Source organism: Mchenga conophoros, linkage group LG15 (assembly GCF_057382185.1).
Source record: "Mchenga conophoros isolate Kocher_MC1m ecotype Shallow Benthic linkage group LG15, M_conophoros_male_GT1.1, whole genome shotgun sequence".
In the NCBI taxonomy this organism is placed as follows: Eukaryota; Metazoa; Chordata; class Actinopteri; order Cichliformes; family Cichlidae; genus Mchenga; species Mchenga conophoros.
The window spans coordinates 23,866,864-23,937,508 of NC_140540.1; the positions used below are offsets into that span (position 1 = coordinate 23,866,864).

General features: G+C 40.1%; 5 protein-coding genes, 2 long non-coding RNA genes and 1 pseudogene across 14 annotated transcripts in view; 4 read left to right on the plus strand and 4 right to left on the minus strand.

The window, feature by feature from the left end:
• Positions 1–3,969: 3,969 nt before the first annotated feature.
• On the minus strand, positions 3,970–13,413 carry LOC146558402 (uncharacterized). 3 transcript variants are annotated; one of them, XM_085247747.1, is made up of 6 exons: positions 13,269–13,390; positions 12,380–12,443; positions 8,975–9,397; positions 8,719–8,864; positions 6,193–6,269; positions 3,970–4,693 (listed from the first exon to the last, which is right to left on the minus strand). In XM_085247747.1, the coding sequence occupies exons 1-5, from the start codon at positions 13,281–13,283 to the stop codon at positions 6,204–6,206; spliced, it is 714 nt and encodes a 237-aa protein (XP_085103873.1). In that variant the 5' UTR covers positions 13,284–13,390; the 3' UTR covers positions 3,970–4,693; positions 6,193–6,203. The 3 variants fall into 3 exon arrangements, with proteins under 3 accessions (XP_085103873.1, XP_085103871.1, XP_085103870.1); XM_085247745.1 differs by lacking the exons at positions 3,970–4,693; positions 6,193–6,269 and having other exon boundaries at positions 7,430–8,864; positions 13,330–13,413; XM_085247744.1 differs by lacking the exons at positions 3,970–4,693; positions 6,193–6,269 and having other exon boundaries at positions 7,430–8,864; positions 12,368–12,443.
• Positions 13,414–22,402: 8,989 nt separating this feature from the next.
• Positions 22,403–29,651, plus strand: LOC146558403 (Fc receptor-like protein 5). 3 transcript variants are annotated; one of them, XM_085247308.1, is made up of 6 exons: positions 22,403–22,490; positions 22,561–22,596; positions 27,200–27,463; positions 27,726–27,788; positions 28,223–28,507; positions 29,108–29,651. In XM_085247308.1, the coding sequence occupies exons 1-6, from the start codon at positions 22,460–22,462 to the stop codon at positions 29,188–29,190; spliced, it is 762 nt and encodes a 253-aa protein (XP_085103434.1). In that variant the 5' UTR covers positions 22,403–22,459; the 3' UTR covers positions 29,191–29,651. The 3 variants fall into 3 exon arrangements, with proteins under 3 accessions (XP_085103434.1, XP_085103433.1, XP_085103432.1); XM_085247307.1 differs by having other exon boundaries at positions 22,407–22,490; positions 27,543–27,788; positions 28,367–28,507; positions 29,108–29,649; XM_085247306.1 differs by having other exon boundaries at positions 22,407–22,490; positions 27,543–27,788; positions 29,108–29,648.
• A 9,153-nt stretch (positions 29,652–38,804) lies between these two features.
• Positions 38,805–40,165, minus strand: LOC146558404 (uncharacterized). The gene is made up of 2 exons (XR_014888595.1): positions 39,918–40,165; positions 38,805–39,569 (listed from the first exon to the last, which is right to left on the minus strand). It is a non-coding gene; the product is annotated as an uncharacterized LOC146558404 (long non-coding RNA).
• Positions 40,166–40,195: 30 nt separating this feature from the next.
• Positions 40,196–43,188, plus strand: LOC146558405 (uncharacterized). The gene has a single exon (XM_085247187.1). The coding sequence runs from the start codon at positions 40,387–40,389 to the stop codon at positions 42,766–42,768; it is 2,382 nt and encodes a 793-aa protein (XP_085103313.1). The 5' UTR covers positions 40,196–40,386; the 3' UTR covers positions 42,769–43,188.
• Positions 43,189–47,502: 4,314 nt separating this feature from the next.
• LOC146558406 (uncharacterized) lies at positions 47,503–48,705 on the plus strand. The gene is made up of 3 exons (XR_014888622.1): positions 47,503–47,978; positions 48,048–48,076; positions 48,300–48,705. It is a non-coding gene; the product is annotated as an uncharacterized LOC146558406 (long non-coding RNA).
• A 1,990-nt stretch (positions 48,706–50,695) lies between these two features.
• On the plus strand, positions 50,696–54,378 carry LOC146558407 (uncharacterized). Of its 4 annotated transcripts, XM_085247339.1 has the most exons (5): positions 50,696–50,944; positions 51,713–51,817; positions 52,687–52,713; positions 52,805–52,971; positions 53,196–54,378. In XM_085247339.1, the coding sequence occupies exons 1-5, from the start codon at positions 50,902–50,904 to the stop codon at positions 53,202–53,204; spliced, it is 351 nt and encodes a 116-aa protein (XP_085103465.1). In that variant the 5' UTR covers positions 50,696–50,901; the 3' UTR covers positions 53,205–54,378. The 4 variants fall into 4 exon arrangements, 2 of the variants coding, with proteins under 2 accessions (XP_085103465.1, XP_085103464.1); XR_014888620.1 differs by lacking the exon at positions 53,196–54,378 and having other exon boundaries at positions 51,713–52,597; positions 52,805–52,914; XR_014888619.1 differs by lacking the exon at positions 53,196–54,378 and having other exon boundaries at positions 51,713–52,713; positions 52,805–52,924.
• A 70-nt stretch (positions 54,379–54,448) lies between these two features.
• On the minus strand, positions 54,449–57,812 carry LOC146558408 (uncharacterized; annotated as a pseudogene).
• Positions 57,813–66,444: 8,632 nt separating this feature from the next.
• The window catches only part of LOC146558409 (uncharacterized), a 4,255-nt gene continuing 54 nt past the window's right edge, over positions 66,445–70,645 (minus strand). Inside the window, exons 2-4 of the mRNA XM_085246951.1 lie at positions 70,289–70,357; positions 70,034–70,180; positions 66,445–69,089 (exon numbers count right to left, since the gene is read on the minus strand). Of these exons, the coding sequence (XP_085103077.1) occupies positions 69,039–69,089; positions 70,034–70,180; positions 70,289–70,357 (267 nt within the window). The 3' untranslated portion in view covers positions 66,445–69,038. The remainder of the gene's footprint in view (positions 69,090–70,033; positions 70,181–70,288; positions 70,358–70,645) is intronic.

A 70,645-nucleotide genomic window follows, 5' to 3' on the forward strand; every position in this document is an offset into this window, starting at 1 on the left:
ATTCACATGAACAGAGAACACTGTGAAGAGGCATGTAACTGCAGTAAAATATGTTTCTGTAATACAAATCTCAACATGACGGAGCTGTAAAGGCAGCTTTTATTTTTATGTAGAGCCAGTTTGACTGCAAAAGGTCAGATTGTGTGTTAGAGGTAAACTGTCTACACAAACGCTGATTTATCTGATTTATTATGCTGAGGCCTGTAAAAACAGGTCTAGCAAGACTGACATAGACACACGTGGTTAAGGAGCAGAACTAATTCTTTACTTGAATTTGACATCAGCATGCACATGGTTTTACTAAATAACCCTGAGTTCATGAGCAGCCACATGAAGATCTGGAAAAAAAGAGTTTTTGTTGTTGCTGCTGAACTGACATCGTAACATATTAATAACTTAGATTTAGCTGGTGTTGTTGAGCATATTAAAAATCAGTCACCAGGGAGACTCAGCTGGTTATAGTTTTATTTAAATTGTGGGGACAGAGGAGTCTTAACTTATATTTCTGTAGCGTTTACAAGAATTCTTGTTTTTATGGTCAATGTCATCAAATTGCTTGAATTACAGTAAATATTATACAATATACATATAATTTAAAAAGGACAGGTGGAAATAAAGAAGTACTTATTTTATTTTCTCCTCTCTATTTCTAAATTGAGACATATTCAGGTGCATTAATTATTTATTCTCTTTATTATAGTTTCCTGTTATGCTATCAGCTTCTTTTATGAATGTTTAAGACTCAGAATGTTTTTTTTTCACTTCTTTATTTTTGGAGCGCAGTGGAACGAGGAGCAGCGCAGGGGCACCATCTGCTGGCCAAAGTGCAGAAGCACCAGTGGACAGCTGTGTTTCTGCAGAAATCAACACTGAAGTTCTGTTCAGTTGTTTTTGTTTTTACCCTGACATTACAGGAGACATGCTGCTCGATGTTTTTTAAATTAGACATTAATAAGAACTGCTGAGCAGAAACTGTTTCGTGTTTTGACATCTTTGGATAAAGAGGATGGATGTGACAGAAAGAATGAATGGACAGAAATGGAGCATTTGTTGGGGGTTGGAGCATCCTCTAGCTACCAATCATGAGATACAAAAAGATGTGTGACAAGAGGTCCATATGTGGACGAGCTTCAGGCTTTACATTCAGCCCAACTCGCTGTTTAAGCTTCTGATGGTACAAATTCATCCACACGTGCTGGACTCCTTCAGCTTAATGAAGGAACCTCTGTAAGCTTTAATGAGATGACGCATTTTAGGGTTTTCACTTTAAAACAGTGAAAATAATCCATGTTAGGAAGCACACAAGGACTCTGGTGGTAGAAAGTATTAGGCTTAGTATGTGATTGCTCTCCTGATGGAGGTATGCAGTTTTGCTCAGGTCCTGATTTCACTAAATGTGTACAACAAAAGTGAAAAATGCAAAATTATCCCAGCCAGTAAAGCTGCTTGTAGAGTTTACCAAATTTATTGCTCCACTGAAGTCAAGCAAAGTTGGGAGAATGTTTTTGGTGCCGTTTGTTTGGTGTGTTGTTGAGATTTTGCAAAAACTTCCAGGTTAAATTTCAGAGAAATGGAAGATAATCTGAAGATGTAATGCAAAATCAGGTCACTAGGGAATTATATGTTAGGACACTGGCCTTGGTAGGAAAACTTCAAGGAAACTTGGAGGGCTCCAAGGGATGACATGTGGCTCAAGAAGTAGATTCAGTTGTCTACTGATTGGAAGGTTGGTGATTTGATCCCCAGCTCCTCCATTCTGCAGGTTGAAGTATCCTTGGGCAAGATACTGAATCCCAAGTTGCCCGTGAGGCATCCATCAGTGCATCGATCCAACATAGCAAGCGTGTTTAGTTAAAAGTACATGTATGAGTAAATGAGGCTAGCAGTAAAAAAGGACTTTGAATGCTCAAATTCAATAGAAAAGCGGCCCAAACACACCACGGCTGCCCTTTAGTTCCTCTCTTGCAGTTTTATAATGAATCTTTTCTCATTTGAAAGGGATAAAAAGATCTTGTCATCATTCTGAGGTTTCCTGTCGTCTCATTCTGCATTCAGCAGCACGATGCAGCTGTCTGCCTTCCAAATGGGAATCTGGGGGAGAAATCCCTTTAAGTCAGAAACCCTGAGAAGTGATCGTGGGTGAGATGGCTCGTTACAGCGACCAGCTGCTGTGTCAGACTTCCAAATCGAGTCTTAATGTTCAAAAGCCTGAGAGTCATTTTCTGCCAGGGAGCGCAAAGCTTCTGTAAAGCCATCAGCCTCGGCTCTGCTCGCCACAATAAGCTGCCATGACCATATGTGCAGCGCCAACATACTAAAGATGGAAAGATGGAGGCTGACATCAGCAGCACTGGCACGTTTTTTTTACCTGAGTCACCTGTAAAGTTTAGATTAGGTTCTTCAGATAGGAAAAACAAACTATCAAAGCTATCGCTAGCAGACAATAACTTCACAAAGATCATTAGAAAGACAATTTTGTATAATTATCAGTCTTATACGTGTCAGGAAAACATTTGTTCTTTTGGGAGCGACATTCAAGCAAGAGGTTAAAGATGATGATGAACACACCAACGAGCTGTGATGGTTTGCCTTTGATCAGGAGCATGTGAAGTCGTCAAAGGTTTACAAAGCTTAACATTTACTTTTGAACAAATACAATGAGAAATGAAATGAGAAAAAATAAACTTCATTTTTTGTTTTCATTTCCACCTAAGAAAATGCTACAGTAGGGCTGTGCAATGGTTACCACTGTAGCTAACCCCATGTTTTATGGAGGTGTTTGATGATTCATTATTTTACTCCTTTTTTCTTAACCAGGTTTGCTGCCTTTTTAAGTACTTACAATTAAAACTTTCCCTCTGTCTCTGGACACTTGTGTGCTAATGCCGATATTCCTGGACACAGTTACATTATAGGCACTAATTAAAGACATCAGATGTCTTTAATTAGAACATATTTCTACTTAAAGTCAGTTTAAACGAGTCACTATTGGTGTGGCTCATTTTAACTGTGGTGACTTTGTTGCTCAGTTTGGATAAAAGGATGTGAATGAATGTGCCTCTACTCACATCAGGTCTCATTATGTTTTAAAGACTTCAGTATAACACAGTGGCCCCGCCAAAAAACAAAACAAAACAGGAAAACACTGTATCCCAGCTGTCATACAGAAAGTGGCAGGGTACAGTCTGGACAGATCACCAGTCTGTAGACAGAAAACCATTCACATGTACAGCCAATTTAGAATTAGAATTGCCAGTTAACCTAACCTATGCATGTCTTTGGACTGTGGGAAGAAGCTGAAGTACATACAAGCACACGGAGAACATAAGTTTCTAGAAAGACACCAGCCAGCAGGGAGATTTAAATCTAGGACCTACCACCATGGCCAGCCCAGTGGTACAGAGGTTAGTTGAATTAAAAACTCAGGCAGTGCTAACGGGATATTGCTAGCATCTTTTTTTATCTTTTCATAGGAAGAAGTTCTTGAGCTTGAACCTGCCGGTTGGCTGAGGTCTTTCTGTGAGGAGCTCGTATGTTCTCCCTGTGTATGAATGGGTTCTCTCCAGCTTCCCCAAACAATCCAGACATGCTTGTTAGCTGATCTGGGTGTAGGTGTGAAAATCCAGGGTGGACTGTGTAACACGTAGGACAGACTCCAACACCCCCACCCCTGCTGCAACCCTGAATTTAAAAAGTTGGAGGAAAATAGATGGACTTATTCTGATAAAGCATGACAGCATCCCATCAACATTTGTCTTTTCTCTTTTGTAGTTTGTTATTAAGGAATCTGTTCACCTATCATTTCCCCCCCCCCATTTAATTACCACCATCGATAACTCCACAGTTTTCCCTTCTCCTCAGGTTAAGAGCCTCTGTGTCATCCGAGGCTCTTAACCTGATCATCCGATCATAAAGTATGATCGCCTGAATGTTTGAGGTAAACAAAGAATTCTTTTTTTTTAAGGTTAATTTATTTAAAATACAGTTAAACACAGGTCCTAATACAGATTTCTACAGAAATAAAAGTAATGTATGGGTGCGTGCATGACGCTATATTAAATGTTGAGTCTATTAGCTCAGATTTTTTTTGCATTTTTACATAATATCTCTTTCTATAGATAACTGCAAGTTGCTAACTAATTGCTTAAAGACTGCTGCTAATGACTGTACAAATGAAACAAACATTGATTCACAACATTGTATGAGATTATAAGAGTAATTGTGATACTTAAAATACATTTTGCTTGTAACATACTACTACAGCTAGATACTAGATTGACTATGAAGGTCAGAACATCAGTAGGTTTTAATTTGATTAAATGAGCATGATCACTTAACTGCACAGTTAACAGCATTAAAATCAGCCAGTTTTGTTAAAAAGCCTATTATCAAAGAAGATTTAAAACTACGCATACACATCATTATAATAGTAAACAGAATATTTTACAGACTTAAAATACAACATTTTTATCCATTGGTAGAGACACAGGAGTATTTTCTTTGAGAAAATCTGCCCAACTTTGGGTAGAAATCCTCTTTAGAAAACAAGCGTGGATTGCCCGATCCTGGTTCTGTGCAGCAGCCACCCTTTCTTCATGTCCTGAACATCTGGGTAAAGTGTTCAGGTTTCTCCTTAGCTTCGTTAACATCTCCATCAGTGCACGAAGGACATGCACCCCTCATTTCCTCTTTCCTGTTGGAAAAAACAAACAAACAAACAAACAAAAACATGATAAAACTGATTATTATCAATTATGTGGCATGATGGACATCAGTGTCTGGGTCAAATCCTGATTCATGGAGATCCATTCCTGCCTCATTAGAGCTCCTAGATGATCACAGTTTGTGACTTTCAGCTTTTTAAGGACTGACCAAACGGAACAAATCTGTATTTTCCAACATCACACAGGATCATTACATAAGGTAAAAGTGATGATTAAGTGGCTCAGATTAACATTTTGAAGCCATGAACAGAAAACTTTCCAGATCTCAGTCCTCAATGGTCAGTCTTTACACTTAAACTCCCAGAGAGCAGCCATTTGGCTTTTCTACCTATAAAACCCGGAGAGCAGCCAAATGGCTGGTAGGCTTTTAGCTAAGCTTTAGCTTCAGCCAAGTGGAAGCTAAATTGGCTAGTCATTCATATGTATATTAGGTTGTTACCTGGGAATTCTGGAGGGAGGGGAGTGGGGGTGTGTGATTGAGCTGCTAAAAGCTGTGCACTTCCTTTTGTGTTTCATCTTGATGCATTCTCAATCATCCAGGGAAATAAATCTCCAAAAGTCACCAACTTGGAGTGTTTCAGTTTGCCATCTTAGGGAGAATCAACACACATGGGTGTATGTCCTTTGTTGCTGAGATTTATTGATAAAACCAGTACAAAAAACCATGCAACACCTACACTTTAGCGTGATGTCTTGGAAGCGGTTTCGTGCCATAGTTCCAATTATCTGTGGGTTTCCCAGGTTTGCTGACCAGCAGTCATTTAGAGATGGAACCCTGTTAACCCCCCGCAAGATGACAATTGCAATAAATGCCATTAGTTCAGGGAGGTCCATGAACCAATGAACATGCTCCATGCACCATTCAGCAGGCCATTTGTAAATATGTGTACAAATGGTTGGTTTTTTGTACTGTTTTTTGTAAGCAGGTGGATCTGACCCCTCATATAAAACATATATGCAGGTATTTCCTGGATAATCCTCCTTTTAGTATTAAGTATAACACAAAGCGAGTGACTGAGCTCATGAACTCATCAGACTTCTAGAAGGCCAAAAATCATTTTTTGCGGTCAGGGCAGTCACCCCCTGGTGACAGGATTTTTCATCAACGTCTTTAACAAAGAGAGACAGTTAAATATTCCTGAAATGTATGGTTGGTTTGCTTTCTTATTCCCCCCCCCCACTTCACACCTGTGAGATATCAGGTGGTTTAATGTGAGTTTACAACCACTTATTTTCTTTGTCCAAAATTTCCTGCCAAAGCCCCAACTAGTGACGGGTGACATCATAAATCTGAGAAACAACAATTTACTGGCCTCGTACATTGATAAAATAGTAATAATTTGTTCAAGTAAGTAGTGTTTCTGGGCTGGCTGTCTAGTTCCCTAAAAACAAAAAAAACAACAAAAAAAAACAACAAAAAACCTCAAGGCAAACAAACTAAGCAGCATGCTGCCAACAGGTCATTCACCTTGGATGTATCTATAAGGCTGGGAAAGACAGGGAAGCTCCATATTGATGGCTCATGCCAAAACTCCATGTGACGATCTAAAACACAAAATCACAAACAGAAAACTTTGAGAAACAGTTTGGCCTGGTTACCTGCAGCAGTGAGTGATGGAGATATAAAGAACATCACTGAAGTAAAAAGATGAATGGAACTACAGCAGAATTTGGCTGTGAAGTCAGTTTTCATCATAGCAAAGTTTGTTTGAAGTTGTATGTTTTCCAGATGGTTTTAGCAGCAGGAGGAATGTGTGGTACAGCTAAACGAATTAAGTCATTGAATTGATGGTTCAGGCCTGTGAAGCTTTCACTTTGAGATGCGTGGAAATCTGTGCAAGAACTAAAAGACTCATTTTCAGGCTTGTGAAACATATTGTTGTTGGTTGGCTGTATGGCTGCCTTTGTGTAATCAGGAAGCATTACTGATTAAGCTGTTTGCTGAATAAGCACCTTTTTGTTGACAGTTTGTGATCTGTACATGTACAAGAGAAAACTGTTAGATTAAAGCCTGTCAATGAACTACACACGTGTCTTGAGGTGGTTTCTTCTTAAGGAGTTTAAATTTGAAACCTCTGCTTTAAGAGAAACTAATGTTAACTGCTTAACTGTCTTCAGATTAGCGTGCCAGTGTGACTTCAGTTAAACAGTATGTACCTTTCAGTAGATCACTCCAGACTGCTATTTCTGATGGTGTCTTCAGTTGTGAGGCTGGTAGGGACACTTTTAGCCTCACGCTGATTGAGCACGCTGGTCTGTAGTCAAGGACAAGATCCATTCAGTCACACTTCAGGACATCAGGTAATTTTTGATGAGGAGCTTCAAACATGTGTAGTCCTGTTGCATCTCCAAACTTTTCTCCAAAATGACCATGAAGTTGAGTCGACGTGGCATTTTTACATCTTCTTGATGATTTTTTTGTCTGCAACCCAGCTAAATTTCTTCTGGAGTGTCATCAGCCAGCAAAGCCTTCTTCTCTCTTAATGAATCCTATTCTTGCTTCTGTTGATCTTGTACTTTTTCTTGCTAGTGTTGGTCATATTACAGCCAGGTTTACAAAAAAAAGAGAAAAATAAAAAGCACGTGCCGTTTTCAACAGCCATCTCTTCTGAGTAAAATTTTTTCCATTGCTGCCCATATGTGTATGAACAAAATGACAAAATTAACAACTTCATTTTCATTAAAAAAAAAAAAAAAAAAAAAAAAAAAAAAAAAAATGTTTGCAATATCCTCCAGTAGGACTCTACTGGAAACACAAATGACTTTCTTCATTAGAAAGCAATTTCTTGAAAAACTTCAGAAGAGCAAAAAGTGACAAAGCTCCACGAAAGAAAGAAAAATGTCAACATGGAAAAGCAGGTAATTCAACTTGATATCAATTAGCGTTAGTGGAAGGGACAGTTTAAAAGCTGACTTTTGAAAGATAAAGTCATAACAAACATTTCATTTTACTTCCTTTTCTTGGATTTTTGCTCTTGCTTTGGTGTCTGTTTACATAACTCTCAGCTGAGCACCGTCACAATTTAACTGACTCAGAAGGAACAAGCTTGTGTGCTGATTGGTTGAAGACATAGACGGGAAAGGGACCAATTGCCATTATGCACAGTACAAAGTGAAACAGTAACAACATTTTAATTATATTTTGATTATCAAAGGAAAGTTGGAAGAAAGTTGGAAGAAATTATTTTAAATTAATATAATATGGACCCCAAAGCGCTTTACACTACATTTAGTCATCCACCCATTCACACACACACACACCTTCACACACTGGTGATGGCAAGCTACATTGTAGCCACAGCTGCCCTGGGGCGCACTGACAGAGGCGAGGCTGCTGGCCCTCTGACCACCACCATTAGGGAACGGGTGAAGTGTCTTGCCCAAGGACACAACGATCGAGACTGTCAGAGCTGGGGCTCGAACCGGCAACCTTCCGATTACAAGACGAATTGCCAACTCTTGAGCCACCTGAGTAATTGTATTCAGTTGTGCTGCACATGGAAAAGTTTCTGGACACCAACCCTCGAGGACTGGAGTCTGTTACCTGTGCTCTAAAAGATCAAGATAGTGAGCACAATTCCCACCAAATAAATCTGGATGACTGAGTTTAACTCATTACTCTCAGTTTTCTGGGAACTGTTATAAATAGTCTGGCTTCAGAGAGGGACCACCTGACCTCTGGGGAAAATTCTTTAAAAAACGGGCACTGTCACTTTTGTTTCTTAAATTTGAATTTAGTTGTGTGTTAGAAATTCTAATCTTTTTGAAGCTGCACACAAGCGAGTCCTGTAACCTCAGCACTGGTAGATTTTTATCAAGTCATCCTTTCTGTGAAGACTGAGAGCAATGCAAACAGACACACGGCGGCAGTATTTGGTCTTCAGTCCAACACATCCATCCTCGTTTCCTCCCATCCCAGGTTCAGATAGGAAATTAATTCTGCTCTTCAGTCATGACCTTTGTTAAAAAAAAATTGTGTACTTTTCTATATTACCCCTTGAGAATTACGAGAAGGTCTTTTATAGATACAAATTCCAGCCGTTACTGCAACTGCAACTACAACTGCAACAGCAATAATCACCCCTTCTCCAACATACAGGGCCACTTTCAGTCCATCGATCCTCTCGCCAGGTTTTTGGCCTGCAGACAGAGGTGTATGATTGGACTTTTGTTAGATATCATCTTATAGAAAAGTGCCCTCTGCAACATCTTTATAACAAAATTTATCTTATTTATCTTTATAAACTCACCAGAGTGAGCGACTTTCAGGTTGACAATGCTGACGACAAGAATTTCTCTCTTCATGCGGCTTGGTCCACTCTGAAAGGCTCTGCACTCGTATATCCCTGTGTCATTAGTTGTTACATTCGTCATAATCAAAGACAAATCCCCATGTGTCATATTTCTGTCCTTCACATCCACTCGGTTGATAAAAGATGGATCTTGGTCTTCTGAATCAAGTTGTTCATCGCGATAGCTGAGCACATACTGACTACTGTTAGCTCTGTGCCACTCTAAAACCTTGACTGGAATATTTTTAGGATTTCTGCAAGGGAGAATGACAGTCTCTCCAGGTTCAGCTGTGACATTTTCCTGTACTGAAGGAGCAGAATCATCCCCCACCTTCAGCTGATCCATTTCAGGGTCATTGGTTGTGCTGGAACCTGTCACAGCTTTCAAAGGACAACGGTTTCAATACTTTGAATAATGCCAAACGTACAACAAACGCACTTGATAAATAGCAAAGAGAGATAAAAGCATATCCTTTTAAAAGAGTACGTGTTCACCAGCTGAGATTTTATGAATCTGAGACCTACTAATGTCAGTCCAGATATACCTGTGAAGGAACGTGAGATATCTAGCAGCAAGCAGGATGTGAGAGCTTCATCGGGTATATCTGCATGTTATTAAGAATAATGGAAAAGTGACGTGTGAGACAGATAGCTGATGCTGCACCAGTCTACCTGTGATATAGCAGAATGTTCTGGTAAATAGCGAACTGAAGGAGAAACTGATTTAACAAGCAGTCAGTTTTCCAGATCACACTTATTGCGTCTATATTTGAGTGTTAATTCATCAGAAGGCTAAAAGATTGAATGTAGAGGATTTTAATGCAGCCCTGCACCAATTTAAACTCCTGGAGACACATTGATACAGTGGGATGCAAAAGTTTGGGCAACTTTGTTAATAGTCATTATTTTCCTGTATAAATCATTGGTTGTTACAATAAAAAATGTCAGTTAAATATATATATATTATAGGAGACACACAGTGATAGTTGAGAAGTGAAATGAAGTTTTTGGATTTACAGAAAGTGTGCAATAATTGTTTAAAAATCAGGCCGGTGCATAAATTTGGGCACTGTTGCCATTTTATTGATTCCAAAACCTTTAGAACTAATTACTGGAACTCAAATTGGCTTGGTAAGCTCAGTGACCCCTGACCTACATACACAGGTGAATCCAATAATGAGAAAGAGTATTTAAGGGGGCCAATTGTAAGTTTCCCTCCTCTTTTAATTTTCTCTGAAGAGTAGCAATGGGGGTCTCAAAACAACCTTCAATTGACCTGAAGACAAAGATTGTTCACCATCATGGTTTAGGGCAGAGCTTCCCAAAATGTGGGGCCCGCCCCTTAGGGGGGAGCAGGGGGGGGACGACAAAAAACGCTTGGACACTGCTAGCACGGGGCTCCCACACAAACACAAAGCAGGAGATGAAGCATCGCTGAATATGTTTCCAAACCAACTTCATTCTAAGCCAAAGACTAGAAAATATGGTGACGCATATCTGCCCTTTGGCTTCACCTGCACAAGTGCCGAGGTAGGTCTCCCCTGCGGAATTGGTTTTCCCTGCGTCGGGAGCAGCGCTGGGCTATTCAAAAAACGGACAAACGGTATCCCACATTCTTGATTTTTAGTTTACAAACACTTGTTGTAATGATTAACTACTCCTGACATTTTGGAGATGTTAGCTCTTTATACAGTAAAGTTACAGCGGGATAAAAATAATATCAGGCTGATCCTGCAATGATTTGTCCCCCGGTTCAAATCACGGACAAACAGCATCCCACAGTTGTTTATATTTTTAAACCCATTTTGCACAGAGAGGCATTTTTTGAAAAATGTATTGATAGCAATGTTGAAAATTATTACACAGGAAAAAAAACAACTACACGTAAAATAATCACACCGTGACGCCTCTGCCTTTCTAAATAGAGGGACAGTAATTGCGTGTTTATATGCAAGCGTGTAAAACCTGAAGATAGAGATAAAATACTGTTAATCTGACTATCTGCCATTCTGCAATTCATCTCATGTAAACAACGTGGTGCACAGCGTGACGTGAAAAAAGGCACATACCTTTGACGTTGCGTGACGAACTCTGTATTCCTCGTCCACACGTAAACGCAAAAAAGGAGTTTTAAAAAATCTCAGTTTTCTGTGATTAGAAATGCTGTTTACGTGTGGACGAAAGGCCCAAACGCATAGAAACAGCTGCGTTTTCAAAAATACCCGTGTAGGTGTGGATGTAGCGTAAAAGAGTTAGTAGTTTATTTTATTATACCTGTAATTTATTGCAGATTACTTGTATTTGCTTAATTGTTTACTAAATGTTTGAGGTGTGAAATAAACCGCAATGGAGCAAAATATGGGTGTGTGTTGTTGGAGGATGTGTTTGTGCGCACGCATGGGGGGAGGGCGCAAACATTTTCTTGTAAAACAAAGGGGGACCTAACAAAAAAAAAAAAGTTTGGGAACCACTGGTTTAGGGGAAGGATACAGAAAGCTGTCTCAGAGATTTAAGCTGTCTGTTTCCACAGTTAGGAACATATTGAGAAAATGGAAGGCCACAGGCTCAGTTTTCAGCTTATGTTTTGACTCGTAGTGCCGTCTTAAATTAAACCCCTTAATTACAGCCACATTAGCTCCACAAATAAGATACAGGTTTACCAGCAATGTTTGTAAACATATATTCAGTCTCCCGCCGCCGGTGCTGAAAGGCTCTGTTTTCAGAATCAACTTTTCTCTTCGCCATTGTGAGGGGCTAGCTAACAGAAGTTTGACCTGATTGACGGGGGAATGTTCCCAGGTAGCCTAGCGTTCTGCAAGGAGGCTGCAGCGCTGCATAATGGGATCTGTAGTTTGTGTGTTATTAGCGCCTCATATCGCCGGGTCATGCATAACAATAATAATAAATCTATATAAAATGATCTCGCGGGGCGGATATAAATGTACGCTGGTCCGGCTGTGGCCCGCGGGCCTCGACTTTGACACATGTGGTTTAGAGGCTGTAATTTCTGCAAAAGGCGGATCTACTAAATATTGATTTCATTTCTTTTTTTGTGGTGCACAAATTTATGCACCTGCCTGATTTGGTTTAAACAATTATTGCACACTTTCTGTAAATCCAATAAACTTAATTTCACTTCTCAAATATCACTGTGTGTGTCTCCCATGTGATATATTTAACTGACATTTTTTATTGTAACAACCAACGACTTATACCGGAAAATGATGACTATTAACAAGGTTGCCCAAACTTTTGCATCCCACTGTATGTGTCTGTAGTATTTATTAAATAACTGTGTCCAGATCTGACAAGGTGTGAGCGGTTTTACAATGATTTACAGAACAAACTCACCATGATGCTCACCTGCCAACACAGACACCGCCAGAATCGGGATTATCAGATAGTGCTTAACAGCCATTTTCACAAACTGAAATGACAAGAACAAACACTCCCGATTTTCAGCCAATGGGCATTTTTGTTTTTTGCATCACTGTATAAAATATAATTCTCTATGAGAAAAAAAAAAAGTTCAGCAAGATATTCCACCATGCTTTTTCATGTCAGAAAGCTGCAAATAAAGCTATAAAAGAATAATGTTCCACGCGTGAAAGGGTTTGCAATATTTTACCAAGTGCTTAAACGTAAATATCACAAAAATAGTATGTATTGCAAGCAAAAGTAATTAAGTTACTAAGCTTAAAAAAGGATAACTTGTTGGTCTATAATATGTGAAGCACATGTCAAATGTATCCCTCATGAATGATGTCAAGTCATTTTAAGCCACAAACAACATTCCGATAGGTAGAAGCTGCAATCAGTTTTTGGCAGTGACTTGTGAAAATGTCGCAGCTGAACGCAGCTTGATAACAAATTATCAACTGTAATAAAGAAGTAAAACTTTTAATACAATCCTTTTTTCGCACGCACGAGATCGGGGTAGGATCAAATAATAGGCGTGATGAATACCGGAAACAGCCGTTCTGAGTTATTAGCTAGCGGTTTGGTTAAAACTCAAAATTGACAGTTCGATAAAAAAGGCGAACAGACACTTACTAGCAAAAAATATTCTGCGGGTCAGACAATGCCCGACATAGGTCTATTTATGTGTTTTATGCTGTTTAAATCGTGAAAATGTAGCATTAAACTAAAACGTGCTGAGTCATTCAGCGAGCACACTGCGAATCAATGAAAAGGTTAACTTAAAAGTTTATCTGACGTCTTAGACTTGAAAACTTGTTTTGGGGGTAAATACCTGTTTGCGTAGCATTCAAGTTGTATGTAAATGCATAAAATCATCCAGCTTTCCAAATTACCTTGGCTGTATGTGCCCGTTTGAAGCTGAAGCAAGCACCGGGACAGCCAACAGGAAATGTGGGATCGCATGGGCTGCGGAAGACTATTAGTGCCACTGGAAAGAAAAAAAAGTGGGCACGTCTTATGTTTTTTCTTTTTTCAAAACTCTGAGATTAAAGTCAGAATTGTGAGTAAAAAAAGCTCACAAGTCTGGAAAAGGAAAAAAAAAAAGACTTGCCCACTTTTTTTTGCCAGATGTCACCAAAGATGACTGTGTTAAAAAGCTTCTAGTAATGAACCGCTTTTCATACAAGGTCCTTTGCTTCAATCTGAAAAATGTAGACAGGTTGTGAATGCTGCCTAAACCTTGACAGAAAGCTGTGGAGGACAGGAGGACCATGACACTCAACTGAATATCACTTTTACAGTCCCATACAAACATCAGGATCGATTACACTAATGTTAATGTGAGTTTGTTTATTGTGGTGCCTAAGCAGGTTTTGTTTGGTGGTGTCAAGTCAAACGTATGTTTGTTTTAAGGAGAAAGTTAAAGTTAAAAGAATGGTAATTTATTCACAGGGGCGTTTGGCCAGTGTAGTAATTTAACCACTTTACATCCTCATTTTATTTAGTACCCCTAATAACACAAATACTTACACGAACAGGAAATACTCAGTGCGCTCTTTTTGTAGTAGTGTATGCTCTCTGAACCTGCCACCTTTCTGTCTGTCCTGCACATTTCCCTTCTCTTGTTTTCTTTGTGATTGTAAAATAAAAGTATAACATGTATTTATAAAATAACTTGTGTTTTAATTCTGCAGTTTATCACACATTTGATTTCCATGCTTGAGAAATGCAAGTGTCCAGAGTCAGGACAGACTGAGAAACTCACTGCTGCAGATCATCTGTGATAATCTCTGAGGGAGAGCTGATGAGACAAAGGCCTTCCACCTGTGATGATCAGACAGGACAAACTCAGCAGTGTGTGAAGAAAAGGAATCAATCTTTTTAGCTAATGTTAAAATAATGTTATCATTAAAGTGTTTTCAGTGTGGGAGAAACTACTCAAGTTCTTCAAGTAAAAACTATATAAGGTAGTAAAAAGTTATATATTCAGAAACTTAAAGTATGTAAGTATCAGCAGCAGAATGCACCTGAAAATAAATGCCATCATTTTGGATTAATAATACTGCTGTGTTTGTTGCATCATGATTTATATATTCTGAGGTTAGTTGGACTATAGCAGGGTCTATAACCGGCCCTCGAGGCCTGGAGTTGCCCACCCCTGGTGTACAGGGCCGTGCAGAGAGGTTTAAAGGGGCGGGTGCTCAAAGTTAAAAAGGGGCACATTGAACCAGGCTGAATAACAACAACACACATTCATCAAGAATCTAATATGGGAAGGGCAGGGCTGTGTTGATCTGAGACTGTAGACATTAAAAAGTCCATAGGAGAGATGGTAGCTGATTAAACAAGTGTCATGAGATAATAACAAAATGCAAAGATTGGTGACAGCGCTTGGAACCATAAGGCAACAAAACACTGTGAGAAATAATTTAGGCTCTGCTTGTGAATCACTCTTTGCTTCTCTTCTTCCTTCCATCATTTCATATATCCCTCTCCACTTGAGAACAAGGCACAACTTGCTATTGCAATAAACTATAATCTAATTATCCACACCTAACAACGCTTGCACTTAATCTATAATAAAATGATGACAGAAAAATGTTATAGCACTGCATTTAGTAGCCTCACACAGCTCCTGCTGTTTCCTCCTCATGTCCTTACCAGGCATGTCTGGACAATGTTATATCATGAGTAATATTTTTTTTTAAAATCCATCTAAATAAAACACACACATGCACACACAGTGACATTTTAGACCTTCTTCAGAATACCGTATATACTATGGGGATTAGAGCAGGGCGATATGGCCAAAAATATTTATCACGATATATATTTGAAAATTTGCAATAACGATATAACTGACGATATAATTGATGCGAGACAAAATACAACTCCACAACATTACTAGCGCAAACAGACAACCTTCCATTTATTTTCACTTAAACAAGAAGCTGGTTTTTATGTACATTAAAGCTTTATAAAAATTTAACAGTGCAAATGCAAATTCCTTGCTGAAAGTTTAACCAAAAGGCATTTCCAGTAGAAATGGGCTGACATATCCTGAGCATAACCATGTATAATATCCACTGAAGTTAAAAAGAGGTGCTTTGCAACATTAAACTGCAGTGTGCAGTACGTATTTTTCGGACCATAAGGTGCACGGGATTATAAGGCACATTAAGCGAAACAAAGCAGTCAGATAAATCAAACTTTATTAAACTCATTCTTCTTGCTTCCTCCACTTCTGTACCATTGATTCATTAATGTTGAATTCTCTGGCAGCGGCTCTATTCCCATGTTGCTGCAGTATATTAATGACTAACCTTGTATTGTGGATGGATTATCTCAGTTGTTCTCCTGACTGAAGATTGGTCCGTTTACAACATCCTGCCATGCGATTGCATTTGTCTCTAACCATGAGGAACCTTAACGTTAACTTTTATAAGTGGAAAAGTGTTAGTGTTCGTCCTTCAGCTTCACTGTTTATGTTATGCTAATGTAAAAGGTTAACATATGTGTTAAGTTGAAATGTGTGGCTGGTAAATCTGGATTACACTAATAGTTAAAAAATTAAGAGATAAAAAGACTTATGGGGATGTTAGTTCAGTTTATGTCTTCATACAAGGAAATAAAGGGAACACCCCAGTTATATTTTGGTCTTTGTTATATCGTTCAGTGTTAAATCAGTATTTTCTAATTACACTTTACATCTTCCATGGCATTACTTAAAAAATACCACTAGGTGGCGCATAGCGGCCAGGAGGAGCGTAAACCCCCCTGGGAGGCAAATCTGCAGAATAAATCCTGCAGTTGAAACGTAAACAAGTTCATGATCTGTGCCTCTTTATTTCAATACACAGGTGGGTTACTAGTCCTCAAAATGACTAATAGGTAACACAGTAGAAGCAATAAGACTGTTGTGAACTCGTGAATGAAAGTATACCGTTATAAGTTAAGTACTGTTTAAGTATTGTGTTTTGAATGAGATCGTGATGTGAACGTGATCGTGCTAGGCTAATGGACTGGCTAGCGGGGGAAGTGAGCCTCAAGTACCGTAGCGATGCTAAGGCACGTTCTCAGTTGTGTGTTCTCTATATGTCTTGTTGAAGTAAGACAGGATGCAAAGGCTGTAATTAATGCTTGCATAGCTGCTCATGTGCTGTATACGAATGGTTATTTGCTATTTACGGGCTGTGAGTTACAGTACATTGTATTTCTTGATGCAGTGATATGTATGTGTAACCGGAACAAAGGCTGAGGCAACCTGGTCACTGCGAGCCAATGTTATCTATATTTATGATGGTTAATGTATACTCGGCAAGGTTATTCCTGTACTTTTGACAATGCGCTGACAGCTGTTATGCCACACGTTACAAAGAATTGCTGGGTCTTATGAGAGGCGATTAATGATTTGTTCCCCTGTTGATGAGCAGAATAAATCCTGCAGTTGAAACGTAAACAAGTTCATGATCTGTGCCTCTTTATTTCAATACACAGCTGCAGGATCTAGGATCGCACCCCTCCCAGGCACCTGTCACACCAGGGGGGCAACACTAACATAGCTGTGTCACTAGCGATCACGTAGCACATCATTATATACCAGCTAGCCCAACTTCAGTAACCCTACAAACGTCACTGCTGTTTAGTTTCCTGTCTTCATTTATGTTGGAAGTGATAGCAGAGCTGTACGTTTGATTTTTTTCAGAAATCTCTCAGTCAGAACATGCTATATCATGCTTAGGTAACTAGCGAAACTAGCGAGCTAACTTCCGCTAGCTTCCTGCTAGCTTCTAACTCCGTTAAATGTAATACATTTTGTTTTCATGGATGCCTGGAAGTTAAACTTTATAGTTACACCTGGTAAAGCAGCAACGCTGATCGTTTTTATTAAAGATGAAAGAATTTAGACAGTTTTTAACTCTCAGTGATGCTGCAGTTTTCGTTTGACCTGAAGGATACGGAGTTTAGGACCCAGATTACTCCCAGATTTAAGGGCATCTTAGTCCGACGGCCGCTTGCATGTTCTGCAAAAAAATGTGCTTTGTCGTGTATCTGACAGACAAACACCAAACCAGTTCCACATCACTGAAGTTGCACCATTTTTACAAACCAATTCTGGTTCATCTGTTTCACTCAACAATCGGCCATGTGCGTATGAAAACAAAGGCACTGCGCATGCGTGTTTTACTCATATTCTATCGCGATATTTCATTTTCCTATCGTTGCCTAACATTATACCGGTATTACCGTGAACGGTATAATATGGCCCAGCCCTAATGGGCATCATGGTGCTGATCCAGAATCCTTACATTATTATGTATTACTAGAGCTACAATAATAAAGCAATGAGGAGGGGGAAGTAATAAATATGAAATAATGTATTTATGATGATTCCATTTGTTTCACTATCCACTCTGTGCAGGGGCAAAGCTTATTACATTTTTAAACTGTAGAGATACAATAAATTTTACTGCTGTAAAATCCAAATTTTGTCTTATTTAAAATATAAATCTAATATAATCTGCTTCTTAATGTATGTTCTTTAAAATGCAGCTTGTGTTTTTTTAATATATTCTAATTATAATAATTATTATGTGGACATGCATATTAGATCGTTTTTAGTAAAATATAATCCCTCCAGAAAGGCAGGAAAAGCCCGGAAACTTACTTTAAAACTAAATATGTTCCCTAAAACGGTGACAGAGCTACAGACCCATGACAGCCTTACACAGGTAGCCAGCAGCTATGACTAGCACTACCTGTGCAGTTAATAAAAGGACAGGTAATGTTTGTCGCGCTGTTGCACACACAGCACGCTCGTTTGTTTCAGTGCGTCAGTTGCAACAAGACAACTTACCAACGTGTACGTAATAAGCTAATACTCCTGGGTGCTACACACTACAGTGTACGCTGTACATAGGGTTGCCAACCGTCCCTTAAAATACGGAATCGTCCCGTATTTCGAAACAAAAGTACACGTCCCGTATTGAGCTAATAAGGGACGCACTTTGTCCCGTAATACAGTGAGAATCAAAAGTAGTCTATAACTTTTAATGGAATTAACGCTTTGTTTGAAAACATAATTCCCAGCCCCTCTCCTGCTTTGTGACCAATGAGCTGACAGCACACTTACGAGTATGACAATTCAGATTACCACTCATCTCATTGGTCGAGGAAAGGTCGCTTACGGAGAAAATACCGGAAGACAACAAATGACCACAACAAGAAGCATGGCCAACAGGGAAACAAACGCAGACACTGCGGTGCAAGTCTCGGACGACAGTAAACCTAAAGCTGGGCAGACACTGTGCAATTTTTTTCAGTCACGTTATTCAGCTCCTGCTCAAACTGCACGATTGACTCGCAGTTGGTAGGTCACGATGCAGGTCTCACACTATACGGCCCGATGCTCTGATGCGACCTGAGTGCTCACACTGTGCCTCCATAAAATGAAGGTTATAACAGAAAATCTGTCGCGCTCTCTCTCTCCGTCTTACACTCACACAGACACACCACCACCATCAACTTTGCTAAATTGCTAATGAAAAACATTGATCGGGCAGCTGTGATTGAGCAGCAGTGTAAATCCAACTATTTTCACGGTTGTTGTGGTCGTGATAATTTTGTGATGCCACATCGAAAAGGCTCGGATGAGCTTTCCAAAGTTCTACAAGTTGTGCCTCCATCGCTTGTGTCCAGATCACACGCTGCACAGCCGTGCTGCGCCGTCTTTTTCACCGACGTTTACGTGTTTGCGCGCGAGCAGTGTGAACGGCTGTGGTGAGACCCTCACGAGCGATTGATGATCGGGAGCTGGTCGTGAGGTGTTAATCACTTCTCGTTACCCCACGTATACTACACGATGCACGATGAAGGCCAAAATCGGTCCGATCACTCAAAAATCGGCTCAAAATGGGCCTAAAACTGCACAGTGTAAGCCCAGCATTAGAGCAGCAATGTTTGTTCAGAGAAAGGGAAGAATGGGAAAAGGAAAACACCTGGCTGGAAAACGTTAATATGGGCATGTGCAGTGAATATCAGCGCTATGTGGCCAGAAGTGTGATAATATAATTTATTTTGTGTAATAAACAACTGCAAGAATAGATGATTACAACAAATAGATGACTAATACATAAAAGTAATACATAGATGAATAATGATGATGAGTTATGATGCGTAATCATGGGAACAAGTGGGTTTACAAACAGGAGCAGCTGATTAGCATTAGAAAAGCTGAAATAATACCTCAACTGAAGCCAATTGTACTAAATGCACTAAATGTGCACTGTTACAAGAATGTTTTTCTTTCTATTGTTTTCTATTATTTTAAGTTAAGCAGGACAGAGTTCTTTTAAAGAAAGATTTACTTATATTCTCAAAAGTTAAGCATGACAGGCTTCTGTTTAAGAAGGAGACCTGTTTTATCGTGTTAATGTTGTCATTTTGAGCTAAAAATAAATGGCTAAATGATCATTTGTTTCACATGTGTTCATATCACAAAGAATACACATCTACTTAAATCAAATTCAAGTCAAATGGTTAAAAAAATAATTTCACACACAAAAAAAGAGCTAGAAAATTCACCACACTGGGAAGGGTGAAGACAATTGGGTCGCCCGGCCCTGGCCACGAGGTGTCCCTTATTTATTTTTCAGGGAGTTGGCAACCCTAGCTGTACACCTACTTACTGGTTTTGTCGCATCAGTCTGTGTCTCTGAGTTAACTTGTGTTTCTCCTACAGCTCCGGACCGCTAAAAATGCGCGTGCTCTTTGTGAGCTCGTTCCCGGCTGGTAACCAGCGCGTTCTTCCGTCAAGGGCGATCATTGGTTAAATGTGATCATGTGACTGATGCAAGCCAGATCCTTTTATTTAGCAAAACTGTGATTAATAGTTCAATATTATTGTTGAGGGGCACAGACAGGACTCCGCACGCACGCACACACACATAAAAAAAAAATAATAATTTTTTTTTTTTAAAAGTTGGCTCAACAAAAGGGCACTTTGGGCACCCATCAGGAAAGGGGCGGGTGCTCAAGCCCCTATAGCCCCCCCCCCCCCCCTCTGCACGTGCCTGCTGGTCTATAGTGTTACATCATATTTTATAAGGATTTTATGTGTATCATTTCTGCCCAGTTTGACCCATTTAGCAAACGTCAGCCTGTTTTTCCTCTGATATCTATTCTATATGAATTAAGACAGTTATGACTGACAGGTCTGATTTTCTCCCCCAATAAAATAATATTTAATATATTACTCTACTTATTTTATTACATTTTTTACATCTTGGGATTTTCTTTTTACCCATATCGTATAAGTAAGCTTTCATTTTCAGACAATATTTAGAAAAACAATATTTATCTATTTGATAGATAATGCATCATTATATACAGTGTAAGAGACATTTGCCTTTGAGATAAAAAAGATATAAAGTGATATGAAATAATTTCACATTCAATGTTTGCTGAAGCTCAGTATTTAAAACATTTGACAAGTTAAAAGGTCAGAGGTCTCCCTCCCCCTCTCTCTGCTTTTCCCTGCTGTGTGTGCCTGTGTCCAGATTCAGATAAAGACAGTTCTCCCCAAATGTGCCAGCATCACTGCTGATATCACTAAAAGGCTCACATGAATACTAATGAAAAATGTAATTTTGAGTGTCATGTTTGTCAACAATGTGTTGTTATACTTTTCTCATGTTAGCTGATTTTTGGGATAATGTCAACTAATATGATCATAATAAAATAATAATAAAAGCACTAAATGACATTTTAGTGTCTTTAATTGTCCTTAACAAAAAGCACAACAATAAAAACAAATGACTGGAGTCTTTGTATACAGTCTCCAAATTTGATCCTATTACTGAAAACACTTTATTATTATTATTATTAATAATAATAATAATAATAATAATAATAATAATAATATATAGCTATGGGTGTGGGTGCTTTAGGGGCTACAGGTCCCTAGATATTGCTGCCAGTGCTTTTGATCCTCTTTGGATGTTGGCTGCCTTTTGTTCTATTCTCTGTTAACATTTTCTGTTGGTGTTCCATTGGTTGTGTTGCTTTCCTTTTGAATATGGTATACACTACTTTTTGTGTCATTGATGTCCCAGTGCTTCTGCCCTATTTTTTTGTGTCTGATCATTTATGATTCGTTTTACCACAGCTTTATTTAATGATATCTGAAAATCAAATATCTGTAATTTTACTGATCAGTAAATCAGTCAATCTTTATTGACAGACTTTGCATCCATAGTGAAAAAACAACAACACCCCCAAAACAAAACAAAAAAACAACACAACATGTAAGACTGCACTTAAAATGAAGAGTGATAAGTCTGTGTGTTTGGCAGTTTTTGACCAGCAGGTGGCGAGGGAGGTCTGTGTGCACATAAAGCCTGAGGATTAAACTCTTTTGCAATCAAATTGGCTGAAAGACTTCATGAAGCTTCATTTAGCTGTCACTAGCTCGAGCTGGTCCTTAAATACTGGATGCCTGATGAGTAAACAGGAGTGACAGGTTAAGTGGGAACCTGAGGACTCCACCCAGTGGGTGGGTCTGGACAGGACCTGCCCAACATTTTCAGAAACAGCAGGTGAAGAGAACACAAAAACAGACAACATCCTTAACCAGCCGGGGCCCATGAGACACTGTTTTACAGCTATAGCTGTCATACTTTCTGCGCTTTGGATCTTTACTATTGTCTGAGCCAAAACTCCCACCTTGTCTTTATTACTGACTGCAATTCAAGAAACTCCAAACAGAGGCCAATACTGAAAAATATAAATCAATGACTGAAAACAGAAAAACACACAAACCACGAGAGAGCTGATGGTTAACTTAAGGTTGTGGTCCAATCAAATCTCTTACTACGTAATTTTTCTGCTTCTATGGAATGGAAAAGGGTCTTTCGTTATATTCAGACAAAGAAACCACAAAGGGAGGGGACGCGAGTTTCATTTTACTGTAAACTGAGTGAAGTGTCATTATTAAGTCTCAGTCAAATATGACCAATTGAAAGAATGAAGGGTGCATATGTCCTGTGGCTGCTGTGTAAGTACACCACATATTCTTTTGTCAGATTATTGTGAAACTTAAACTAACTGAGTGTTATTCTATTTAGGGTTGATCTCCCTGCTGTGTGGCTCAACAAATCAAGGTTAGATCTCTTTGTTTTATTCTACCAGGAAACCCCACTTTATACAATTACATGTTTAAATACAACATGGTGTACAAAAAACAAACGAATGTTTTAAGATATGCTTTCACTTACCAGAACATATAATTTCACAGGCCTCCGTAGTTTTCCCATGAATTATTTCCATGTAGCTCGTAACTGAGCTGAGACAGAAAAAGGTACAGAGATAAGCTAAAGGTTTAAGTATCAAGGTTAATACAATAAAAATAAAATAAAAGGTAATTTCTGGTGGCAGTTTCAGTGGAAAGTGATTCAGAGACATAAATATAGATATGCATCTAAATCTGGATTTTTTTAAATGAAGGCTTCATAACAAAGATGTAGTCAAATACATAAAAGTTGCTTCAACAAGGTACTCTTGGTTTATATGCTCTCTGTGTATCTGTGAACTACAGTTCACAGATACAACCAATCATTAATTAATGGTTAAAAAGCGTAAGGCTAGAAGGATATGTGCTCGCTGAATGTGCATGCATGATTATGTGTTTTTTTAAATCGTGGTTTACTGCTATATACTTTATGGTGAAGTGACTGATTCACAGGAAACCAAAGACAAAGAAGCCTAAATCCAGTCATGTCCAGTTGTCTTTGTACAAACTAGTTTACATTTTAGGAATTCAAAGTGACGAAGGATTTTTTCCCCTCACACCCTTTCAAAGGCCTATTTAAGGGGTTAAGACTTGGTTTTAGGCGTAACAGGTTTGGCAAAGCATTAATAAGAGTAAATGTCCTCACAAATATAGCCAAACATACATGCCTGTGTGTGTATTGTATAACACTTCATGTATACACAGCAGGCAGCAGCTGTCGTGGAGGAAGCAGCGGTAACAGAGGAACCTTTCGTCCAAATAACCTCAAACTCAAAATGGAACTTGCTCACGTCCACAAAATACCCCGACAGTTTTGTAGTGAATCTGATGAAGGGTCGTTGAGCTGAGCAAGGAAAAGATGCAATTAGAGACAGATTTCTCAAATCATTAGATGATATCCAGCTAAAAGGAAGTATTTAAAAAAAGCTTCAGCAATTTTGCCCAACGTAGTAATCCAGTGGTGTTGATACTGAAGTTTTGTATTTACACATAAAAGTACTGTCTCCACGTTCATTTGAATTTCATTTTGAGGCTGAGCTGCTGGGGGGGGGGGGGGGGGGGGGGGGCAGTGGTGTGCATTGAATGCTTTGCTGTGGCCAAGAAACCCTCTTAAATGCATGCACAAGATAGCAGTCACCACAGTTCAGGTTGGTTAGCTCCTCACTGATGATATGACCCGAGTTTATAATGCACAACCTCGTGAATGTTGAAACTCGTCAGCTTCGGACTTCGACTGCAAACTTAAACTTATAGCTACTGTTCGGTCGGTGGGTTGTGGTTGGAGACCCAGCTTTCATCAGCAGTGATTAGTCTTGACAAAAAAGGTCACATTAGATGTGAACGTGGGTCATTCAGTAGTAAAATAATTAAAGCTCTGCAACATTTTACCTTTTATACTATGAATATTTTCTAGTTAAGAGGGCTCTGAAATTCTGCCTCATTTTATTTTATTTTCCAGCATTTCAGAGCCTTCTTAACAATGTCTGCATAAACGGACTGGCAGACTGACTCCATAACAACAAGAAAAGAGAATTCACATAACCTTTTTCGACCTGCAGAAAGAAAGGTGATCACCATTGCACCTTCTGCAACAGCTGTTGCTCACTTACCCACAACATCCTGTTCAGCTTGATGACAGACACTGTTTCCTGATTTTGAAGCATTTAGATAAGTAAACTGGGCATCTCTCATCTCAGAAAACATCCTGTGTAGATGGTGTGCTCTGCGCCTTGAATCTTGACCTAACCTGCTGCTCACCATCACCACAAACTATATATAAACTTTCCATTCCAAATAAAAAGTGAACATATTTAGACTTGACAATTGAGTGATAAATGAATGCTAGCATGCTTGGTTAGAAACCCGCATTCACAAACTGGATACACTGCAAAGACACTTATGTTTTAATTGATACTAAGTAACATACCAATCCAATTCCTACAACTTCAGTTATTAAAACTGAAAAATCAACGGTCTGCACCACACAGGAGGCTCAATAACATAATTTAAATGCTTCAAATAGAGCCAGCAGCTCAATCATGCTTCAGAGGTTCAGTTGAGTGACTTTGATTAACTGAGGTAAAGCCGTACAGATTTTGGCATCTATAGCAGCCGATATCACCATCCAACTATCAGTCTAACGTGCCACACCTGGCCAATCCTCAACAAAATCCAAGTGGATTAGTTAAATAAAAGAATTTATGTTATGAAAACAAGGGAAACTACCCAAAAAACCCAAACATTGCTTTGTAGCAGGCTGTTAACATTTGTTTTTCTGCTCTTGCTCTTGACGAAGGCGGTCGCACTTTTCTCCTCTCCTCCTCTCCCTTAGCTTCCCTGCTTAGCCTCTTATGTCCTTGTCTAGTCTCGTGTTTTTTGTATTACTTTTCCCTGGAACACTCTCTCACAGTCTGTTCTCTAAAACCTAAAAGAGGAATTATGGATTGGATCAACTGGTCCCTGAATGCAATTGACACCCCTCTCTCAACGAGAAGTTTGAGCTTGGGTGAGCTTGAGTGCTGAAGACATCTACCTATTCGGAATCATGATAACAGGGTTCTGGCGGATCGGAGCTGACTTGGCCCTGACTTATTGAAGAATTAAGAAAGCGGAACCGGCTGTTCAAACCCCCACAAGGCTGCCCACTGGGATTGAAACGATGGGAGAGGCATGAGTTTCTCAAAATGGGCTCATTGAGTGCAGCACGGATAAGATCTTGGAGAAGCTACGGCTGCTGTGAATACTCAGAATAAGATCTCTGACTGCAGACTGGATACATCTCGGAAGGGCTAGCTCGGAATAACATCTCTGGGCGCAAATTGGATGACATCTCGGGGGAGGCACACTGCCGTGAGTTCTCAGAATCCTTGAGTACATGAAATGACAACATCACAGAACGCAAGTATGGCGAAGCTCGCGGCTCTCCAACGGGAGATTGAGAGACCAGTGTTGGACTGTAGAACTGCTTTGAAATTCATATGAGCTGTTCGCACTAAAGTAAAAAGCGCCATCACTTCATGCGGATACCCCTTTGGCGCCAGCTGCGGTCTCAAGGCTGGAGCTGAACAAAAACACCCTGATAACGACTGTGTTTAGACTGTTCCTTCCCATTCCATGCAAGGCCACTTGGGTTGGCTGGAAGACTGTTTACTTAGCCTAGCAGGGCGAAGGACACTGTCTCAGCTGAACTCTGGACACGCACAGACATATACACTGATATGCACACACTCATCCCCCCTCCCTTTCCAAACGCCTTCGACGCTTATTCCCTTCCGATGCTGCACCCTTTACCCACCCCTGTTGCTTTTCATGTGTTTCTTTGGTGTATTAAAAGTTTTTTCATGTTTTATGTGCAGAGGTGTTTTTTTCTGTTCTCAAACTGATCTCCCTGTTGGAGCTCAGTGTGGGGGGAGTTATTTTTTTCTCCTTATCCTTTCTCATGTGGTGCATTTTCCATTGTTATACCTCTCTGACCTGTCTTCCCCATGTGATGTTTTGTGTAATGTATGTATAGTCGGAGGGTAAGATGGCGCAGCCATTGCGTACAATAGGTCGGCAGCCTTATGAAATTTCCCCTTGTGGGACTAATAAAGGTATATCAATTCAATTCAATTAACATGTTTATTTCTGCTTTAAAGTTGAACATTTTAACATGTGAATGGCCCACTTTTGGAGCCAGTCTCAGGTGGACATTAAAGGAACTGCAGCATTTGGCGGTTTCATTTCTCTGTTCTGAAGGATTCCACTTCACTGACATTCCATTTGGTGTGGATTTCTTTTTTAACCTTTATCAACAATCACTCTGCACTATGAATCTTCTGCAATTAACTGCAATCACCCGAGTCACAAAGACTATAAAATGCCCCACAATGTCCTCAGGTTTCAACTGTGAAACTAAGGGCTGCACTACTCTATGACAAACCTATTATTCATTATAGCTTTACTACATGTTTTGGTAATCATTCTGACAACTTCAGATCTCAAATTCAAAGATAATTGGCATACTTCCTCCAGGAGATATTTGAAGAGACTGATGGGTATCCTTAATGAAGATTATAAACTGATGTCCTCAGGAAAAGCTACAGGTTACCAAATTATTAGTTAAATAGGCACAAAATATCTTAAGTGCTTTTATCAATCAAACTGACAGATGAAATTGTGAATGAGCGTTTGTATGTTTTATCTCATATGATGAGATTCCAAGACCCAGGGGATATAAGAAATTCCAGTCTAACCTAATGTAATCTAATCCTGAATAACTGTGGTTGCATGGAGTTTAACCATACCCTAGATAAACCTGGATAAATGGGAGTGATCCCAAACAACTACTGCCCTTAAAAACCACCTTCCATACTTAAATGTTGGTGTTTGTGGATGGTTCTGTGTGCATTAATTGTTTCACTGTAATTCTCAGAGACAATCTGATGGCTGCCTCAGGGTTTTGTAAATGTGCATAATCCATATCTTCCCCACAGCTCGTCTGACTGTGAGCCCCAGCAGCTCTCAGCTGTTTGAAGGTGACTTTTTGTCTCTGAGCTGTGAGGCTGAGGACTGCCCTGCTGGATGGACTGTGAGGAGGAACACGCCCAAACGACAAAGGAGTCGGTGTGGAGATGGGTGGGGAAAACAAGTCGGTTCGTGTTGTACCATCACCTACATCTTCAGAAGGGACAGTGGTGTTTACTGGTGTGAGTGCGGAGAGGGAATAAGCAGTAACACCGTCAACATCACTGTGACTGGTAAGAATATTGTGTGTAATTAGTGTTGGTGAAGCTGTGTGTCAGTGGATGAAATGCTGTAGTTTGTGTCTGTGTGGAGGTGGCCGAGTGATCCTGCAGAGTCCTGTGCTTCCTGTGATGGAGGGAGACAGCATCACGCTGCTCTGTAAATCAAAGCCCCCACATTCAAACCTCTCAGCTGTTTTCTATAAAGATGGCTCCGTCATCAGGACTGAGTCGACAGGTCACATGACCATTCCTCATGTTTCCCTGTCTGACGAAGGCCTCTACAAATGTCACATCAGTCAACATGGGGAGTCTCCACCCAGCTGGATCACTGTCACAGGTAATTTTCAGTATGATCAACATTTATTTCATCCATAGATGGACATAGATAGCATGAGGTCACCCATTAGTCAGTGAAGTCCCAATATGAGACCTCAGGCTTTTTAGCTATCACCACTTCGATGTTTTCAAACCTGCAGGTCGGATCCAACCAAAGACTTTAATTGGCTAAAGACTTCTTATGTGTTCTGTTTAACCTGAAACTACCCAATAAAGTAATCAGGAAGGTGCTTAGTGAGGTCGCAGAGTGAGGAAGCTGAGTTTCCCATAGACCTCTACACCATCCAAAGGTTTTTTTTCCTACCACAGGAGTTGCCCCCTGGTGGCCAATGGATAGCGTCACTTTTCAGACGAGATCTGAAAGTTGCGTCCATCTAAGATTACCATCTTAGATTTCATCCATGAATCACCTGAACAGTGCCATTCTCTTTACAGGTAAACCTACAACTACAGCCCTGCCTTCCACATTATCCCCACCCTCTACATCAACCCTGTCTTCTGCCTCAACTTTGCTTTCTGTCTCAACCCCAATGACCACACCGATCCAATCCACTGCCATGGCGTCTCCTTCTGCCACAGCTCTGCCTACTGATTCAGCTCCACCAGCTGTCTCCATTCACCGACCACTTGTCTTGAGAGTGGTCTGCCACCTGGTGGTGTTCTGTCCATATGTCATCACAACTGTCCTAATGGTGTCTTTATATCGACAAAGACCCACAGGTAACTTTCACTGTCAGATGATCAATCTATTAAAGGGGATCTGTTGTGTTTTTGTTTATTTTCTGTCATAATTGTATGCATGCAGCTACAGTGGTGGACTTTGCCATATATAAAGACTATTAGAGGCCTGAAACGGCCAAAGTTAGAACAATTAATGAAGAGAGGACACAAAAACAGAACAGAGAAGACCTGTTAAAAAAATCCAAAATCTAAATCTTTATTTAAAAATTGTAGGCAGTTTGGCACAGATAGGCAGTCTGCATAGTATATAGTATAAAGAAAACAAACTGAGAAACAAGCATGGGATCATACATGGAAACACTGAAACTAGCTAACACACTGGGAATGTCGGGAGAGCCTCGAAATCCGAGATACTGTAAGAACAAAGACAATCTGATCTATCAATCAATTCTCAGGTGTAAGTAAGACAAATTGAGCACAGGTGAAGCTGTGTTGATTACTTTGAAGTGTAAATCATGCAAAGCAACTTTAGAAGGGCCTTAGAAGAAAAATACAGATGTGGAAATGGGTCCCCTTAAATTCTGATTGTTTTTCTCACTTATTATTACCTCATTATGACTGAACTCTTTGTCTCCATAGCAACAGCGCCACACCCCCACCCTGAGCAGAAACTGACAGAGGACTTTGACATCATGGAGGTCACCATCGAGCATCATTTCTAAACTGCACAGAACAGAGAAATATTTTTGTCATGTAAAAGTAATAAATATTAGATTAAATAGATCTGATATTTTATGGCAGCACAAAGTCATGTATAACGTTGGAGGTAAACAAAGTGCAGTTTTTTGACTGCATATTCATATCTACAAGCCCAGTTTATTACCAAAGAGACAAATGATTTCTTCTACTCCACTCCTACCCACTCCTCCCACAACCAACATGTTTTTCAATGTTGTATAGATGCTTTCCTGTATCACTGATGTCTCAGTACTCCTGCCATGATCTGTAGGTTTAAGTTCAGCTTTGCCTAATGGTATCTGTAAATTAAATGACTGTAATTTCACCTAATGTTTTGGTAATATGTACAAATCCTCATTTCCTTCTACACTTACATATGCAGGAACCCCAAAATCCAACATTTACACCCCCATTTCACAATCTTTGCGAACTTTGATATATTTCCTATATAATATCTAATCTATGTGATTTACCAAATCTAAGACCCATCAGTGCTTATAAACTACCAGATGACTTCTGCTGCTTCTTCTATGTGTCCAGAGAATGCATGGCAAACACCCAAGGAGGGACTGTCGGACAACACTGTAAGCCTAGATGTTCACTCTTTATATATGAAACCAGCAATGAATGGAATTTGCATGCATTCACATTCATTTACTCTGTTGGAGCTCCAGCCACTAGAAAGCAGATCAGCGTGTAGGCTAATTATTAGCAATAATATCACTCAATAAAAAGAGAAGTTCACTTTGATCTGTTGACAAACTGCAGCGATTTCCTTTGTTTACTTTATGAAGCTACAGGACAGAATCAGTGGAGGGGTGGCGATTCGGGCACCTTGCAGTCACTGAGATGACCATGAACATCTCTGCACACCAAAGTATTCTACAGTCAAATCTGAGGCCATGTGCATGACAGCTAGAGTTTGACCAAAATGGGTCAGGAAACAGGACAATGATCCGAAGCACAGCAGCAAATCTCCATAAGAAGAGCTTAAAGAGAATCAAAGTGCTGCAGCGATCCAGTCAAAGTCCAGAACTCAACCCGACTGAAAAGTGGGTCCACCATGTGCCATGCTACAGGTTTCTTCAATGTGTTACGTTCTTAGTCTAGGCGTGTATTGAACGCAACAACAAATTGGCCCCACTCACGCACCACCCAAGAAAGAACACAAACAGTAGTATCTTTTAAAGCGCTAAGAAGCCATTTATTTGCTTCAGCAGTGAGCAGTGCCAAAAATAACAAACAAAACTCCCTAATGGTCCCTACACTTTCCTCCACAAAATGAAAACCAACCAAAAGACAATTCACTTACCTAACTTTCTAAACGAAAAACAGGAGAAAACTTAATCAACAAAAATGGTTTGTCACGCCTACTAGGCTGCTGCAGTGAACAATATATACAAGGTGAACAAAATACACAATTGCTATTTTACAAATCTCCTGATTGGTTTTGCCTGCTCTGCCGCCGTTGCCGTGTGCACAGTCGGCCTCCGGAACTGTCTTGGTCCTTGTGTTGTCGACCCCCGTGTCGACCCCCTGAACTTTTCTCGGACTCTTGTTGAGCTCTGTTTTGGTTTTGTTTTTGATCTGTTGTCCTGTGTTCTTGGACTGTTTTCTTGTGTTTTTGGTTTACTCTGGACTCTTGTGCTCCTTGTTTTTTGTTTCGGACGCTCCTTCCTGGATCCCCTCCGCCCACCCTGGTCTGGTGCTCGGTTTTGTTCTGGGTTTTTGTTTAGAGCTGTCGGGAGCCAGCCCTTGGAGGGGGGGGTACTGTCACGGTTCTGGGTCAGTTTCGAACCAGTATTTTGAGTTTTGATTGTTAGTTTATTTTTGAATGATTGTTGTGGTTTTGGGTGCTATGATGATTATTATTAGAGTTCCATGTTTCTATTTATTTGTGTTCTCATGTTTTGTGTGGGTTTAGTTCCATGTGTCATTTTCTGTCTGTCTCTCAGTGTCGAGTCTGCGTCTTTGTGTAGTGTTCTTGTTTCCTGTTTTATTGTGAAGGTCTGCGTCTCGTGTGTGTGTGTTCAGTTTTACCTCTGTCTCGTCTTGTTGATTACTCCCAGCTGTGTTCCCTACCTGTGTGTAATCTCCCTGTGTTCTCTGTGTGTATTTAAGTCGCGTCTTCTGTCATTGTAGTTGGTCCGTCTATGTATCCACCATGTTTCATCTGTGTGTTTTTTTCTACAATTTTGCTTTGAGCGCTTCAAAGCTACACAGTTAAATTCACCTCTGCCGCTTTTAAACTGTAACCGTAATCAAGACCAAATCTGTCTGTGTGGATAAATACATGCACAGAAAAGTAGACCTAAGCTTTCTAAGTAAAGTAAAAATGAGTTAACTTCTTCTCTGCAGTGACAGCCTGTGACTGGCTCTGTTTCTGCTGGAACTGCCTCTTATTGTAACGTCATAAATAATTCATTCCTGTAAAAACATAAGCTCTAACAGTCCTGCTGTTGTTTAGCATCAAACCTCAAATGAAACGTGACGTATTATTTAACATCTGTTTGTCCTCCAGGCGACATTTAGAAATAATTTCCTTAATTTACTCAGTGATAAAGCAGCTTTAGAAACCACAGAACAGCATAAGGCTGGTACGGCTGTTTGATTTTATTCACTCGCTGCTTCGCTCGTGAGTCAGCACCGCCCCTCTCCTCGGCGTTAGTTGTCGGTGTTTGTCGTCAATACAATACTGTTAATTGTACTCTCTGCAGTGTTTAAATGCTTACATATACACACAGTTACTGTCCCTCCACACATACGACTCGGTTCTGCTTCTATGCCCCAGCTTTGTTTACTTTTTCCCACCGAGGCTTCTAGACTTCTGATTGGCCAACATTTCCGCACGGTTAGGAATCTAGCGCCACCTGCTGCTTTGGCATGTTCATAGCAGCGTTTTCCTTCATTTCTGCCTTTATGTGTGGACGGGATTATTTTTTTAAACGAAAACGGAAAATCTCCGTTTTCAAAGATACCCGTGTACGTGTGGACGTAGCCTCAGTCTCTGACTGGAAGCGCTAATTCATCATTCGGCTTTTGTCAGACTAAAGTAACTGTTAAAACTGTTTGAAAAGCTCAGCTATACAACAAGGAGAGATTGAGAATTTCCTTTTAGTTCTCAGTTTATTTGATATTGACAAAAGTTAGTCAGTTTTGTCTGTTCTTCTGTAAAACAAACTAAGATTTATTTTTAGAATAAGTGGAATTGACAATTTAGTCTGTTTCGTTTGTTCTATTTTGAAACTTAAACGCTTTAGCGGCTGCCTTTTGTGTAGTTTGCAATATTTGCCTTTATTTATCTGAAAAAGTCTCATGTTCCTTAAGTACATCTACCCTGTTGAACTTATTATGGGAAATAAATATTTAAATAAAAACAAGCTGCTGATTATTTCACATTTTACTTGTGAGCAACGGCACATTTAAATCTTACAAATATAGTTATTTGGCTTATATCGTGATAGATATCGTTATCGCCTGAAATGAAAAAAAAAAAACATATCGTGATATGAAAAAATCTCATATCGCCCAGCTCTAGGTCATGGTACTGCCTATTGGACCTTAACTTCCTCTTGAGGTGTTGCAAACGAGCTTCAGCCAGTCGCTTGTTGTTTGGCAGCATGGGTGGAGAGCTGCCCTTGAAAGGAAGTGGCATCTCATAGTGTCCATCCTTCCTTTTTGTGATTGTGCTGCCGAGGAGTTTTACAAAATGAACATCATCTTGAGAAACATATTTATCTTGATAGTTTCTTTCGCTGAAATCCATTTCTAGGACCTTTAACACATCATTGACCGGAGGCAATGGCATTTCCTTTACTGCCACTCTGTGTACAAAGCTTTGATGTTCCTTTCTATCAAGATATGGATTTGCTGATCCTATGATGCTCCAGCCAAGCACGGTTCTTTGAGCAAATGGATGGTTTTCTGACCCTACAATGACTTCTAGAGGGGCCAGTGCTGATGGGCAATCATAGCCAATCAGCAATCCCACTTCACAGTCTTGAAGTGGCTGCAGCTTGTTTGCCAGTTGCCTCAGATGTGGCCACTGAAGTGCGGTGTCCTTTGTAGGAATGTGAGACTTATCGACTGGGATGAAATCCCTTGTGTATGCCTGGCGTAGCTGAACATGCGACTCACTATGGAGCCCACGAACTTGCAATCCACAAGCCACTTTGCTAGCTATGACTGTGTCTACTGCTGTCATTGTACTGAGCCTTAATTGCACTGGCTGAGTCTTCACATTTAGTGCAGAGACCAGATCTCCCAAGATGAAAGTTGAATCGCTCTGTGTGTCGAGCAGAGCATATGTGAGAATCTCACTGTGGGGGTCTTCTGCCAATGACACAAAAACTGGAACAATGCTAGACGTAGCTGAGGAGTATCTTGTCAATGTGTGTGACATGACATTACGGACTTCCTTTGTCTCATTTCCTGCAGATGGTGAATCACTGTTTAACATTTCACTGGCTCCCTCAATTCTCTCTATGTGCAAGCAAGTTGGATGATTTCGACCACATATAGTGCATGTGTGCCTTCTTTTGCATTCTTTACTAGTGTGGCCCTTTCTTAAACAGCCGAAGCAAAGACGGTTTTCACGAATGAAAGCTCTCTTTTCATCAGGAAGCCTTGTGGCAAAGGTTGGGCACTTGGCGACACCGTGTGTTTCATCGTTGCAGACGAAGCATGGTGGTCTTGGCTTTGAAATTAAGGTCCCTGGTTTACCTGCAGAGTGCTTAGCTTGAGCATTGGTGCTGAGTGCCTTGGTTCTCTTAGGAAGCCTTTCATCTGTTACTTTAGTGGTTAATAAGAAGGGAGAAGCAATGGGGTTGCAGGCTATTCTAGCTTCCCTTTGTAGAAATCTGGTGAAATGAGCAAATGGTGGATACTCTTGACATCTGTCTAGTTCATCCACAACAACGCGACCCCATCTGCGTACCAGCCATTCGGGTAGTTTTTTGAGAAGTTTATGATTTTCTTCACAATCATTTAGAATTGCCAGCCCTTTAACATGAGGGATGGCCTCGGCACAACTTTGAAGGAAATCTGAAAACTCTCTGAGGGCTACTGGGTCATTGGGAGCTATTTTTGGCCATTTCATCAGTTTATCCCTGAAAGCCTTTTGGACGACAAATTAACTTCCATACCTCTCCTGAAGAATCTCCCAGGCACCCTGATATGCATCTTCTGAGTTTCGATAGAAGAATCCTTCGACCGCCTTCCGTGCCTCACCTGCAAGATAACTTTTCAAGTACAACATTTTTTCTCCTGCGGGGAGGGCTTTGTGGCCAATCAATGCCATAAAGGATATCTTCCAGTGTATAAACTTTAAAGGGTTACCAGTGAACACTGTGGGTTCAGGTGCAGGCAGACGGTTGGAGACGAACAAGCTTGCAAGCTCCTGTGTTAAGCTGACCTCCTGTTGCTTTTGCAAAATCTCAGGTGGTGCACACTGAGGTCGAAATGATTCAGCCTGTGGATTCAATGGATTCTGAGATTCAATGATTTGGCTATCAAGTTGTGATTTGTCATCTGCTTCATACTTAAGGCTTTCCAATCCATCGTAGTTGTTGTAAGCTCTCACTCTGGCTGCTGCTACTTTTACCTCATTTTCTGCCTGTAGCTGTTGCAGTTTAGTTCTCTCTTCCTCTAGCTTTGCTGTCATTTCTGCAATCATTTGTGCTTCCTTGATTTTCCACTCATGCTCTAAGCTACTCAACTTGGCTTGCTGTTCATGTATTCGTTGCATTGCCTTCGCCTGTTCTAGTTTAGCTGCAAGGTCAGCTTCGGCATCCACACGTTTGCTAGAAGTCGTAGAGGTGGCTCCAGAGTATGAATCTGAGCCCTTTGAATGCTCTGAAATAACTGTTTCTGTTTTCCCAAAAACAGATCCATACTCCTCCTTACTTAATATCATCCTTACACGCTCCTTCTCGAGCCTGTCATTAAAAGTCTTATCTATATCTTCTAGTCGTTTACTAATGAGATCACAAATTTCTGTTGTTAGGGCAACACACGCATTTTCTTGACAACATCTGGAGTAGAAGTATGATTACGTCGGATAGGCTCATACAGTTCATGCATTAATACTTCTTTAGCCTTAATGTCCGTTTGTGTTCTAACAAGGTCTTCGTTTGAGCAGAAACCTTTCAGCTTTGTTCTAACTCCTCTTGCTAACTCCTTCCAGGACTCATATGCCTTGCTAAATGACCTTTCATTTTTCTTGGCTTCCTGTTCATGCATCTCCTGCCCCTTTTCTGTTAGTCTTCGCTCTATGGAGCTGGACCTGGCCTCTTGTGCCTCTGTAGATTTGTCTATTTCTTCAACAGGGGACAACATTATTATTAATTTTATTTTTGGCTTGTTGCACCTGCCCTTTTAAGTGTATATATCTGAACTCAAATGGGTTGAGTGGTGGTTTCAAACTTATTAATGTCACACAGTGGAAAATTGTGTTTTTATATTTTGTTTTGGATCAGACTGTGTTGGTACAGGGTGTCGATTTTATTTGCATGATTTTATTGTAATAGTGATATTGCATGTTTGTTTATTGATATTCCTATTGCATGATTTTATCTCCATATTTATAGTGTGTGTTTAGTGTTGATTGAACAATATGTTTTTTATTATTCCACTGTGGATTAAGCGGACAATTGTAGGCACCTGTGAGGTGGGGGCGTTCCCCGTGGTGGCCTATCAGCCACCAAACTGACTTAAGGGAGATAGTGAGCGCAAAGACTAAAAAGAGAGAGACACACGAAAAGTGGAGAGCTGGAAAACAAAACGTGTGCAAGCCAGCATATGAGAAGAAGGACCTCTGGCCTGACTGTGGGGCGCCACGAGACATTCGGCGATCGGCCAGCACAACCCGGCGATCCAGTCCCGACGGACAGAATAGCGACCGTGGGAGGCGACGCGTGAAATCCACAGTAGGGCAGGGGTACGCCTCTGCCTGCATCTGGCGGAGCTACGAGGGAGGCCGTGCGCGGAGGTGGAGAGTAGCTGGACTGCACGATTGCGCACAGTCAGGTGGAGATAGGAGCCTCCTCCCTGGTCTTCTGCTGGCGAGAGTCCACATCCCAGAAGAGGAGTTCCTCTCCTGTCTCTCTCAGCTCAGGAGAATTTGCCCGTGTGTTGCGGGACTGGGAGAATTAGGACCCTGGGGGGGAGTTTTTAGTATAGGGAAAAACATTCATTTAGCTTTGTGTTTTTAGCGTTTAATCATTCCTGCCGGCAGGGTTTTTAGCGGGTTGTAAACACTATTTTTATTGTATACGGGGATTGTAGCTTGTATTTGGGGTTCTGACTGTGTTTTATCCTGAAAATAAATGGTGTGTTTGAAGCCAGCTAAATTTCTGTCCTCTGAGCTCTGACCCACTCACTCCCCTTTCTGCTTGTATAGGCGTGGTGGTGAAGATTTAGTTCCACCAGTTTAGCGGCTACATAATTTTGGCGTTTGTCGACAGGATACAAGTTTGGGGAGCAGTGTTCCGCACCTGGAGTGCAGATATAGAGATGATGATGCCGGTGTATCCGGGTGCCCCTTGGGTACCAAAATATAAGGGTCCTGAAGCAGATGTTTCATATGGAGATTGGAAAGAACAAATACAAGGTTTATTGAATGCTCAAGAAATAGCTGAGGCCCGGAAAGTAGAAATTTTAATTGGGGCTTTAAGCGGTGAGGCAAAGCGTCAAGTAAGCGTGTTAGAAGAAAAAGATAGAGACCAGATTAGGAAAATATTCGCATATCTAGATTCTCTATATGGTGACAATAACTCCCTAGCGGTTTTGAGGTCGCAGTTTTTTAGCTGTATCCACAGGTTTCTGTAAGAGCGTACGTAGGCTGCCATGACAGACCACTACTTCCGTTGTCCGGTTTTATACTTCCGGTTACTCAAAGCGAGACCCAGCGTTCAGTCGTTGCTAACAACAAAATCAGTTACTTTGTGCGGTAATAAGTGGCTTTACCTGTTCGAAGATGAGCTCGGGTTCAACGTGTGTCAGTCAGTCTGAGAGAGAAACCAGCAGTACTGACTGTGAAAGGAGAACCAGAATCATGGTGAATCTCTTTTCAGGAGTCACATCCAAGACTGACAGAACAAAAAATGAAACACACTCATGGTCTCGTAAAAAGTGACTGTGAGGAGGAGGAGGCAGGCCTTCATCAACACAAATCAAACAATTATTAATTAATTCGATTTTTGATGGAAACGGAAACAAGCAAAATAGGCACTTACTTTGACAGTTAATGATAATTATACTACTGTTTAACACCGCGTGTTTCCGTTTGAGTTAATCTAATTATGGTTCTGTGAAATAACACTCAGTGATTTTCAGAGTTCAGTCAGACTGATCTCAGAGTTATGTCCGTGATCACCACTGTATGAAAGCTTTAGTCACATTTAAGGGCAATATCACCAAAATACAGTAAAAGATCTCCTTGAATGTTTCAGATAAAATGGAAAACAGACTCATGCAGTAAATATTCTTTTATTGGAGAGAAAACTGTGCAGTATAATTTACTCGAGATGTTGAAGATATGAGAGCATTAAACAGGCTGATGTTTGGAAGAGGCTCTGACAGGAGAGAGATGATACAGAAACATGGCATCCTTATAAAATACTGACACACTTTATGAACGGACAACTTTTCACAGCTCTTTGAACATTTAAATGAGCTGCATACTTTCCCCACTGAAACCAGCACAATCCCTCTGTGATGGAAACAATATTTGAACTAAATGTACTGTGGATAAATCAAAGCATTATCAAAGTTGTCCGTGGTTCCCTTATTTTTCCTTCTTTCCCTGTCAGATCCTGTCCTGCAGGATAAACATGACTGAGTGGTTCCCTGCATGCAGCTGTTACAGTTTGTGTTGGAGATACTTCTGCAAATACAGGAAGCAAATATCTAAAAACTGTTTTCAATGTTTTTACCAGTCTGTCAACTACAGAGAGCTGTCTGTTGTCCCCCTGTTCTCCTCTATATCTCTCAGCTGATGCTGGCTCCTTTAAATGTAACTTTATTAATCCCTCGGGAGGGGTCCTCTGGGGTTTTCACAAAGCTGAATAAACGTCAAACAGAAAACTGATTAAACAAAGTGTGAGACGGTGGAGAATTGACGCCAGCGCCCGGTTACATTTTAGACAGCAAGGAGCAGACGCAGTTTCACTCCACCGAGGGAGCTCGTGACGTACTACGCGGCTTTCTTTAGACCGCGAAGGCGGGTCCTCAGGTGGAAGCAGCCTCTGAATTTGGACACCCCCGCTGTTTCCGGCCAGCCAATAATAACGGTGACATTTAACGTATTTTGTCGAATAAATAAACACTGTAAAATATATTTGCCCCCCCCCCCAACAGCCCTTTGAATGTTGGCAAGTATGAACCGTCTGCTCGGTGTTTCCTAAAACGTTAAAGCACGTTTGGCTTCACACTGACAAACAGACCCAGCTTCGGCACAAACCTAAACTAATATGACACCGGAGCGGAAAGGCTGATTATGTTTCCAAGATGGTTTGTGTTTTTTAAAAGGAAGGAAACCTTCCTCAAAGCGGGCAGAGCAGTGGAGCCGCCGAGGGAAAAGCACACGATACAAAAACTGTAGAATTAAAAATATAATTTATTATGTTTAAATAGTTAAAAATATAAAATGAATTAAAACAACCTTGGCCAAGGGAAGACACAATAAAAATCAATAACACACAACATTAGAAGTCCAGTGGAATCCACCACGGCCTAAAAGTCACAGAAAACTAAGAGGTCCAGCGTAGTATTAAAAGAGGGAAACCCAGCGGAGTCCTCGCCTTCCTCCCCGCATTCCACGTCCTGGTGCACTGAAGAAAGGGAGGGAGCGGCAGTCACTATTCCTTTGGCAGTTTACTTTATAAAAAGGATAAGTCAAAGACTTACCCGGGTGGGCAGAGCTCTCAACTCCGCCCGCCGCTTCCTCAAACTGCAATCGGCACCGCGGTCTCACTGCTTCTGTTCTCCCGCAGTGCACGAGCTGGCTCTTGTCGTTATTGCCACCAGACTGCCGCTACGCGTCCCTAGTCGCTGGTCATCTGCCTTTTTTTCCTCTGATCGTTTCCCCTTTCCAGTCGCTGGTAATCTCTCTTCCCAGTCGCTGGTCGTCTGCTCCATCTGATCATCTCTACTCTCTGATCGTCTCTCGCTCTCCCCTCTGATCGTCTGTGTCTTTCCTCTGTCTGTCTCGCATTCTCCGTGTTACATTTTTGTTGAACACCGGCTCCAAACCTCTTATGTGTCCTTGAGCACTCTGTAAATTACCTTTTCTTTTCTCTCAGGTGTGTCCAATTAGTAAAAACGGGGGGAAAGGCGGAGTCTCTCCAGGACAATTTGCCGGCAACTAAAAACATGCAAACTAAATAAAACACTGCACAAAATACATGCAATATAAAAAATAAATATATACACTTCACATAAAAATACAGCACAGCAAAACAACGTCCGTCTTCCCTGGATGACACTAACTAACCGACCAAAGAGCCGCGTTAAGTGGCGATATGACTAACGTCACGTAACTTAGCCGAAGGTTAGCTAAATTTGACTTTGTAAGACTTTTTCATTACGCTAACATTTGTGATATGACTGCACTATGCTGCTGTTGTTGACTCCACTTAATTCTACAATTCTTTCATTATGCTAACATGTGTCCTGGTGTATATATGAAGTGGGATAAAAACCCAGAACTAACTTTTAAGAGTTTATTTCTTCTCCGCTTCGACCGTCGGCCATTTCCCCAAAACGTCCTCCAACCTATGATTCCAATGAATCCTGGTGGGTCAGGAACTGCTTTTAAGCATCTTGTAATCGTCGTTCCAACACAGCGTGTTTGTTTTGATTCGTAGACCCCGAAAATGGTGCCGGGCTCCCACAATGCATTGCGGCGTGCCGTCAACTCCAAAGCGTCATTCAAATCTGTGAGCGCGCAAGGAACGCCGCCTCTCCGCGTGCGTTTCTTGTGACGTCACTGGCAGATCAAAGGCGTTCGCGCTGGTCTGTCAGTAACGTCACAGACAACCGAGCCTATAAATAACGGCTCTCAGACAGAAAAATCAGAACTCGATGCTCATGTGTTTGCAAAACGTTCAGCAGTCGGCGCTCTGTAATACAAGAAAATTCTCACACGCTCAAACGGAGAAAATCTAATTTGTGACACAACAATGGAAACCATCAACGAAAATTCAATCGTGGTCACACCAGACCAGATTATCCCGCCAATCAACAGGTGCTTTGAAAGGCTCTCTGAAGTTCAGTGGAGCATTATAGAAAATGGAAAATGCGACTCCAGCGTCCATGCCGTGCTCGCTGATATGATTTCTGAAATCATTCAGATCGCCTCTGCCAGCATCCTGAGGATTGCCCTTTCTGTTATTCAGGAACCCATGATAAGGGAAGAGTTTATGGATGAGGGGAAAATAAGGGTGTCCCTCGGAGACTCGATCTCAGCTGCCATCGCCGGCGCTCTTAATGTCTCAAAACAGCAAGATAAGAGCGCTGACAAGCTGACGCTGATGGTTGAGGAAGAGATCTCAGAAAAGGTCAGCTCAACCATTGCACTGATTGAAAAAAGCCCCGATTTCCCAGTAGACCCTGCCGTTTATGTTAGCGGCAAATTTAGTAGTATTAAGAAACTACACCGCATGGTTTGTTGCGCTGCCTCATGCCTGAAAAGGTATGCAGCATGTAAGCTGCGCTGCCAGTGTGGGACAAATGGGTCTCATTCCAGTACAGAACGTACTGGTTCAAAAATATCAGTGAAATCAGCAATCGCAGAGATTTCTGTTATTCTGTCAACAAGGAGCTCAGATGGAGAGATGACAGGAAAAGATAAAGATGAGCTCCCAGAAGAATCACAAAGCCATATAAAACCCACTGCAGAAACACAAAGTATCCAGGCTCCAACCCCAGTAGAAATGGTTGCAGTTGACATCGTAGGTGAGATACTTGCTAACATGGATTCAAGCAGTGAAGAGCTCTGTGAGAAATGTAACTTACCCAAACCTGCCTTTAATGCAGGCTTAATTATCCACAAGGTGAGACACTTCTTCTCCAAATGTGTGCCATCCACCTCACACGCCAGGCTCAAAGCACGCAAACACAACTTTTCCATGTTTGCAAAAAAACAATTTGAAAAAATGAAAACAGAGCTGAAAAAAAGAATAAAGGCAAACAGGAAACATTTTGTTTGTCTACAAAACATTTGCAATCACCCCAAGAAGGAAACTGCGCCCTCCAATGAAAGTATAGTTTTCATTCTCCCAGGGTCAGTACCTGAAACGGCTGCTCCCCAGAGTACAGAGGCTCATCGCTCCCCTTCTCCACATACGGCAAGCCTGGGAACCGCAATTAAACGTTCTTCTTCAGTCGACTTTAACGTCATTAGATCAGACGTTAATCAGTTATTTGACAAATTAACAAAGAAAGAAGAACTCTTCCTCATCGATAAGACCTTGGGGGACTTTAAAAATAGTGGGCATATCAGGAATTTTACGGAGGACTTAGTGGCAAACCTGTTTGATCTACTTACGGTGGATCGAGGCTATCAAATCCCCATACCTCTAATGGGTAGGTCCCTCTCAGACACGGTCATCTCCAGGACTCCGAAATCAGTACAGGGCTCAAAGCGTCGCATTTCTGCTGAAGTCCTCTATGTCCTCATAGATGACACAGTAGAAAGGTTTTTGCAGAAGCTTTTACTCTTCTGCAATGAAGAGAAAGATCAAATGATTCAAATGGACAAGATTTCTGGGGCCCTGGAAGACATCCACAACTTTATTAAAAGAGCACAGACCACAACACAGGAAAAAAGCCCTGATTCAGATGGCAGAGGAAAAGAATCTGGTGCATCACTTCCAACACCAAAACCTGGGAGCATTTCTCCAGATAAATGCTCTGTGGCATCTGACAAGTCACCTCGAACGCCACAACCTGGGAGCATTTCTCCAGATAAATGCTCTGTGGCATCTGACAAGTCACCTCAAATGCCACAACCTCGGAGCATTTCTCCAGATAAATCATCTGGAGCCTTGAGCCTGAAACACTCTCTCAAAGATTCCTCCAAAATATCAGAGATGGATTCTGTGTCAGGTTCATCTTCTGATGTTGAGAAAATTTCCAATGACCTTGCGTTGCTCCTTATCATGAGAGTCATCTATAAATCTAAACCTGAGACCCAAAAGTTTGCTGCTCGGATCGCAACTACTACAAAAGAAATAGACACGGTCATCAACCGTCTGAGCAATCTAATGCAGCCTGAACTCAGCAGCACAGCGTCTGCCACAAGTCTGACAAATGACAAGACAAAGTTCATCAAGAAAATAGCCAAACGCCTCATCAAGGAGTTTGGCTCCCCAGACAATGTCTTAAAGGCTTTGATGGCAAATGATTCATCTTTTGATGAGGCTCTGATTAGACATCTAAAAATCACTCTCGGAGTCATCCCGGGTCCCCCAAAGACGTCCAAAATATCCAGGTTTTTTTCTGCGGTGGGAAAAACATTGCTAAAACCCTTCAGGTGGTTCACTAAAGCCAGAGATCATTAAAATGACCATTTTGGCTTTTCCCACTGCCCTGCTTCTTTTAAAATCTTGAAGCAGACTTTTAGCACCAAATCCTTTTTTTAAAAACATCACCATAAAATTTTGGGATCAGCCCTCAAATCCAAATTTTAGAACTGTAGTTCACGCCATCTCGTCTCCTTTTGATTTCCATCCCCCCAACCGGTCGCAGCGGATGGCCGTCCCTTCTGAGCCCGGTTCCGTTGGAAGTTTCTTCCTGTTAAAGGGAGTTTTTCTTCCCCACAGTCGCCTCGTGCTTGCTCAGAGGGGGATCATTTGATTGTTGGGGTTCTCTGTAGTACAGTAGGGCTTTGACCTTACAGTACAAACAGGGAGGAGACTTTGGCTTGATTTTTAAAATATCTAATTCGGCATGAAATAAAAAAAATCCAAATTAAAAATGCATTCCAAGTTTGTTTGTGTTTTTCTTCTGTTGTCAAATATGTAGAAAGTGTTACACGTGTGATTTTAGTCATTTTGCATCAGTTTGTAGCCGACGTGTCTGTTTGTGATCATCCTGCATCTGTTTTTGTCTGATTTGTGTCTTAGTTTGGTCAATTTACATCACTTTTGTGGCCCAATTTAGTTGTTTTGCATGTATTTGTGGCAAAATGTGTGGACGCTGTTTGACGTTGCTATGTTTTGTCTTAATGCTTCACTTTGGTTGTTTATGTATGTGCTCATTTTGATTCTAGATGTAGACCTGACATCTGAAAATTAGCACCTAGTCCACTTCGAACATTTTTTTTAGTCCAAATAAAAAAATTTGGACTAATAAAAGTCCAAATAAAAAAATGTTAATACTTTTTCTTTTTTTCGCCAACCTTGTAGAGCAGTGGTTCCCAAACCTTTTTTGCTAGGCCCCCCTTTGTTTTACAAGAAAAATGTTCGCTAAAAAATATTATTAGCCAAAGCTTTCACTGGAAGTCAGTTACTGGTGTCAGGCCAGCTCCCACTTCTTCTTTTGTGTTACTTCTGCATATAAGTATACACAAAGAGACATTGAGACCTGAATCACAAATAAAAGCCACCTTCAAGATTAACAAACACTGTTTAAAGAGCTCCGTATAAACTTCTGTGTGCAACAAGGCCTCTGTAGCATCCAGACCACACTGATCTAGGTCTTCTTGGTAGAAGAAGGTGTTTCCTTTTTCCAGATGTTTAAATGCCAGCCTCCCCAGATTCAGAAGAAATTTCCTTTCAGCCATCTCACTTGTTTCATGTCCCCCCACATGTTTGTTCCCCTTCTTCATCTGAACCAACAAGAAGTGTGAGTACATGTCAGTCAGGGTCTTGGGCAGCTCTCCTCTCTGCTCTGTAGTCAACATGTGCTCCAGAACTGTAGCAGTGATCCAGCAGAAGACTGGGATTCTACACATGATGTGGAGGCTCCTGGATGTCTTCATGTGGGAGATGATTCTGGACAGCTCTTCATCACTGAATCTCCTCCTGAAGTACTCCTCCTTCTGGGCATCAGTGAAGCCTCGTACTTCTGTTACCCTGTCAACACGTCTAGGAGGGATCTGATTGGCTGCTGCAGGTCGGGGAGTTATCCAGACGAGAGCCGAGGGAAGCAGATTCCCCTGGATGAGGTTTGTCAGCAGCTGGCTGACTGATGACTTCTCTGTGACATCAGACAGCAGCTTCCCGTTGGTGAAATCCAATGATCCAAGTCTGCTTTCATCCAGGCCGTCAAAGATGAACAAAAGTTTACAGACAGCGAGCTTCTCTGCTGTGACCTTCTGTAATGTTGGATGGAAAACATGGAGCAGCTCCAGAAGACTGTACTGCTCGTCTCTGATCAGCGACGCTGTTGGTCAGAACCACTCTGATGGGTCTCTGTTGGTCAGGTAAGGCTTTAAAGGTGTCGTGACACCTGACTGTAATGTCATCAAGAGCCTCCATCTTGGAAGCTGTCTCCAGCTGCATCACCTCATGTTGGTTATGAACGTCTTCATTCTGTCCCTCTGTGATGTAGAGCTCAGTGTAGATCCTGTTCGGGAGGGTTCCACTTCCTGTATTATCAGTTTCTTCAGTCACACTTTCAAACCTCCTCCTCAGACTGATCTTATATTCTTCTAAAACCTCTTCCAGACTCGCATCTGCTGATTGACAACAAGAAACCAAAAAGAATGAAATGTCTTTAGTAGGAGGTAGGAGGCCCCAGGGCAAACTGAGGGCTCGGTGGAGAGATTACATTTCACAGTTGGCTTGGAAATAATTCAGTTTTCCCCCAGATGAGCTGGAAGAGGTGGCTGGCAAAAGGCAAAAGTTTCTCTCCTTAGATTGACCAAACCCATGACCTTGAACCTGGATATATAGGACAGGGAGGATAAATAAAAGGATGTTACATTAAACCAGTGGTTCCCAAACCTTTTTTTTTTTTTTTGCTAGGCCCCTGTTTGTTTTACAAGAAAATCTTCGCAGCCCCCCGGCACAAACACATCCTCAAACCACACACAGCCATTTCAAACTCCACTGCAGTTTCTTTTACACCTCAAACCTTTAAAAAACCAAAAGCAAACAAATAAAAGTAAACTACAATAAATTACAGGTTGGAACAAAATAAACTAATACCATCTTTATTTTAAGTGTAGTTGTTTCATTCCCCCTTTGTAAGAATAATTTTTCAAAACATGCCTCTATGTGCAAAGTGGGTTTAAAAACATAAAACGTGATTTGGACAGGGGAAATGGGTTTTGGTTTAGACACAAATACATATGATTTTAAAAAAATCGTCTTGTGATCGCACATACTTCTTTTTGTGCCTCTAAAACATCCTTGTTTGTCTTTCCAGAACAGACATATGATGTCATAACTGTCGGAGCACCGGCCTCTCACTGCCAGGGTTTCTAAAAATGGCGTTCTGAGGAAGCTCATCCAGAAGTTTGAGGAAGCAAAGAAACAGTAAGTTGAGAGTAAAGTCGGGCGTCACATTAGGGCTGGGCGATATGGCCTAAAATCCATATCGCGGTATAATTTGAAGCACGTGCGGTAAAGATATATATCGCGAAATATTCTTTTCTTCTGTATAACATATTTTCCACACTATATGACACACTTAATTAATTTTCTCAAAAATCGAAAGTGTGCCTATGAATTCTGGTTGTGCTTATCTGACCTCGAACCGATTTTGGCGTGCAGAAATCTGTTAAAAAATGTTTTAGTACAACTTTGGTAAGCTGCACTGCTTGATGGATTGTCAGAGCATTACGGCTGCCGTAGTGAGGAGCTTCACGGAGTAATCTGGGTCCAAAACTCCGTGGGCTTCAGCTCCCAAAGTCAAACGAACACTGAGAGTTAAAAACGGTCTAAATTCTTTCATCTTTAATAAAAATATCAACCTTTCTGCTTTACCAGGTGTAACAATTAAGTTTAACATCCATGCATCAATGAAAACAGAATTTATTAAATTTAACGGAGTTACAAGTTAACAGGAAGTTAGCTTGCTAGTTTCCACCTAAACATTTCATACCATGTTCTGACTGAGAGATTTTTTAAACTAATTAAAACGTACAGCTCTGCTACCACTTCCAACATAAATGAAGACAGAAAACTAAACAGCAGTGGCGTTTGCAGGGTTACTGAAGTTGGACTACCTGGTATATAATGTTGTGCTACGTGATTGCTAGCGACACAGCTTTGTTAGCATAACATTAGCACAGTGAAGCTGGAGGATGAACGCCAGCTTCACTTTTTTCCACTTGATAAAAGTTAACCATACCTCAAACACATGTACCCCTACCTTAAACAAAAGCGCTGCTTTGCACCCCAGTACCAATTATGCAACACACCTACTCCCTCATGCAACACACATGGTCCTGCATGCTACACTCTATTTCATACATAAGACACTTCGCTCACAAAATGAAATCTCAGGGTGCCATTCGGAAAACACATGTATCCAAAATACAAAACACATCGGGTAATTGCAACCACTCAAATACACACCTGAAGGCACCTACTTGCAAAACCGAACACCAATTAGCCAACTACAAAAAGCCCTCAGCGTAGCCATTCCAAGAACTTTGCAAGCATGGATGGAGGGAGAGCAAGAGGATATTTACCCCGGTGCCTAGCGGGAGAGGACATTGCTTGCGATGTTGATGAGGTCCTGTGGCCAGACCCCAACAGACGGCGGGATCCATGAGCCCACTTATGCACAATTGTCATGGTTTTTTGTGTTTACAGTATAGTGTTTTTTCTATTGCAGTACTATTGTGTTGTTGTTTTATTTGCTGTACCTGTATTCATGGTACTGCAATGTACAGTATTGAGTAGGTCTATTTGCGTTTATGGTTGTTTGGAAATGTGTCTCCTGTAAATGTGCCTTCTGAATAAACAATGGGAATCAAGGACTGCAGTGTTTTATGTACAGCAGACTAGTGTGTTCCCCCTGATCTGTGAGTGTTTGCATATGTTGCAGGTATGTGTCATTTTGTCAACAGAGTTACATTTTGACAAAGGAATGTTAGGTTTTGACAGCAGAGTTTAGGTTTTGGGAGTAGAGTTCCAATTTGGCACAGATGTGAATGGTATATTTCCCAGTGTTGTGTCATGTGTACTTGTGTGTACAGTTTTGGCACAGCGAGCGGGGTTTTGCAAAATGTGTTCAAGCAGTGGGCAAAAACTGTAATATAAGTAAAATCACATCAAACATTTACTTAAATATTTCAAGTGTGAAAGTAGAATATTGTTTCTCATGTTTACATCAGATGAGAAACATGAAAAACTTTTGTGCTTTTACTTTTTCATTTATTCAGGTGACACAAAAACAACAAAGAATCCAGCCAGAAAAACTGAAATAAGCACAAAATCAGAAACAACCCCAACAATGAAGAGTCCTTCAAAAGCAGGACTGAAGATTAAGCTGGTTGCATAAATATCTGTTTATTTTAAATTTATTTGAGCTTTTGAAATGATATGCAAATGAAAACTCACTTTAACTTTGTATATAAATACTTTTAAATACAAATCATATCACAGAAATTTGCACATTTATTAATAAAATGCTGTTACATTTTTAAAAGAAAGGAATTTACACAGAACAGAAAACTGCAACCAAATAATTTTAATAATCACATTTTTTGTGTTTGACAGATTTTTTGTTTCTTTGAGGTTCATTGTTGTCTCTGTGGGATTAGCAGCGCTTTTAATAACTGCTGCAACAGTCAATATAAGGACAAGACATAAAGGTACATTTAAGATTGAATGATTTTGAATTTTAAAACAAAACTGAAATTGATTTTCTTCTCTCATTTTAGGGAACAAAACTCAGATGGATGAAACCACAGTAAGTACAAATCTCAATAATCCTAAGGTTGTTATTCTGATCTTGTTATTTGATATTGTCATTGACCCATAACTGTGGATGATGATGTAGAAGTGTCTTTGGATAATGGGATTAAATAAACATGAACCAGCTGTCCCTCTCTGAGGGAGTGTTAACAAAAACAAAACTGCCTTCACAGAGACAGTTTTCATCCAGATATAACTGGACTGTGTCTGTTTTCCAGGGACTGAGTTTAAACCCTGCAGAGACTCAGTCTGCTCCTCAAACCAGCTGGGACTCGGTGTGATCACACACTTCACCCAGAGTTTAGACTACTTGTCAAAGTGTGCTCTGTAAATACAAATGTGTGTGACTCACTGTGAGAGCAGACGAGAGATAAGAAAGTTGGACAATGCAAAAATGTGTTTTAGTGCAACTGCAATTTTGTATTTACAGCTCACTTGTTTCAAAATTCCATTTTTTGAATAAATTGTTTGGATGATTGATGTTTGTTTTTTTTAAATAGCCTCATATTTAAATTTGTTTATTGATCTGAAACTTTCACATGTGAAAAACATACAAAAAAAGGAAATAAGGAAGAAGCCAAAGACTTTTTCACTCCACTGTAAATCAAGTAGTTGTAATCTTGAAGGAAGATTTCATGAATGCTGTTTCAGGGTGAAGAGAGTGTCCGTCATTATCACGAGTTTGAAGCTGGAAATCAAATGGATTATGTTGAAAGTTGTCAGTTTGTCGGCCCCGAAGGAAAAGACTATTTGTGGAGTAAGATGGATAAAGATGGAAATGTGCTAAACAGTGAAAAGAGTGTGTTGGGAAGATGGAACGAGTACTCTGAGGACCTGATGAATGTAAAAAATGAGAGAAAGAGGAGGATGAATGGTCAGTTAAAAGTGTCCAATGTTGGGGAAGTCCTGACGTGAAGGGAGCTTAGGAGCAGTTACAGCAAAGGCAGCATTAATCTGTTTATCAAACATTAGATTAGAGTAAAAAAAAAAACACTCCTAGGTTCCTTGCAAAGGTTTTTATTATTATTATTATGAATTCCTAAAGGGCCAAAGTCACAGCGGTCACAGGGACCAAACACAATCACCTCTGTTTTCTGTTCATTTAGGTTAAGGAAGTTAAAAGCCATCCATGCCATCCTCAACATCCTCCAAACAATCTAGCAAACCCTTCAGACGACTCACAGATTCACGTTTCAGTGGCAGGTAAATCTGTGAGTTGTCTGCATAGCAATGGAATGAGATCCCATGTTTTTCAAAAAATTGAACCCATGGGGAGCATATAAATAGAAAAGAGAACTGGACCAAGATTGGACTCCTTGAGGACCCCACAAGAAAGTGAGGCTTCTGAGGACGATGTTTCCCCCAATCTAACAGAAAAACTTTGGTTGGACAGGTAAGATTTAAACCACTCCAAAGCAGTCCCTTTGATTCTGACACAGTGCTCAAGCCGAGCGATAAGAATCCCATCAAATGCAGCACTGAGGTCTAACAGTATTAAAATGGCAAAATCTCCCAAGTCAGAAAAGTTAAAAGGTCATTAAAAACTTTTACAAGAGCAGTTTCAGTGTTGTGGTGCGTTTTTAAAACCAGACTGAAATACTTCACTAATGCCATTTTTATCTAGAAAGGTCTGGAGCTGAAGAAGGACAACTTTCTTTAGGAATGTCTGGACTGACAACCAAACATATCAAGCTTCTGTGTTTGAGCCAGAGACTGCACTTGTGGGTGAACAATACAAACATTTTATATTTCTTATATCAGTAATGTAACTTGCAACAAAACGTTCTGGGAAGCTTAAACTTAGTTTCAGAATAATTAAATCTGAGACTTTGTTTTATTGAAAAGGTTAATAAAGTTTGAAATTGTATCAAAAATAAAACAAATTATTAAATAACACCGGCTACAATATTGGTAACATATGTGTGTTGTTCAACAGAACTTTTTCCCAGGCTTTTGTTTATATGCTCAGTCGAAAACCACTTTAACATAATTTTCAGCATAATTACTATTTTTTGTGACTATTCAGTACTTGAGTATAATTTATTGAATTATTTAGTAATAAATATGAAGTAAAAAGTTTTGATCACAAATGGGATTTTTCCAAAACTAAGCTTGCTTAATAGTTCTGAACTGTTACTGTAAAGTTTATAATAAAGTCATAATAACCTGATATTTAGAATCTCCATATATCATTTCCTTTATGCTTATATGTTGTCAAACAATGGCAGTAAGAAACATAGTGTTAAAATAGCTCTATATAGCATTATCTAATCTTGAGAAGAGGTCAAAGGTCAGTTATGGGGTCTTGCTATATGCTATGAGACAAACATAGCACAGTTGTAAGTATCATAGTTTCTAGGCTCTAAGGCTTTGTCAGTTTAATAGTGAGCTTTACAAGATTGATTTTCGTGCTAAAAGCTGGCACAGAACTAAGTTCGCTTATGACCACTAGAGCTGGAAACAACCTCAAGCAATCCTAAGGCTAATCAGCACGGCTAGCATTGTTAAATGTTGTCATTGCTAACATATAGCTGTTTAACAGCATAGTGAGTAGCGAGAACGCTAAGTTATTGTTAGCTTTTAAAAGAAAAATGTTGGCAACCGTAACCATGGCCTGCGGAGGGTATATAAATGCTGCACAAGGTTCCATTCGTCCCTTTACACTTGCTATTGGACTTGTTTTGACCTGCTCCAACCTCAGCCTGTGGAAAGTTAAGTTTTCGGAAAATATTTACTGAAAGCGGATTTGACTTGCTCGCCACAACAAGTACTTCATCTTTGGATTGTTTGTACTTGTTTTTCATACAGCAAAGCCTGAAGATGGCTCGTCGTGGACTCGACAGCCCCCTGGACTTCGCTGCAGGTACTTTTAACATTTCTTCAGTTATTTTAAGAGCTACTAAATGACTGTAATAATTTAATAAGTTCCAGTGTGAATATCAAGTTTTAATGTTATCAAAATATGCTTATTCCAAGATTTTTCCCCGTAAATTGTTTGTATGCTTTAAATTTTCCGGGAGAGGTGTAGAAATTATTAACGACTGGTGTATGAATTTGAAAAAAAAGGTGTTACTTTGATTTGAAGGCTTCAAATTTGACACTTTTTTAATGATTTGGTTAAAAATAGCTTAACGGACTAAAATTTGTAAAATGCCCCAAAATCAGTCTCTGTGGTAACAGCATCTTCAGCATGTCATGACGTCAGAACACACAGGTGTAAACACACCAGATCCCGGTCCCTTCCTAACATCCTGTTCTTCTTGGATCAAAGGCTTTATTGAAATAAACTATAACTTTTCCCCTGCTACAAAACATGATAATAAAAAAATAACAAAAATAAATGAATATAAAAAAGAATATGAAAACAGTAATCATAGTACAGTAGTAATAATGGTATCCTTATGTTATGCCACTACTATATCTTATTATATAGCAGTTAATGATGTGAACTTAGTTGACTTAGCTGTTTTTTGCTTGCATGAACAAGTAGAAGTGTCATTCAGTCTGACATAAATGTAGCCTAAAATGCTTTTCTCTCATCGTCTGCTCAAACTAACAGATGTAGCTCTGTTCCTTTAGCACTTGATGTTTATTACATTCTTAATGTTATTTTAAACTTGTTTCCTCACAGGTCGTCTCGACTACGTGGTTGAGCGTCCTGCAGAAGAAGGCCTTCCAGAGGTCATCAGGATCCTGGATGACTCTGATACCGAGCGTGTCAGTGAAGGTGAGTATGGTGAGTATATCCCTCTCCCATCCTCACCCTCTTCTCCTGAAGCACAGGATCCTGATGACAGTGAAGAGGAAGGTGAGTACCCTCCCTACATACCTGAGGACGTCGAAGAGGTGAGTGAAGACACTGACAATTCCTCTGACTGGAACAACTCAGAAGAGTGGGCCGATTGGCCTAGTGACGACTCGGGGTATGACACCATGGATGAGAGAGCTGATTCCCCTCTCATCCAGGAGCTCCCTCCAGAGCCGTTTTGGCACGATTGGCAACATCCTATTGCTCCAGGTGCTGCCCCGTTCGCCATGCCGCCTTTCGGCCAGGCCAACGCCCCACTCTTCCCGGTTGGTGATCCTTTAGCTTCTCCTGCTTCCTCTGCTCCTCCCTCAGCTGCTTCCTCTCCTGCTCCCTTAGCTGCTTCCTCCCCTGCTCCCTCAGCTCCTTCCTCTCCTGCTCCTTCTTCCGCTACTCTCTCAGCTTCTCCTTCAACCTCAGCTCTCACCTCCTCAGCAAAGAGAAGCGGAGACGACACCTGCACTGATGAGGTAAGTGCAAAGAGGTGCAAGGTAAGTGATGACACGTTTTATGGCCCTTCAACATCCTCGGGTTCTGTTGGTGTCAGACGCTTCTGGGAAAGGCCTTTTAACCTTTCACTTGATGACAGCGACTCTGACTAGATTATGTTAGAACTTGTTTTTAAGCTTTAAATGTTTAAGTTGGCCTTTGCAGTGTTTGTAAATGACTAACATTTTTTTCTCAAGCTCTAGCTCACCATGCAGGACAAAGGTAAGTCCGTACTTAATGTCAACACAAATAAGTAGAAAAGGTTTAAAATGATGTCGTGAACTGACTGTAGTCTCTTGTTTTTACATAAGGTATAGCCTGTGGCTCAGGGATCAGAGGTAAGGTAAAAACACATAACAGAAGAAAAGTAAAGTGAACAACTCTGTGATCTGTGAATTCATGCTTTTCTCTTTGTCTTTTTGTCTTCAGGTGCTTTACACTTGTCCTCTCCCAGCATTCAGCACTTCAGACACTCAACGCCCAGGACGGAGCTAACACAGAGAGATACTCCACCCAGAAGACAGCCTTACCCCAACCCGATGAGAAGGATGGATGACCAAATGACAAACTGGAGAGTGGTGCTGTGTTCCAGCTATGTAAGTTATCACCTCACATTGGCTACAAACTGTCTTGAAGACTAAATCCTTCCAATAGCTGGTGTAAATCATCGTCCTACAGTACTGTAGGTTTAAGTTTAGTTATAGTTATTGTGTGTATATGTTGAGTTTAAAATTGCATTTTAACAACATGCTGCAGCTACCAACAATGGAAATGCTGTTTTGTGTTAAAATGACGTCTTTCTCGTGTTATTGCTTTGCAGGGCAGCTGAGAGTGGACAGAGCTGCACAGAGGACCAAAGATCCACTCTCAGCACTTCATACCTGACTGGCCACAGCACCACCCCTCTTCACCCAGGGTGAGGAGGGCCCTGACCCCACCTGCACAGAGGGAGTTGTGAACATGCACTTCTGTGTCGGTGGGTTTAGGAGCCTCCTCACACTCACACGGATGAAGACTGTCACTGGAAGATGTCTCCATTGCATCAGCAGGACGTAAGCATTTGTATAATATTACAGTTTGTGATGTTTTATACATGTTTTTATTGCTTCACTTCAAACTAGGAGATATAAAATAAACCAGTTTTCATAATATTTTCTGTGTATTTAGTTGTTTTCTTAATAAGTTATTTGGAACATCATTGCAACCTGTCAGCTTTTTATTGGGGATTTATAAAGTTGCTGGTGGCTCAAGTGTGTACAGTGGGGTGTTGTTTTTGTCACATGGTAAAAGTGACCTCATAGGGAGCAAAAAGAACAACTGAACAATTTGGGGATTCACAGACTTTGGTAATCATTAAAAGATGAAGAAAAATAGTTTTATGTGATCAGTTTTAAGTAGTGAGCAGCAATTTAATCAAATGCTGGGATGAAATGGGACAAAAGGGTCATGTGACAGCCACATTAGTTCCCTTCCCTCGTTTAACAATGTGTAAGCAGACTGCTTTAACCTGCAATTTACTGCATGTTATTAGGCTGCATGGTACAACCACAGTCTGCTAACCACCTGTGGTGAGCGAAGGTTTTGAGGCATTGTTCGAACTACTGATGAAGCTTTATCAATGCTTGTTAAGTTTCCCAACCACATTTCATCCCGATGGTCCAAGGCTTACATCTTTATGCTCACAAACGTGCTTCTGTAATTAACCAGTAACAAATGTATTACTTTAAGTTACAGTGTGAGGGGCACTGATGAACATAAATTAGATTTAACTTGATTATGTGTTTAGGTCAAGAGACACAGACCTTCATCTGTAAGAGGCTTTTCTTAAATGTCTGATCACGATGTTTGTGTTTGTCTGCAGCATCACTGCAGCAGAGAGGGTATAACACAAGGCCACAGTCACGTGGTATTCTGTCCTGCTATTAAGTGAATAAAATACTGAAACTCTGGCAGTAGACTGGAGCGAGGCAAAGAGTATGTAAAGGGACAATAAGAGGAAATGATGGGAGAAAAAAAAACAAAAAAAAAAAAAAACATACATGTCTGAGAAACAAAGGAAGAAGAAAAATAAAAAAAAATGGTGGAAAAAAGGATTAGAGCCTAAATTCTAAAGCTGCAGCTTTGCATGCTGGCAGCTCCAAGATCTCACTGACATGTAATCATAGACTGAATAAACATAGGCCAGTGTGATGTCATTGATTTGTAGACTTTAATTTGTAACAAAGGGCAACCTCTGGGTACACACGACACAACACTGGGAAATATACCATTCACATCTGTGCCAAATTGAAACTCTCAAAACCTAAACTCTGCTGTCAAAACCTAACATTCCTTTGTCAAAATGTAACTGTTGACAAAATGACACATACTTGCATCATATGCAAACACTTACAGATCAGGGGGAGCACACTAGTCTACTTTATATAAAACACTGCAGTCTTTCATTGTTTATTCAGAAGGCATATTTTCAGGAGACACATTTTCAAACAACCAAAACAACAAATAGGCCTACTCAGTATTGTACATTGCAGTACCATGAGAATGGGTGAATGACTGAATGTAGTGTAAAGCACTTTGGGGTCTTTAGGGACTGAGTAAAGCGCTATACAAATGCAGGCCATTTACCATGAATTCAGAGAAAGCAAAAAAACCCCAAAAAACACCATAATACAGTAATAGAAAAAACACCATACTGTAAACACAAAAAATCATGACAATTGTGCATACGTGGGCTCATGGATCCCGCCGTCTGTTGGCGTCTGGCCACAGGACCTCATCGACATCGCAAGCAATGTCTTCTCTCGCTAGGCACCGGGGAAAATATCCTCTTGCATGTCGAAACCATCCATGGATTGCTGTCACCTGAATGTCGCCGCAGGCCTGTTCCATTGCCTGCAGAAGAGGCATGCGGGCATGTGGTTGGCGGTCATATACACGCCATCTCCAAGCCGAAAAAAATTCCTGTATAGGGTTTAAAAATGGTGAGTAAGGGGCAAGTATACCACTTCAAGTTGGTTGTGGTTGGAGAACCAGGCCTGGACCAGAGCAGCCTGATGGAAACAAACCTGGGCTGATCTGGTCTGTTCTGTACAACTATGTTATGGAGAGCATCTAGAAATGTGAGTATATGTTGGCTGTTGTATGGACCTAGTTTTGCATGATGATGCAGAAGCCCTCGAAGGCTTATGGCGGCACACAATGTGACATTTCCCCTGCGCTGCCCTGGGACGTGCACAATTGCTTTTGACCAATGACATTACGACCCCGTCGTCTTGTTTTGCACAGGTCGAATCCAGCTTCATCAATGAAAATGAATTCATGAGGCTGTGCAACTCCATCCATGGCCAAGAGAACATATTACTGTACTACAGTGCTACACATACAGAACCCCATCACACAGGTACCTGTGTAGCTCTCAGAATGGATCCATGTGGTACTGATATGGTACATATTCAGCTGCTACTGGATTTCACCAATACTGTATTGTACATGTAAAGGACAGTTACACTTACCCGTACATATTCAGCTCAAAGTCCTTTGACCCTGTCACTGTTCCTCTCAAATGGGACTCTGTAGAGCTGCTTCATGGTGATGCTGTGTTTACCCAAGATGCGTCTGATGGTGGTGATGCTCACATGGTTTATGCTGTTGAACACTTGCCTGTCTGCAAGTATTTGCTTTCGTAGCTGGTGGAGACGGATGGCATTGTCTGCCCTCACTAGGTCCACAACGGCAAGTTCCTGCTGTTGTGTGAACAGGCGTTGGCGTCCTCCCCCAGAAGGTCTTCGAGTCAGTCTAGAGAAATACAACCACATATTGTCATCGCTTTGCTTATTTTTCTTACAGTACTTTACTGTATGTACTGTGTCATCCACTGTACTTCAATATAAGTAATCATGCTATGTTTCACAGAAACTACCACTTTGGCTGCAAAAGGAGCCTTAGCACCCTGCAATACCCTGTACACTTGATATGGTAATGGTATATACTGTAGAACAGTGCTATAAAAACCATGTGAGTGGAGTAGAAGGTAGAGAGGTGAAGACAGACCTGTTTTCTAGTCGGAATGTTCTTATTACAGATGCCACTGTGAAGCAGCTTAGATGTGGGTGGACTCTCTGCCCAGCTTCCCTCATAGTCAGGCCATGGTTGATGACATGGTCCACCAAAGTTGCTCTTATATCATCAGAAATATGGGTCCGTGCATGGCCTCTTCGACTTCGACATCGACCTCCTCCTCATTACGTGAGTAATTTCCCAGTAGCTCACCATATTTGGGATCTTCTAACATCCACACTTCATGTTTAAACGGTGGTGCGGAGGCGGTGTACCGTCGCAGGCCGGATGTAGCATTCAGCGCGGTGTGCCTTTTTTTCAGTTGCTAAGCAACAGATTTGTCCCGCCCCTTTCGTTATGACGGGGCGGGCCAGTCCTTTGACTGGTGACGTTACAAAGAAACGTCAGGTGACGTTACAAAGAAACCTTAAACCGACCTTATATATAGACCTGGCTGTTCAGTTGAAACGCATTCACACAGCGGGACAGCAGCGCTTTAAACGTTCAAACACGGAGTTTAACACAAAACAACATTTTAGACATAAAAAACAAAAAAGTGAAATGGCAAGCTCGAACTGTAACACAATGACAAATGATGAAACAGTTCAGACCAATGGGGATAATTCTACAGTACATGCTTTGGTATCCCTCTTGAATAACTTGTTCAGTAGTTTTTCGATCAAGCAGTGGGGAGAGCTTATCTCAGGCTATCCGGATTGCTTCACCGCTAAGCGGCTTGTAGGTTTTGTAGAGGACGTAATGGACCTGTGTGCACAGTCAGTAGCAGTATCACCACTGAGGTCTTCCCAGAACTCCCCTGTACATGAAAACTGTTCTGTCCACACCACTACTGGCAAAACGGTTTTGTCACGTGTGAAATTTTTGGACGATTCTGCTGAGCAGGAGTTTGATACAGCACAGAATATAGATGCTAACAGCCAAGAAACAGCTAACACAGAAGAAAGCTGTCAAAATGCTGACCAACACAGTGCTGCAAAACCAGAAAACAATCCAATTCCAGATCCCCAGCAGCAGAAATCCTGTGTTGAACATGAAGCCAGCATCCCACCGTTAACAAACGTAAGTCAAACGGAGTCATATAAAAAGATACAGCATCACAGATCTTCTGTAGACTGTGAGCCACCTGAAAAAACCTTAGACTTTGAAAGATGGTTAGAGACATTAATTCAGGCTGTGCTTTCAAAGCTTGGTAAACTTTTAAAGTGCCCTCATTCTCACCAAAAACGTTTGTTGGATCTACTCTTGGACAAATTCAAGGGGATGGATTTGCATTTAGACCGAAAAGTGCAGAATTATTTTGACTGCATTGCTAATGCGATTTTCACTGATATTTGTGACAAATTACATAAATTGTCACTAATATCATTGGAAATGAGGAGGAGTGGGGAGGAGGATTCAATGAATTTAATGGAACAACCAATATTTAATATCATAACTACTTCAGTATTCCAAGAACACCTGTTGGCAGTAACAGTTACTGATAGACTGGAATCATATGAAAAGAAAGAAAGATGCAGACTTTCAGTGGAAATCTTTGTGGAAGGACTGATTTCCCAGGTTGCAAAAAAATCAGGCACAGTCTTCAGCATTGAAAGTGCTGAAGCTATCTCCAACCAGCTTACCATGAAAATCTGGACTGAAATCAGGGCCGGATACGACAAAATCCCACCAGAGAAGTTCAAGAAACTCAGCGAGAGGGTTTTCAAATCCCTCTGTAAAAGATGGAAGCATGCAGCGGTTATGGTGACATTCTGGCAATTAAACTTCCAAGATCTTGATGAAGATATTGTTAAAACTTTCAAAAGAAAGATATTCACAGAACCAAGTTGCATATCTAAGTGCTTCTCATCGGTGCGGGCATTTTTTGGGAGGTGTAAGGGAAGAAACAAAGTTTCCACTTTATAGTGACATCGTGATATCAACAGCAAAATATTTTCTAAAACTCACTGGACACTTTAAATGAGCTAGTTTTACATTTAGATCAGATCAAGTCATTTTTGAAATCCCCAGGAATGGTCGCGGCAGATGGCCACCCCGCCCTGAGCCTGGTTCTGTCGAAGGTTTCTTCCTCTTAAAAGGGAGTTTTTCCTTCCCACTGTCGCCTCGTGCTTGCTCAGAGGGGTTTGTTCTTTTGGGGTTTTCTTTTTAATACTGTAAGTTGTTACCTTACAGTGTGAAGCACCTTGAAAACACCATTGTTTCCTTTGGTGCTATACAGATTGAAGTGACTTGCACTGACAACATAACTAAGCTGGGACTTTAATTTAACATCAATAAAATTATAAAAATATTACATCTTGATTTCTGCTTGTTTTCATTGTCTGTGACTTAATGAATACAAATGTGTAATTTAACAGATTTTTTCTTTATGTTAGTCTGACCGGTGATTCCACGTTGGCCTTAGGTGTTGGCGCGGATACGCTGCAGCCCCTGAGCCATTAATGGCCCAGCACACTACAGTAAAAACAAAACAACAGCCATCTGTCCAACTAGGAAAGGAAAATAATAAACTGCCTCCTTGGAGGCAACCTGACTCAAAACAGTTGCAGTCCAACTCAGACCGACTGCAATCACTCTCAGGCAGATTGATGAAGATCTGCAAATAACTGTTGTCTAATTTATAAACGCAGACAGATTGCCAACACGTCTGTTCACAATAGAGGACTGTACTTACATGGTTGCAAACTGGTTGTTATCTTGCTTATATGAAAACATTGCTTTGGAGCAATGAAACTCAAACACATTCATTTTTAAAATGCCTCAAAATGAAATTTTGAAATATTTGGCTTTATTGAGAGCAGGCATGTGCCCTCTCCAGCTCAGTCTCATATGACTGAGCTGGAGAGGGCACTACTGCAGGGAACAAAGACACACCGACACATCTGTATCCGAGCTGGGACTGAGGACACTCACCAGCCACTTTATTAGGTACATGTGTTCAAAAGCTTGTGGCAGTAATTTAGTGCATTTAGTCAAATAAAGACATTAGAGTGGCCTGCAGGTGTATATTTTTGTAATGTTTCTGTCTTATGCCTGAAATATGCTTCAACGGGAAATATACGCTGTAACTGGAAACAACAGCGTGGAATAGTGATGTGCGGATCGATCCTGAAATATCGATTCCTCCGATACCAGTCATTTATGTTCTAGAATCGATTCTCACATTAAAATATCGATATTTTTTAGTAATTTAGGGTAAATTTGTAGTTTATCATTAACAGCAACACAGTGGAGAGAAACTATAACATTCGGATTGTCTACATTCAAAGGAACTACTTCCTCTTCCGCCTTTCATAGTCATGTGCAAAATACGGCTGTATAAATGTCACAACAATGGCTGAGCGTAATTGTGCGAACGTATTTTTCCTCCACAAACAGCTGAGACGTGGTTTGCGATACATGTGGCAAAAAAGTGCTCCAACATTGAGGTGTTGTGGCTATACTTTCCCAACCGTGAGACCTCAGAATTAGGGAGACATTCAAAAGGGCTGTTGGGGGGGGGGCGGGGGTGATAAATACATTTTACAATGTTTATTTATTGGATAAAATACCTTAAATGTCACCGTTATTATTAGCCGGCCCGGAAACAGCGGGGGTGTCGAAATTCAGAGTCTGCTTCCACCTGAGGACCCGCCCTTCACGGTCTAAAGAAAGCCGGGTAGTACGTCATGAGTTCCCTCGGTGGAGTGGAACTGCCGTCTGCTCCTTGCTATCTAAAATATAACCGGGCGCTGGCGTAAACTCTCGACCGTCTCACACTTTCTTTAATTAGTTTTCTGTTTGACGTTTATTCAGCTGTGTGAAAACCCCGTTGGAACCCTCCCGAGGTATTAATAAAGTTAAATTTAATTTAATCGAATCTAATAACTTTAATCTCAGCCAAACCGATTTACTCACGAACAAATAAAACACTGAAAAAGCCAAACAATAACATTTTTAAGTTATCAAAGTGACTTATATATCATGTTTAACCCGAGTAGCGAAAGGCAGCGGGGGTTTGAAAACGATGTGTCGATCGGCTCAGATATTTGAAGTTTACACAGCTACATTCTCACCTGAAAACATGTTAAAAGTTGTTTGTTTTTTTGCGACCCAGAAAGAGAAATAAGAGTAATATTAAAACTAAGTAGCTGCCGCCATTGTTGGAAACTGGAATTGGCTGCAATATGGTTTTTCAATTTTGTTGTCCAGGTGGAAATTCGGGAGAATGGTGGCTCCGGGATTCTCCCGGAAAAATCGGGAGGGTTGGCATGTATGGTTGTGGCAACATCACTAACCTTGTCAAACACCTCAGAGTAAATCATATCACAGAATATGAGGAGTGTATGTTAAGACGAACTGAAGAGGATGAGAGGGACAGGTGCTGCTAGGGCGAGACAGACGTCTCTCATGGAGTCCTTTAGTGCTGCAGGCAGGCAAGGTGTTCAAATAGCGCACAACTTCAGTTTTTTTTATTTCTATATGATGAACTCTGCATTATTAAGTGATAAGAACAAGTAATCTGATGTCCTGTAAATTATTATGACACTATAATTTGAGATACAATAAATAAAATACGTTTTTGTATAAAGTATCGGTATCGGATCAGTATTGTCGATACCACCCTGAATATTACTTGGTATCGGATCGGAAAGGAAATCAGTGGTATCGCACATCACTAGCGTGGAATGGACCGGTTTAGTGTTAAGAGGTGTTACATCTGAAGTTAGAACGTAAATTTCCTGCAGAAATCTAAATCAAGCTTCAGAGGTACTGTTCCAAAAATATAGGGAGGGACGTTACCCACCAGATGTAAAAACAAACACTGTCTGCATGCACATGCCTGCTCTCAATGAGCCTAATCGTGGCTTAGAAAAAACAACGAGGAGCCGACTTCGATAAATGCCGGGGACGGAGAGCGATACCACTCGCTTCACAAATTCAGACCATCTGTGTAGAAGAATTTTAGAAACGTCTCATTAATATTGTCAGGATTTGACTTTCCAAGCACAGAAACATGTTTTTGATAGACTTTAAAATGACTGAATTTATACAATGAGCAGTATTCATATACAACTTTGTGACAAAGGATTTGCTCATTTTAAGCTAACACACATTTTAGTTCTATATTAGTGAACACATCACCGATGCGCTACGTGCCCTTTTTTTCTTGCATTAACATGATAAGCTGTGCAAAACCCCATTCTTCCAGCTTAAAACTGAAAATACTTTGTTGTACAAATCTTAAGGATAAGATAAGAAGAACTTTATTTATCCCGAGGGAAATTCTTTAGTCATACACATGCTCAATGCAGCAAGAGAGACAGAGGAACAGAGGAATAAGATATACCATATATACAATAAGAATACTACTATTACAGTAATATACAGTAGGATAGTGCAAAATACAATATCAAATAACTCTAATGAAGTTAGTTCAGTCAAATGAAAACAAGCAAAGCAGTGCAAGGACTCACCATTCCTCCTCATTTACGCTGATTGGAAAAGTAACAAAAGCAAAATTAAGAGGAAGCCATAAAATGGGAACTGAAGTATTAATGCAGAAATTGAAGAAACAAGATGACCAAAAACGACTGTTTAAATTCAAATCACAAGACGAATAAAGCAAAATATAAAAACGCAAAACAGGAGCAGAGGTCATCGCTATGCGATTGCATTTGTCCCTAAACACCAGAATCCCTCACGTTAACTTTTATCAAGTGGAAAAAAGTGAAGCTGGCGTTCATCCTCCAGCTTCACTGTGCTAATGTTATGCTAACAAAGCTGTGTCGCTAGCAATCACGTAGCACAACATTATATACCAGGTAGTCCAACTTCAGTAACCCTGCAAACGCCACTGCTGTTTAGTTTTCTGTCTTCATTTATGTTGGAAGTGGTAGCAGAGCTGTACGTTTTAATTAGTTTAAAAAATCTCTCAGTCAGAACATGGTATGAAATGTTTAGGTGGAAACTAGCAAGCTAACTTCCTGTTAACTTGTAACTCCGTTAAATTCAATAAATTCTGTTTTCATTGATGCATGGATGTTAAACTTAATTGTTACACCTGGTAAAGCAGCAAGGTTGATGATTTCATTAAAGATGAAAGAATTTAGACCGTTTTTAACTCTCAGTGTTCGTTTGACTTTGGGAGCTGAAGCCCACGGAGTTTTGGACCCAGATTACTCCGTGAAGCTCCTCACTACGGCAGCCGTAATGCTCTGACAATCCATCAAGCAGTGCAGCTTACCAAAGTTGTACTAAAACATTTTTTAACAGATTTCTGCACGCCAAAATCGGTTCGAGGTCAGATAAGCACAACCAGAATTCATAGGCACACTTTCGATTTTTGAGAAAATTAATTAAGTGTGTCATATAGTGTGGAAAATATGTTATACAGAAGAAAAGAATATTTCGCGATATATATCTTTACCGCACGTGCTTCAAATTATACCGCGATATGGATTTTAGGCCATATCGCCCAGCCCTAATGTGACGCCCGACTTTACTCTCAACTTACTGTTTCTTTGCTTCCTCAAACTTCTGGATGAGCTTCCTCAGAACGCCATTTTTAGAAACCCTGGCAGTGAGAGGCCGGTGCTCCGACAGTTATGACATCATATGTCTGTTCTGGAAAGACAAACAAGGATGTTTTAGAGGCACAAAAAGAAGTATGTGCGATCACAAGACGATTTTTTTAAAATCATATGTATTTGTGTCTAAACCAAAACCCATTTCCCCTGTCCAAATCACGTTTTATGTTTTTAAACCCACTTTGCACATAGAGGCATGTTTTGAAAAATTATTCTTACAAAGGGGGAATGAAACAACTACACTTAAAATAAAGATGGTATTAGTTTATTTTGTTCCAACCTGTAATTTATTGTAGTTTACTTTTATTTGTTTGCTTTTGGTTTTTTAAAGGTTTGAGGTGTAAAAGAAACTGCAGTGGAGTTTGAAAACAATAAATGGCTGTGTGTGGTTTGAGGATGTGTTTGTGCCGGGGGGCTGCGAAGATTTTCTTGTAAAACAAACAGGGGTCTAACAAAAAAAAAAAAAAAAGGTTTGGGAACCACTGGTTTAATGTAACATCCTTTTATTTATCCTCCCTGTCCTATATATCCAGGTTCAAGGTCATGGGTTTGGTCAATCTAAGGAGAGAAACTTTTGCCTTTTGCCAGCCACTGCTTCCAGCTCATCTGGGGGAAAACTGAATTATTTCCAAGCCAACTGTGAAATGTAATCTCTCCACCGAGCCCTCAGTTTGCCCTGGGGCCTCCTACCTCCAGGACATGCCTAAAACACCTCATGCAGGTGGTGTCCAGTAGTGATGGGATTTCCGGCTCTTTTTTGAGAACCGGCTCTCTCGGTTCAACTCACTAAAAAGAGCCGGCTCTTTTGGCTCCGAACCGGCTCTTCAGGTTGTTTTGTTGCTTTAATTAATTTGTTATTAACAATAATATAAAATTATGCACAAAAGGAATTACTAATGTAAAAAAAAAAAAAAAGGTTTTATTTATAAATGTTTATATATAAATATATGCGGTGGCCCCTAGAGACAAAACACGTACAAACTCTTCCAAAACAGAGCTACCTAGATCACTTAAATTACACAATTGAAAGCATGAAAGCATATGTGTATTGTTTGTGTATTTATACACAAGAATTCGTATATAGTCAAATAAATAAAAAATTAAAAATTTTTTCATTTACCTGTTATTACCACACACCAAATACGGTCGTTGGTACTTGCTGGCTTGTGTAGCCACTAGGTAACAAAAGTTCAACACTGCTCCCAGCATCCTGGAGCACTTCTGTTGTCTTTTGTACGTGTTTTGGAGTTTGTACGTGCTTCGGGGTTTGTACGTGTTTTTACGTGTTTTGGAGTTTGTGCGTGTTTTGGAAATGTACGTGCTTCAGGGTTTGTACGTGTTTTGAGTTTTTATGTCCTTCTGAGTTTTTACGTGTTTTGGAGTTTGTACGTGCTTCAGGGTTTGTACGTGATTTGAAGTTTGTATGTGTCTAGTCATCAAAGAGATGACTGAACTAGAAAAATATAACTGATAAATGCAAAGCAGTGCTAAATATGATGGGACCGTCCAAGTGCACGACCAACGCAGATGTCTGACAATTTTCAACTAACAACTCATATAGATATTGAAAATAAGACATTGATGTATGACAGCAACATAGATCCTGATTGTAATTTCTTTAACAATAAGACAAATGAATGCAATTATTATACAAATGAGCAACTTAAAAAGGAATTCAAGGTAGAACAGGGTATAACAATGGTTCACTTTAATAGTCGAAGCTTATATGCAAACTTTCAATCCATCAAAGACTACATAACACAGTTTGAACAGCCATTCAATGTGATAGCCATATCGGAGACCTGGATAACTCCTGGAAAAGAAGAAGACTTTAAAATAAATGGATATGAATTCCTTCATGTAGACAGGATCAACAAGAAAGGAGGTGGGGTGGCACTTTACATTGATAAAAACCTAAAGTACAAAAGAATGGGAAGAATGACAACTGTTATTGATGGAGTGATGGAATGTTTATCAGTGGAAATAAGTATAGAAAAAAGGAAAAACCTAATTGTCAGTTGTATATATAGAACACCAGGATCTAAGATTGAGATATTTAAGGATAATATGGAGGACTTATTTACAAATATAAATCAGAAAATAATGTTTATTTGTGGGGACTTTAATATTGACTTATTGAATCCAAATCATAATAAGAGTACAGAAGAATTTATTGATTCCATGTACAGCATCGGTTTATTTCCACTGATAACAAGACCGACCAGAATAACATCTCATTGTGCAACTCTATTAGATAATATATTTACAAATATAATAGAAGGAAAGATAAAAAGTGGGCTGTTAATCAATGATATAAGTGACCATTTACCAGTCTTTGCATCTTATAATTGCCATTATAAAGTGAATAACGATGGACATAAGATTATTTACAAAAGAATAAGAACAGAGAAGACCTTAAATTGTCTTAGAAATGAACTTTTAAAGCAAGATTGGAATATTGTATATGAACAAACAGAAGTTAATAAAGCTTACGAAGGATTTTTAAGAACATTTAACACATTACTTGATAAAAACTGCCCAGTAATTGAAATCAATAGGAAACACAACTATGCAGGAAGACCATGGATGACAAAAGGACTACAAAATGCCAGCAAAAAAAAAGAATACCCTATATCGAGAATTCATAAAAAAGAGAACAATAGAAACTGAAATGAAGTATAAAACTTACAAAAATAAATTAACTAATATAATGAGATCCTGTAAAAGAGAGTATTACATTAAAAGGTTAGAACACAATAAAGATAACACAAGAGATATATGGAATGTATTAAACAGAATAATCAAAAATGAATCAAGGAATAATGATTACCCTGGGTACTTTATAGAAGGGACAAGAAGTATTAATAACATGGAAGAGATAGTAAATGGCTTTAATGAATTCTTCATAAACATAGGGCCAAAACTGGCAGAAGAAATAAAGGTTGATGGAATAGAAAGGGACACTGGTGAAAATATTGAAAGGAATAGTAGCTCAATGTTTTTAAGAGCAGTGGAAGAGAAAGAGATTTATGACATAGTTAGAGGACTTAAGAACAAAACCAGTACAGACTGGAATGATATTGATATGGTAACGCTAAAGACAGTTATTGATGGTATCGTAAAACCATTAAAATATATATTCAACTTGTCGTTTCAAAAAGGAGTTTTTCCACAAAAAATGAAAGTTGCTAAAGTTATTCCCATTTACAAAACCAGTGTGTTACGTTCCCCCCGAAGGGGTCTAGGCATGTGAGAGAGGGGATCAGTAACAAATGAGTCCGGAATCAGAATGAAAAAGGAAAACAAACAGAGTTGTTCTGCATCAATAAAACTTTATTACAAAATGGTACAGGTTAACATTAACTTAAAGGGCCAGCAACGCCGTCTTACCAATAACGCCAAAGAAACAAAGAAAACGCTCGCAGCCACGAAAGGCAGGACTACCAAACAAACACTATAAAAAAGGAGGCACTTCCCACACTTCCTACCCTACTCCCCACCACGGGGAGACACTCTCAGGGCCCACAAGCCCGTCTGCTCACTGGTCAGAAAGAGGCTGTCTGTCCAAAATCTAGCACAGAACCGCATAGAGCCACCGAGGAAAAAGCCACCCTGCTCACAGCTCATCCCCAGTTTAAATAGCCTCAGAGGATGATTGCTGACTGGAGTCAGGTGGCAAACGAGGCTAATCAGCAGCAGCTGTGTCCTGGGGAGAGAGGAGAGTGAGAGAGACAGAGAGGGGTAGGAGTGGCAAGAGGGGTGGAGGCGGGGAGAGTGGGCAAACACCCCACCCACACACTCCCACAAAGACATCATTTTACAAACTATAGACCAGTGTCAATACTCTCCCAGTTCTCTAAGATACTGGAAAAACTCTTCATAAAAAGATTTGAGTTTTGTGGAAAAATATGAATTAATGACAGATAGGTCAGTATGGGTTCAGAAGCAACAGATCAACAGCTTTGGCACTGATAGATCTAATGGAAAAGATAACGGAATGTATGGATAATAAGAGGTATGCGCTCGGAGTTTTCTTAGATCTAAAGAAGGCGTTTGATACTGTTAATCATGAAATTCTATTAAAAAAACTGGAAAAGTACGGGTTTAGGGGAGTGGTTTTGGAATGGTTAAAAAGCTATGTAGGGAATAGGCAACAATATGTACAAATAAATGAATATAAATCTAATTTGATGGATATAGCTTGTGGAGTACCTCAAGGTTCAGTACTGGGTCCAAAAATGTTTATTATGTACTTAAATGATATCTGCAGAGTATCGGAGATTTTAAAGTTTGTAATATTTGCAGATGACACAAATATACTGTGTTCAGGAGGGGAATTGCCACAGGTTTTGGAAATGATCACACAGGAATTAACAATATTAAAGAAGTGGTTTGATATAAATAAATTATCATTGAATCTAGATAAAACCAAATTTATGTTGTTTGGAAACCAAAAAGAAAAACATCGAAGTAGAAATATGTGTTGACAATGTAAAGAGTAAATGAAATAAAATTTCTTGGGGTGATCATTGACCACAAGCTCTGTTGGAAGCCACACATTACTTATGTTCGGGGGAAATTGGCACGGGGCATTGCCGTCCTGGGGAAAGCAAAGCATATGTTGGATCAGAAAGCACTGCACATTTTATACTGTGCTTTACTACTGCCATATATGAGCTACTGTGTAGAGGTCTGGGGAAACACATACAAAAGTAACACACAAACAATAACTATAATACAGAAAAGGGCCATTAGATTAATAAATAATGTAGGGTACAGGGACCATACAAATGCACTCTTTGTCAAAATGCAAGCTATTAAATTCCAAGACTTAGTGAAGCTTAAAACAGCGCAAATAATGTATAAAGTAAGAAATAAATTGCTTCCCAAAGAAATCTGTAAATTGTTCATAGAAAGAGAAGGTGGGTATAACTTAAGAGGGAAATGGAATTTAAAAATACAAAGTGCTAGAACAACTTTAAGAACTATGTCAATCTCAATTGCAGGAGTTAAATTATGGAACAGTCTAACAGAAGAAATAAAAGACAGTCAAAACATAAAACAGTTTAAAGTAAAATATAAAAACCTAATTTTAAATAAGTATAAGAATGAAGAAAACGGGGTTAACCCAGGACGGTAATGTTGCTGGCAATGGTGTTGCGGTTCTTTTTTGGGGTTTTTTTTTTTTTTTTGGTTTGTTGTTTTTCCATAACTTGTGTATCTGCAAATATACACATTCTGTATTTTTCATATGAAAGAAACTATACTGTGGTGGGGCTTGCTAATTTCTTGTTTTTGATTTATGTATGTTATGTTTTGTTTTACTTCATATGTTTCATATGTTGTTTGTTTAATTTAAGACAAAAGAAAATTAAATGAATGAGAGGTAAAACTTGAGGGGGTAGGGACAAATAAGTAAATACTTCAGCCTACTCCTTTTCAAACAAATAAGGGAATGATATTTTGTAATGATTGTGAAGGCACATGTTTGAAATAAAAATGAACTGAACTGAACAATTGCACTTTGTGGTACTAAGGTAGAGAAGTCAGTAAAACCAGGTGTCTATTTCTATAACTGTGAGCAGTTACAGACTCTGCCATGAATCATTTTATTGTGGTAATGCTCAACCACTTGAAAGGCATTCTCTCTTTTGCATCACTGAGCAGATACATGCAAAATTATAATACAATTCTCCTGCTGCACTTTGTGAGTTGGCACCATGTCTGATAATTTAGAACTGAAATGATACAAAACAAATGCTCTAAGGTCTTCTGGGGGATTGGGAACAGAGAACGGAAAGTACACAATGAGATTTCAAACCATTTCAGCTTTTTAGTGTCATTATCCCAAAGAAAGAAAGAAACAAAACCCTGAACCATGCCACTCAGTTTGAATTCTTCAGTTAGGCTGCAGGACTGTAACAGCGTTATTGGGAGTGCCTCTTTGTTTTGATGAAGTGAAATTAAAACGTGCTCTTCTGTTCCCATTGTTGTCATTGATTGGAGTCATTTCACATTCACTGCAGAGCGTCCAAGGTCACTGCTGGTTTCGACGAGGGGCCGGGCGCCTGTTCAGGAACAACTGACATTAATCTCTTGGTGACACGCAGTAAAGAATTGCCGTTGACATGTTAACCCTTCAGGATCCAGTTATCAAAACAGCAAGGACACTTGTACTGTGGCGGGTGCCGGCTGAGGGATAGATGGACCTTTTGTTTAAGCAAAGGGAAATACTAGGGATGTGCATTTCACATTTGAATTTTAAATACTGCCTGGAAAAATCTAAATACTAAAAGCAACCTTTTATCTTTCATCAGTGTGAAAAATTTATGATTATATCTCAATTTAGACCTTCCAGATCCCTCAGGTCATCTGGATCCAGTCTTTTATCAGTTCCTAGAGTCAGAACCAGACACTGAGAAGCTGCATTCAGCTTTTATGCTCCTTATATCTGGAACAAACTCCCAGAAAGCCTCAGATCAGCTGAAACACTCAGTTTATTTAAATCCAGGTTGAAGACTCACCTGTTCTCAGCTGCTTTTGAATAAAGCACCAAATCCACACTTTTAAGCTTAAATTTCAAAACTTACATTTTAACTACTGATTTTATCTACTGTTTTTTGTTTTGTTTTTTTTAATCGATTTTAAATCATGCTCTTTTTATTGTTTTTGTTTTTTAATGTCTCTGTAAAGCACTTTGAATCACCTTGTTGTTGAATTGTGCTATATAAATAAACTTGCCTTGTCTTGCCACTGAAGGAACAATAGGCTGGAAGGTCAGTTCATTGATCAATAATATACAAATTGTCATGGGCCCTGATCAAAGACCTCAGAAACCTGCAGTCCGCTGAGACTGAAGAAGTCACGTGGATGAGTGACGAAACGTTTCTCCCACCTGAAAACGCTACGTCCAGATGAACAGAGTCAATCTTTTGGACCACCTATAATTCTAAACATTTTGGTAAATGACATTGCTATTACATGTTGGTACAAACATATGGATTCTTCATACCTCAATCTTAGTATAGGAGGTCGTCTGGAGCTGTACACCATAGGCAGAGTGGTTTACTTTGACATGGGAGACCTTTATCTGATCTCCCACATGAACATTGTAAATTGATGCCTCCCTCCACAAGGAGACAGTCATGGTATGCCCATCCTGAAATCACAAACATGACAGAATGAAAGATTTATTCATTAACTAATACAAATCTCAAATATGCCTATTTTCACCATTTTCAATACTACACTTTAGTTGCACCATTACCTGCTTTAGCTGGAGCGTTCGTATAGGCACCTGTTGTTTGCCTGCGAAAACCTTCCTCACTGCAGAACACTGAAAATTCAATTAAAATATAATGTCAGTTATTGTGATTGCATAAATCTGTGTGTGTACATCTAGGTGCTTCTTTCTTGACTTACTACATCTATTATTTTATTATTGTTGTTAATGATAAATCTACAACCATTTACAAAATAATAGCGGTTGATCTTGTTCTCACAATTTTGTGTTTGTTTGACGACAACAACAACAAAAATTATTATTTTTACTTTTAAAGACAAAAAAGTAATGGTTTCTTTGAAAACCTAAAGCAATATCAGTTCTGATGGAACCACAAATATT

Coding starts and splice junctions, on each gene's coding strand:
- LOC146558402 (XM_085247747.1), bottom strand. Junction 9,398..12,379: donor GGCGGTGTCTGTGTTGGCAG/GTGAGCATCATG, acceptor GTCCTTTGAAAG/CTGTGACAGGTTCCAGCACA. Junction 6,270..8,718: donor CTTCTCGTAATTCTCAAGGG/GTAATATAGAAA, acceptor TTTGTGTTTTAG/ATCGTCACATGGAGTTTTGG.
- LOC146558403 (XM_085247306.1), top strand. CDS start 22,460: ATGAAGGGTGCATATGTCCTGTGGCTGCTGT. Junction 22,597..27,199: donor GTGTGGCTCAACAAATCAAG/GTTAGATCTCTT, acceptor TCTTCCCCACAG/CTCGTCTGACTGTGAGCCCC. Junction 28,508..29,107: donor ATATCGACAAAGACCCACAG/GTAACTTTCACT, acceptor TTGTCTCCATAG/CAACAGCGCCACACCCCCAC.
- LOC146558405 (XM_085247187.1), top strand. CDS start 40,387: ATGGAAACCATCAACGAAAATTCAATCGTGGTCACACCAGACCAGATT.
- LOC146558407 (XM_085247338.1), top strand. CDS start 50,902: ATGGCTCGTCGTGGACTCGACAGCCCCCTGGACTTCGCTGCAG. Junction 50,945..51,712: donor CCCCCTGGACTTCGCTGCAG/GTACTTTTAACA, acceptor GTTTCCTCACAG/GTCGTCTCGACTACGTGGTT.